The sequence below is a fragment of the Perca fluviatilis genome, chromosome 20 (genome assembly GCF_010015445.1).
Source record: "Perca fluviatilis chromosome 20, GENO_Pfluv_1.0, whole genome shotgun sequence".
NCBI classification, from domain to species: Eukaryota; Metazoa; Chordata; class Actinopteri; order Perciformes; family Percidae; genus Perca; species Perca fluviatilis.
This window is the reverse complement of record NC_053131.1, coordinates 10,068,101-10,130,962: the sequence shown is the minus strand read 5'-3', so window position 1 is coordinate 10,130,962 and position 62,862 is coordinate 10,068,101. Positions and strand designations below refer to the sequence as shown.

Below are 62,862 nucleotides of genomic sequence, written 5' to 3'. Positions count from 1 at the left end.
TGACCAATCAAAATCGAGTCTGTGGTGTTAGCCTGATCATCTTAAAATGCAATAGCTTCTTTTACATCTAATGGCACAGACAGAATCCCATTCGGATAGTGTCTGCACTTGACATCTGTGATCAAACGTGCATCAAAACTGATAAAATGAAAGCCCTGAAAAGTGCAGGTGGAGTTTGATGCGTTCGCACAAACAGGAAGAGACGAGGGCACATCTTGGGGCTGAGTGGAGGTTTTAGTTTGGATCGAGTTAATATCTGTAATAGTTTAAAGTGGGAGTAGGTGTGTCTTTTATTTCGTCATTCCAGAATGAGTATGCCTTATTTCCATACTTTTGATTGTGGAAATCAGTTGTAAAGCAATGTGTTTTATGATGACTAAATTAAAGTTGTTTTTTTAAACTGGTGAAAATGCTCTTGTATTTTCTTTATTTAAGCATGTTATAATTGTTGTCTGTCGTGGTGTTTTCCCCAAAATTCAACAGGTAGCATTTAGCCTCGCTTTAACGGATGGTTTTGATGCACTTGATGTTTGTAGAAAGCAGTTGTTCCCATGTATGAAGTTCTCATCTTGTATTCATCAAGGTAAAACATTTTTGGTCACATTTCTTCTATTTTTTTTACAAATTGTGTGATTTTTCCTTTTAAATGTTTAAAGGTCCCATGGCATGACATTTTCACTTTATGAGGTTTTTTAACATTAATATGAGTTCCCCCAGCCTGCCTATGGTCCCCCAGTGGCTAGAAATGGCGATAGGTGTAAACCGAGCCCTGGGTATCCTGCTCTGCCTTTGAGAAAATGAAAGCTCAAATGGGCCGATCTGGAATCTTCTCCTTATGAGGTCATATATATTGTTATATAGTAGGACTACTCTGTTTTGTTTTCTCTTTTATTTGAAGATTATTTTCTCGTTGATTACAAAATGTTGTGTATGTGATTGTCAGTGATATGATGGAGGGAGGGAGATGGAGAGAGAGAGAGAAGGATGCGGAGAGAGTGGACAAAGAGAGGGACCTGGAAGAACCAGGTGAGAAAGTGGACATATATTATACGGGCAAAGACCCTTCAAATATTCCATTCACATTATATTTCCATATGCATTTCATGGAGGACTAGGCTCTTAAGAAAAAGAGATGTTGGATTTTCCCCATCTGGTTCAGAGGCATTATTAGATTAGATTATTCATCATTTAGCTGTATAACCATATCAGTTTCTATCAATTGTGTAAATGAAAAAGTTGAAAATTAACAGCAGAAAAAAAACATGAATCATCCTGTCTAAAAATATGTTAAGGCTTATTTGACCAGTTCAAGGTATGTGCAGGGGCGTAGCTCAAAATTCTGGGTCCTGTAGAAAGGCATTTTCTATGGGCCCCTCCCCGCATCCACAGCTATTCATTCTAGCATCTTTTTGGGCCCTCCTCACATGAGGGCCCTGGGTACTCAGTCCCCCGACGCCCCTGGTTATGTGTGCTGCAATAATCATGCTTTGTAGCTTCCATCTTTTTTCTCAGCAGATGCCTTGAATCTGTTGATAGTTTGTCATAATTGCATGTCTCAATCTGTCTATTTCTTTCCCCCGAAACTCACCAGAAGTCATGATTTAAGGGTTAAAAGAAAAGAAAAAATCTTACGGGGGCATGCCCCCGGACCCCCCTAGCTTAACTGCTATCAACTTTTCATTAGGGGCTGAGTGCCCCCAAAGGTCAGATCCTAGAATCGCCCCTGAAAGCATCCAAAGAGCAGCATGTCATAGGACCTTTAAAAAACGTTTCAGTGGCTTTTATACGCTGACGTGATGTTTTACTCATTAAAAAAAAAAAAAAAAAAAAAAAATAGTCTGTAGGCTCATGCACTTTTCTCTGTTGCAGCTGAGCTGTCAATATCCTTTAAGCTGCTGTCCATCCACTCTGACACATGTGTAAAATAATCTGATACTGAGCTGCATGTTAACCGCTCTGACTCTCCATCCTCTTTACCAGAAGTCGTGCAGCCACGCCTCTGACCCAGATGATCTCCTAATTCACTGCTGGATGGATGGATGGATGGATGGATGGATGGATGGATGGATGGATGGATGGATGGATGGGTGGATGGGTGGCTGGGTGGATGGATGGATGGATGGATGGGTGGATGGAGAGACCAGAGAGATCATACCATGCCAAGAGCTGGAGACTGCGGCAAGTACAGTAATCTCTAACAGCTTTTACTGGCTGGAATGTATTGACTGGCTTCAGATTTAGCAACTCATTCCTAAAGCTTTTCCTCCCTCCCCCATCGCCTCCCAGTATCCCTTCCTCTTCCTCCCTCCCTCTTTCTCTCTGTCATCCCTGTTTTTTTTTTTTTTATCTCCGCTGTGCTGTGCAGTCATTCGGCCTCCAGCTGACGAGCGTATTGGCAGCTGCATCATTCCACCCTGCTGAGTTATTGGGATTTGTTTGCTACTTGGTCCTGATTTGTATTGAAGCTGTCCCTGCAGCATGCACCTCTGTGTGTGCGTGTTGGGTGTTATCGGAGTAGTTGTTATTGACTGACTGTATTATTATTTATTTATTTATTTTATTCTATCGATTTCTTGTTTTTTGCCCCACCTCCCAGGGCGTGATAAGCCAGAGAGGATGTTCTCATCCGCGTCCAGAAACTCTCTGTTTTCGCCCTGGTCGTCGATGGAGCAGTCAGACGCCGAAGCGTTGGACATCAGCACCAAGGTGCAGCTGCACGGGGTGCTGTGGAAGAGGCCTTTCGCCCGGCCGTCGGCCAAGTGGTCCCGCAGGTGAGACTGTGGTCCCGCTGCCTTTGTGCTGCTTACGAAACCTTTGTTAAAATCTGCATGAACTTAAAACACTGGAGGTTAAGCTTATAAGGGAAAAAAACGCGTTCTTCTTAAATGTTTGAAAAGTTGAAATTTTGGAGGGAGAAAGGTTCCCTCCGTTCCAGACCAAAATGCTGATTATTCTCAGAGAACGGTCAAATTCTCTTTCCAAAGACTGTTGTTGAATCCTGAAAAGTTAACGATTGCTGTAATAATAGTTGAAATAGTCGAAAAACAAAGCGTTAAATTGACTTTTTATTTGACACCACAGTATTCTAATGTCCTGAGAGCAAAAACTATTTCATTTGCTTAACAGCTGCAGTAAAAAAAAACATCTGTAGTAAGAAATAAATATATATATAATTTAGGATTTTATGTTTATGCTATGTACATTAGAGGATGGCTTTATATAACAACAGGATGTACTCATCCACAGGCCTTTTTTTGTGTTAAACATCCCAGTGTATTCAGATATGAGAGTATTTGGATGTTAAAATGCCTGGATTGGTACCTTATGTTATGGTAATGCTCTTAGTTTACATAACAGTTACAACGACAATACAGAGAGCCCATTTGCAGCACACTTGCTTATATCATAAAGGTTAAAATAATTTGAGCTCAGAGATTTCCGGGTATTTGTCACCAGCTTAAAATAAAACAAAAAAAAAACGGAAGTTGTTCTGCCAAACACTGGTGACATTTAGATGTGGGTGACTGACCCTCAGGAAGACTTTAAATTGTGGGGGAAAGTAAAGGGCCAATCCACTGATTTCACACATAAATGCCAGTTTACTTGTTATGAAGAGTTAAACTCAGCCTGTGAAAATAACTATATAATGTGTTTTTGGTCTGACATTTAACAGACAGGAGGGTCTGATGAAAGATGCTACTGAGTTACATTATGGAAAATGAAGGATCCAGCTTTTTAGAAGCTGGAACTGAAAGTCAGGATATCAAGGAACTCTGCGGCAGAGAATTTGACCATTTTATTTATTAGATCTGTCCCTGGTAGAGAAGTCACTTCGACTCAGACTTCTAGTATTTGGTGTACTAGTTAAACTGGTAGGCCTACACCAAACACTTCAATAATACAGTAACAGGACCTGAAAGTGACAAGCAAACTTGTAAATATGTTACATTTAAATCTATTTCAGTTAATGTCAATATAGTTTATGTAGTTACTGTAGTTCACACATAATAATTAGTTCACTTAATTTGAAAAAAAATCATCAGCCCTACATGTTGTGATCAGACTACCTGAGAAGTTGCAGTCATCTAAAGCCAAGGGGGTAAGCGAGCATCCGGAAAGCGTACCTCCTGTGGGGAGATTCTTAGGCTAACAAGCCATCACCTTCTGCTAGCATTCCATTGACTGCCATTCATTTTGACGTCACTTTGACAGCGAATAACTTTACATCTGAAGCGTTTAAAGACTCTATTTGTCCGTTGTTTATTTCTAAAGAAACACGACAATGTATAAAAGGCTCCATTACCTTGCACCTCACGTTCTGGCTCCGTAGCAGACGTCTCTGTAAAAATAGGCTAACGATTGTGTCATAACCACGCGACTTACTGTCGCATAGTAGGAATAGAGGAATTACCCAAGGGGGTAAGCTTCGCTTCAGAACTCGAACCTCCGATGGCGCCATTTTGTTGCTACAAAGGTATCACCTCCTGTTAGCATTCCACTGACCGCCATTTTTTTTTTTACGTCACTTGACTGCGAATAACTTTACATCTGAAGCGTTTAAAGACTATTTGTCCATTGTTTATTTCTAAAGAAACACAACAATGTATAAAAGGCTCCATTACCTTGTACCTCACGTTATGGCTCCGTAGCAGACGTTTTTGTAAAAATAGGCTAACGATTGGGTCATAACCAAGCGACTTACTGTCACACAGTAGAGGAATTACCGTATAATACAGGAGAAGGTCGCAGGCAGTTTCGACTTCCATTAGCTGTTTAGGTTTAATTGCTAATGTTAACTAGCATGTTAGTTAGCAATAATTAGCCTGTGCTTATGTTATCTCCTTACATATACCTACACTCTCCGTCTCTGTAAGATTGGGAATGATTGAGATTTCTCTTGGCACAGCTACCAGAAGACTTCCAACTTTCAGACACAAACGTCACATCTACGTTGTCTCCGTCAGTTGGAGGTTGCGCAGTAAAGCAAGAGATCACCGGAAAAGTGCTTCTAATATCCTTCACTGGTCTCCGTCCAGAGCAACGGGGTCTATTGGTCCATTATATATATGTCAATGGAATTACCGTATAGTACAGGAGAAGCTTGAAGGCAGTTTTGACTTACATGAGCTGTTTAAGTTTAATTACTAATGTTAACTAGCATTTTAGTTAGCATCTCCTTACATATACCTACGCTCTCCGTCTCTGCAAGATTGGGAATGATTGAGATTTCTCTCGGCACAGCTACTTCCAACTTTCAGACACGTTAATCTTGTCACATCTACCGGCGCAGCAGCGCAGTACACTCAGCCATCACCGGAAAGTGACTTCACTGGTCTCCGTCGAAGTATATGGCGTCGCTGTGTCCATTCTTTTACTGTCTATGTCTAAAGCAGTGGTTCCCAACATGGGGGTCAGGACCTCCGCAATGGGTCACAAGATGATTCTAATATCCCTTACCCACTTGCCAAAAAATCCACTAACATCTGGCTTTTGTCTTTAGTGGTAAAGGTTACGATCAACATTGGGAGAAAGTAGTCGTTGGTATTTATTGGCTCCAGCTCTGATTGGCAGTAATGGAAACATGACACCCGTGTGGACGTGTTTTTTCGCCCCTTTTTTGGCGCGATGCATTGACACGTGCCGCCTCCGTCGGTGACTTCTGTTATCTCAGCCACAAATTTCAAACATCTCCACCCAAGCAGCATTCAGACGTCGTTGCCAATTAGTCGTCACCGAGTTTGAAAGAGTGACTGAATGAAGTTTACTGTAAACAGATATTAAAAAAGTAACCACCGTAACGTTGTCAACAGCCTTGATGCTGCATGTTTACTAGCTCTGTTGTCCGCCGCGTTTGTGATGTCAAACGTGATACACCAGAAAGAAAACAGAAAGGCATATTAATCTACTGGCAATGGGAAAGGAGTCTATTCTTAGCAGAATATACACGCTAATTTGGGTGGGAAAAGTGTATACAAGGTCTCTAGTTAATTACTTGGGTAAGAAATAAGAATTCTGCAACAATCATTTTATAATCTTTGCTTTTTTCTTATGAAATACTGTATCATTTTACCTTTTTGAGCCTCTGAAAATGATTCAAATCAACAAACCCAGTAGAAACTCACTCTTCATAGACATGCAGCTCGTGATGATGAGTGACAAGTGCTGCTTTGTATAAATGGGCCGCAAGAAATAAAGGTTGTCAACCACTAAACATCTAAATCATTAAATAAACAAACAGCCGTATATACCGTAATAAGCAGCTCCTTCACAGGAGGAATTATACATGTCACTCGTTATTTATGAATGAAATAAATGTATCTGGAAAGAAAGCGTGAATGTTTAAGCATTGTTTTTACTGTATATTGAAGTAAAATGTATCAGCGGGCAGGTTATCAAACAGCATGGGCAGACGGTTTCCTTTCAGCCCCGCGGGGTTGACTTACTGCTGCTTTCTTTGTCTTCCTCGGTACAAAGATTCTTCATCATCAAAGACAGCTTCTTGCTCTACTATGGAGAGAGCGAGAAGAGAAACTTTGAGACCAACAGGTACTTCAACATCCACCCCAAGGTGAGCCACTGCATCTTCTCTGAACACTTGGTGGAAGATATATTATTTATTTATTTTATATTGCATATCGATGTGGCAGCACGGTGGCTCAGTGGTTAGTAACTAGGATTACAGTTGAAAATTAAGTGGCTAACACTGGCGCATTTACAGAAATGTTGATTAATGTGCATTGTCCTAATCAAATTAATATATCTTAACATTAGGAAAAAAATGGATTCACGTATGTATTGTGATTTCTTTTGCTGACGACTTTTAAAATTGATTCTATTTTTTTACCATCAGACTTAATATTTTCTATTCATACGGTACCACTGACAGCGAATACATCATTTGTTTCCAGCAAAACAGAGCGAAAGCAGAACATGCATGTTATGTTCTCCTTTACAAATGAAATAAATCAAATCAAGATTCAATACTTTATTGCCATACAACTCGGTGCAAGTTGCTAGGAATTTGCTTCAGTGTGCTCATGACAGGACATCAACAAAATACAACAAAAACATACAGCTAATACATACACATATGGTATCCCAATTGGGATCACACTTGACACAGGCAGATAAAAAAAAAGGCAGATAAAAAAAAGGGCACACTGATCACTCAGTCCAGGAGGCTAAAATAACAGAAGTCAAGTTTAAAGTGACATGTTGCATAGGGATGCATAGCGCAAATCCACAACTTTGCAATAAGTAATAGTATGGGTGGCATAAAAAGTAGTATTAGAAAACCGGTGTGAAGAGATGTACAATTTATACAGGCACGTTAGGGGAACCTTTTTTCATGATGTCAGACTGGCTGACTGACATGTGATGTGCATTTTTTTTAGAAAACAGTTAGTTTTAGCAATGTCTCATGATCCATTGTCTCTAGAAGTGTATAAATAAACTTTGGAAACTATCGAATTGCAACACTTTAAGAATCGCAATGAATGAAAGTCGCAGTACAAGTGCAGTCGGCACCCATGTATCGTGAAAGAATCGAATCGGGACAAAAGCATTCCGTCCCAGCACATGGAGGGAGGTTTTAGAATAATATCTTTATATTTGCTTTTATAAATCAAAGGCTTTTACGTGAATTATCCAAATGAAAACATTATAAATGACATGAAAGTGTGATGTGTTTTTGTCTCAGGGAGTCATTCCTTTGGGAGGATGTGTGGTATCAGCTAATGAAAACATGGGCATGCCCTTTGCCATCGTGGTCAACCTGGAAGACTTCACTGTAAGACCAGTATCCTGTCACACTTTAATTTCTCCATTACTTTATCATTTATCAGCCTTGCAGAGGCTTAAAAATATTTTTTATAAGACATCATACACTTAGTGAAAAGTCCCAATTCAATGCATGACAAAGCAGTTTGGAGAGCAAAACTAAAATAGCTTTTTATAAATTGTCATTTTATAACTGTAATGATTTGAGATACAGCCTGATCCTGCAACGAATGGGACACATTATATAGTGAATATAACTGCACACTGGGACAAAATAGTGTTACATCAATTTTGACTATCTCAGCAGCCCAAAGATGGAAATCCACTGTCTACTGTACAGCCTAAGCCCATTATTGACAAGCTGCTGATGTATAATATTACATATCCGCCCCCCCAGGGCACCATAGTCCTGGCTGCTGAGTCTGGGGAGGAGCAGGTCCAGTGGATGGAGATGCTGCAGGACTCAGGGAAAGTGTAAGTATATGACACAAAATCTCCTTCTAAATGTTGCTCTTCTGAAGGAATTACACACACAAGATATACATTTTAAAACCCCTTTGTTTGGGTATTATGGGTGGCAGTAGTTCAGTCTGTAGGGAGTTGGGAACCGGATGGTTCAAGTACCCATACGGACCAAAGTATGGTGGTATGGAGAGGTGCCAGTTCACCTCCTGGGCACTGAGCCAAGGTGCTCTTGAGCAAGGCACTGAACCCCCAAATTATTATTATTATCATTATAGAATACGTTTTTGTTTGTGGAAAATATTTGACAATCCCAGAGTTGCCAAAGTCAGACATTTTCAATGAATTTTATACACTTGAGACTTTAAGTAGTAATTTAAATGTTAGAGATGAAGGCCTGACGCAACCACAACTGTCACTATAGCATAATGATCTGTAACAACCAAAACCACAGTGTTCAGACAGTTTCTTGATATATAACATTCATTTCGTCAGCTACAGCTTTTAAAAAGACTGAGTCGGTGCTTTGAGCTAAATGCTAACATCAGCATGCTAACAAGCTCACATGGCAATGCTATCATGAAAACAGGGGGGGAACCATGAATGTCTGAATAAGATTTTCAGTCCAGGCAGTCCATCCAATAATTGTTGAGATAGCTTACTGAAAAAGTGGAAACTTTGACATCCTGATGGAGCTAGATAAAAATGTAGGGGATCGCCAACGTCATTAGAATTCAACCTTTTGAGAACATGTCTGTAGAAATTTTCATGGCAATCCATCCAAAAGTTGTCATGATATTTCACCCTGAGCCACAAACCACAAATGTCAACCTGAGAGGAAAAAGAGTGAGTCATCCTCTTGGGAACATGGAAGTTTCACGACAATCCAGTCAATAATAGTTTACATTTTTTATTCTGGACCAAAGTGGTCCACTGTCATCCCTAGACTCATGTCGCTACCATGGCTACAAATGATGGAAAGCATCGGTTTACGTGCTAACGTGAGTTTTCATTTACTAATCATCCTGGTTTTTAAAACGAATCTCTGTTTGTCCAACAGCACGTGGAAGAACGCCCAGCTGGGCGAGGCCATGATCGAGAGTCTGGAGGCTCAGGGGCTGCAGCTGGCCAAGGAGAAGCAGGAGTATCTGGGTAAACATAGGTCTATAGTCGATGACTTGGCTTTGGTAATCCTTGCTCTAGAGAGCTCTCTATGTCTAGGAAGTACGCCAACCATTGCTTTATACAAAGCGAGTGGGGGGGAGCCAGCGCTGAGCTATCATTTTCTTGGTTGCGGTTGAGCCGGCTAGCCAAATTTTCTTCTGTCTCCCAAGCAGGTGTAATTTAGAGTCGCCATTAAATAACAAAACAATCAGGTCAGTAGGGATTCGACATCCGATCACATCAGATATTATTGATGTTGTTTTATTCCAGAACTCATGCACCTGTTCGCCCTCCCAGACCACATGCAGGAAAGTTCCAGTTTGTTCAGGTTGACAGAACATGCAATAGGGAGTAGGAATGGCCTTAGAGACGTATCTCTTCTGAGGTGTCCAATATGTCCTATGGCATATGTTGAAGTGGATCTGCTGGTGATTTGGGTTCTTGGAACAGTGGGAAATGTCCCAAACTGTCTCCCAATTAATTACGTTACCTTCAGGGCTCAGCTCTCGCTCCCATTTCTTTAGCACTGGGAGTTCTCTTACGGATACTTGCATCAGCCTAGCATAACTCCCGGACACCAATCCTTCTTAAAGGTTTAACAAGCGGAGGCAGTTTACGTGAAATGCTTTTCTTTCTCCAGATAAACTGATGGAAGAGACTGAGGAGCTGAGTCATCAAAGAGCACAGAGAGAGGTGAGACTTTTTTTTTTAATTATATGTATCATCACAACACAACATCTTTTATGAGTTTGGAATAAAAAGACTATAGTATTTTTAATAAACCATTCAAAAATGTACAGTATGCACTTTAGATGTTACTTACATATATGACTATTATTTTCACAGATTTATTTGGATAAATCAATTAATTGTTAAGTGTATAAAATGATATAAAGCGGTGCAAAATGCCTAGCATTATATCCCAGAGCCCAAGATGACTTCTTCGATAGTCTTTTGTTTGCCCTTCACGTCATTTGTCATCATGAATGTGTGTGTGTGTGTGTGTGTGTGTGTGTGTTTGTTTGTGTGTGCGTGCGTGCAGGAGCTGGAGCGTCTGAACCAGGTTCTGGAGGAGGAGAAGATGAAGTTTGAGGAGGTGGTGGTGGAGCTGAAGGCGGAGCAGGAGCATATTAAACTGTAAAAAAAAAAAAAAATTTTCCTGTTTACGTTGACTCACAATGAATGCACTGCACAAGCCTGTAAATGAAGGTGATTTTGTATTTTGCTGTGTGATGCTGACAGAGACCTGGACGGCACATCTCAGTCCCTGAAAGGTGTTGAGAGTGAAAAAGAAGAGCTGAGCAGTTTAACCGTAATTCTGCAGAGATCCATTGAGGTATGAAAATAATAACTCATCCTGCCAGGGTAACAGTAGTCTATACAGTACAGGCCAAAAGTTTGGACACACCTTCTCATTCAATGCATTATATTATTTATTTTCATGAGTATTTACATTGTAGATTCTCACTGAAGGCATCAAAACTATGAATGAACACATATGGAATTATGTACTTAACAAAAAAGTGTGAAATAACTGAAAACATGTCTTATATTTTAGATTCCTCAAAGTAGCCACCCTTTGCTTTTTTATTAATAAGGGAAAAAATTCCACTAATTAACCCTGACAAGGCACACCTGTGAAGTGAAAACCATTTCAGGTGACTACCTCATGAAGCTCATTGAGAGAACACCAAGGGTTTGCAGAGTTATCAAAAAAATGTTTTCAGTTATTTCACACTTTTTTGTTAAGTAGATAATTCCATATGTGTTCATTCATAGTTCTGATGCCTTCAGTGAGAATCTACAATGTAAATAGTCATGAAAATAAAGAAACACATTGAATGAGAAGGTGTGTCCAAACTTTTGGCCTGTACTGTATATCCACGACGTTTAATTTCCGTTTATGTTCCGGTGCCGCCGGAAAGTCTATCGGATGTCCTTCATTTCCAGCCGGATGTCCGTTACCTTCCGTTTTCTTTGTGTTGGCGTTCTAAACTCCGGTGGATTTCTGAGGACTATGGTTAACTTCTCCTCAGATCTCTGCAGGGTAAATCCAGACAGCTAGCTAGACTATCTGTCCAATCGGAGTTTTCTGTTGCACGACTAAAACAACCTTTTTCAACAAGTTCCCTCCCGAGGCTATTTTGCAGAGGCACCGTGGCTCCGTCTGGCGCTTAGCACCGCCCAAGACGATTGTGATTGGTTTAAAGAAATGCCAATAAACCAGAGCACGTTTTTTTTTTTTCCCCCATTCTGGACTAGCCAGACCCTCCTGTGCAGCGCTGTGGAGGAAGGTCTGGCGATACAAGAACTAGGGAAACAATAATAACTTATTGATGAGTTGCTCGATTCAGGTCATGTAGTGTTTACAGCTGCTGAGTTGTGTAACAAACTCAGGTTGTTGTCCAGTTATCCTGCTGACGTAATACATTTGACATTTATGCAACTTCCGCTGGAAGGGGATTGGAGCCGTTTAGAAAACTGAATGCTGGGATTATAACCACAACAAAAATCAAGAATTAAAGGAGTAGTTTGACATTTTGGGAATTATTATTATTATTTTCTTTCTTGTTGAGAGTTATATGTGAAGATGGATACCACTGTCACGTCTCTCTGTTAAATATGAAGCTGTGCTGGTTATTTTAGCTTAGCATTAAGACAGGGGTAAACGGCTATCTTGGTTCTGTCCAAAGGTAACAAAATCTATCTACCAGCACCTCTAAAGCTCATAGTTAAAATGTTATATATATATATATATATATATACTGCCACCGGCCAAGAAATATTTTGTCATATTATTCCCCTAAAACTACAAATGTTATTTTAATACTTTTTTTTTTTTTACGGATTAACCAAACAAGATGCGAGCGAGCTTCAGAGGCGGATTTTGTTACCTTTGGACAGAGCCAGTTGGCCGTCGCCCCCGGTTTCCAGACTTTGTGCTAAGCTAATCTGCTGCTGGCCGCAGAGCATGTGAGCGGCATGTCCCCCGCTCAAAGCCGCTCCGCTCAATATCGCTCCGTGCTCAACTCCCTGCTCTACTCTAATCGCTCACCTCTCGCTCCAAAAAAAAAAAAGAAAGAAAGAAAGCCGAGTTGTATTTATCAGATGAACGCGGCCCACCCTCCCTACACATCCGGAGCTTTGACGAAGAAAAAAAAAAAGTCCGGCAGTTGACAGCCGATCTGCTCTGCGCTCCATCCAAAGTCCAGACAGTTAATAGACAGACATTGGAGTGGTATCAATCGTTCCATCTAACGCAAGGCAAGAAAGCGAATAAGCGCATTTCACAAAATGTTGAACCATTCCTGTAAGAATCATGACTTTTTTTCTCAGAATAACATAATTAATCTAAAAAAAAAGAGGGTCTTTGATAGATACGTGTTAACGTAGAAACTTTGTCTTTCTTTGTCAAATCTTAAGATTTGACATAACTGAACTCAAAATGTTTGTTTATACAGTATAACTATAATATATAGTTTAATAGAAATAGTCACTCATTCACAAAGTTGGATGCTGCATCTGTAAAAGACCTGAAAATGTATGAAAAGATCATTCTTGACCGTCCCGTTAATTTGAAAAAAAGGAAATCTTTAAATCAAGGTCCAATGACATCCTAGTTTTTTTTCCAGAGCTTTCAAGCTCCTCGCCAGCGAGTGGGCTCGAGATTTACTCTGTTCAGATTTACAGGGAGGTTATTTATTTAGCTTTACTTTTTCCAATGTAACAGCCTGTTAATTTCATTGAAAAAGAGATATTAATACATTACACCTGTATTGGTTAAACTATTTCCGACTTGAGTAGATTCTGTATAATGGGAATCTGTTGTTTTGTCCATCAGGAGCTCTCTCTGGAGAAACAGAGAACTCTGGAGCTGCTGGGGTTGAAGGAGGAAAAGGAGGAAAAGGAGGCCGAGGCGGCAGAGGAGAGCCCGGCCTGCAGGAACCCTGAGGACGGCGGGGATCCCGGAGATGTGAACCTGCTGCAGGACCTGCAACACATCGAGGAGCAGATGAAGATCCTTCTGAAGGAGAAGGAGCATGCTGATGAAAAGTGGGTGACACTCATTTTACTAATGTCTTTTTTTTAAAAGTCCTTTTTCGGTTCTTTTTTACTTCTTTCCTAAAGTTAAAAGCTTTAAGGTCCCATGACATGGTGCTCTTTGGATGCTTTTATATAGACCTTAGTGGTCCCCTAATACTGTATCTGAAGTCTCTTTTATATAGACCTTAGTGGTCCCCTAATACTGTATCTGAAGTCTCTTTTATATAGGCCTTAGTGGTCCCCTAATACTGTATCTGAAGTCTCTTTTATATAGGCCTTAGTGGTCCCCTAATACTGTATCTGAAGTCTCTTTTATATAGGCCTTAGTGGTCCCCTAATACTGTATCTGAAGTCTCTTTTATATAGACCTTAGTGGTCCCCTAATACTGTATCTGAAGTCTCTTTTAAATAGGCCTTAGTGGTCCCCTAATACTGTATCTGAAGTCTCTTTTATATAGACCTTAGTGGTCCCCTAATACTGTATCTGAAGTCTCTTTTATATAGGCCTTAGTGGTCCCCTAATACTGTATCTGAAGTCTCTTTTATATAGACCTTAGTGGTCCCCTAATACTGTATCTGAAGTCTCTTTTATATAGACCTTAGTGGTCCCCTAAAACTGTATCTGAAGTCTCTTTTATATAGGCCTTAGTGGTCCCCTAATACTGTATCTGAAGTCTCTTTTATATAGGCCTTAGTGGTCCCCTAATACTGTATCTGAAGTCTCTTTTATATAGGCCTTTGTGGTCCCCTAATACTGTATCTGAAGTCTCTTTTATATAGGCCTTAGTGGTCCCCTAATACTGTATCTGAAGTCTCTTTTATATAGGCCTTAGTGGTCCCCTAATACTGTATCTGAAGTCTCTTTTATATAGGCCTTTGTGGTCCCCTAATACTGTATCTGAAGTCTCTTTTATATAGACCTTAGTGGTCCCCTAATACTGTATCTGAAGTCTCTTTTATATAGACCTTAGTGGTCCCCTAATACTGTATCTGAAGTCTCTTTTATATAGACCTTAGTGGTCCCCTAAAACTGTATCTGAAGTCTCTTTTATATAGGCCTTAGTGGTCCCCTAATACTGTATCTGAAGTCTCTTTTATATAGGCCTTAGTGGTCCCCTTAATACTGTATCTGAAGTCTCTTTTATATAGGCCTTTGTGGTCCCCTAATACTGTATCTGAAGTCTCTTTTATATAGGCCTTAGTGGTCCCCTAATACTGTATCTGAAGTCTCTTTTATATAGACCTTAGTGGTCCCCTAATACTGTATCTGAAGTCTCTTTTATATAGACCTTAGTGGTCCCCTAAAACTGTATCTGAAGTCTCTTTTATATAGGCCTTAGTGGTCCCCTAATACTGTATCTGAAGTCTCTTTTATATAGGCCTTTGTGGTCCCCTAATACTGTATCTGAAGTCTCTTTTATATAGGCCTTAGTGGTCCCCTAATACTGTATCTGAAGTCTCTTTTATATAGACCTTAGTGGTCCCCTAATACTGTATCTGAAGTCTCTTTTATAAAGATAAAATGCATCTGAGCTTTCATTTTCTCAAAGACAGAGCAGGATACCCAGGGCTCGGTTTACACCTATCACCATTTCTAGCCACTGGGGGACCATAGGCAGGCTGGGGGAACGCATATTAATGTTAAAAAACCTCATAAAGTGAAATTTTCATGCCATGGGACCTTTAAAAATTCTCTGAGCCGTTCTATTATCATTTAGAAGTCCTTTAAAGTCTTCATAATTTTCTCATTTAGCTGGAAGAGAGACAGAGTAGGGACCCCCTACTACATATACTGTATAAAGTTAAGTTGCATTAAACTGGGCCAGATGGATGAAAATGAATGGCAGTGAATACCTAAGAACATCTGTATGGCTACACTAGTGGCTACCTTACCTATTGTAAGCTTATCTTCAATGTGTAAATTAAATGTTTTTCCCCCACTAATAGGCCAATTTATCTTTGCTATTAAAATGTTAGATTCATATGCATGTATATTTTCAGCCATATTTTAATTATAAACTTTCAAAAAAGGTTTTTTTTAAAACATAATTTGGCCCCCCTGCAATAACTCATTAACTGTTAGTCAACCCTGTTGAACATCTCTGCTTTAAAGTGTTCACATTTTCACACAAAAATGACAACATACAATTTAACTGAATGCATAAGTGTCAGGGTCACATTAGAAACACTGTATCAATACCAATCAAAAAAAAAAATCAAAGGTGCTATAGGTGAGTGTTGTAGTCAAGACCACTTAAACCGAGACCAAGTCATCACCAAGACCAGAGTGTATTGAGACAGAAAGAAGACCAAGACTTTGAGGGGTTGAGACCGAGCCAAGACCAAGACCTAGGCAGGGCCAGACCGAGTCAAGACCAGAGCCAGAGCCAGAGCCAGAGCCAGAGCCAGAGCCAGAGCCAGAGCCAGAGCCAGAGCTTCTTCTGTCTCCCGCATTTACTTTCCCGGGCGTGCGTGTTAAAAGGGGTTAACAGTAACAAATTTCAAATTAGAAATGAGTCAAGTTATCGGTTGCATTTGAAGTAGGGAATTTTACATCCAATCACAGTAATGATGTTAACACATAAAAATAGACAATGTAGAGGTAACTTAGTGATATCCCTGCAGTTGTGGTCTTGACGTAGCCTCGTGAGACCGTCCTGATCTGGCGAGCTCCAGTTTTCCACTCGCAGATCTGTCTGGCATCTTGAGATAGAGAAAATTTAGAGCCGTTAGCCAAACGACCGGGCCAATCAGCGTTGGTTTTGAGGTGGGTTAGGTGGTGATAGACAGATGGTTTATCCAATCAGCTAACCAGTATTTTCAGACAGCGGTAGCCCCAATTCTGTTAGCCGCTCGCTAATGCTTTTTTCTCTTGGATCCTTCTTTTTGGAATATGGTCCAGGAACCTGAAATGGTGTCTTTTATTCCTAAATTCTCGTTACACAAACGGCAAATCTCCTTTACCGACATGTTGCTTGCTTGCAGGAGCTAACGAGCTATGCTTTGCCTGCGGCAGCAGGGGCAGGCTTGTGGTTGTATTTTCATACACTTCGTGGATCTGATTGGTTGATTTGGCCCGTCTATCACCAACATAGGTGATAGACAGATGGTTTATCCAATCAGCTAACCAGTATTTTCGCCCCTTCCCAAAAGTTCTCCAACGGAAAGTTCAGATGGATATGCCGAGCAAATGTGAAGCAATCCATCTGGCGGAGTCAGGTTAGTCTTGACCGGTCTTCAATTAAAATCCAGAGTCCTCCAAATCCGAGACCGAGCAAAAATGCGGTTGATTCCGAGACAAGACCTTCAAAAAGTGGTCTTAAGACCGATCTTAAGTCCAAGACCGATCTCGAGTACTACAACACTGCTATAGGTTGACTTAGGGCTTTAACTTGCGATTAGGTTTTGGCATCCAAAGGGTCAAAGACTCCCATACCCATGCAGGGAACCTCTATGCTAATGGCACAGATGATGTAACAACTAGTGGAAATGTGTATTGATCAATACAACCATCCGGTTGTTTAGGGATCAATACATTGATCAGCACCAGTAAGTGGGATATTACAGTCAGCTGCTATTGACTGTGTAGCACTAATGTTTTTTTTGCAAACACTGGAATATACAAACCATAATGTTATGTTTCCATGAGCTCTGCCTTCACTCTCCTCCTCTTCTCGGTCGTCCTCTGGCTGATGGATAACAGCTGCAGCTGCATGGACGAATACAAAAATACACCTCTAAATCATACAGGACCGTTTTCATAACAAATGCAAAATCAAGTTGATCCTCAACTGCATTGCAAAACAACATTTCTTCAACAAATACTGGTTAAAATATCCATATAGTTTTTGTTGAGACTATTCCTTCAGCTGTTTGCATGTTAACTCAAATCTATGATGATGATGTTTTTTAAGGCTGTTGGATTAGACCCAATTTTAACAAGTATTTTTATTGGAAACATATTGGTTACATCCAATGTTGCAGCAACAATATATTTAGTATAAAAATATGTTTTCCTTCATTTCTTTCCCTGAAAGTTGTTTCTTATATTTTGTCCACCTTATTTACATATTATTGAGGAGCAAAAGTAGCAGAATCAGCGGACATACTGCTTTTTCTTACAATTACGTCATGATAAAAAATAATATATCAAAAACAATATGATAAGATAAAATATAATAGAATAGATTTTGGAAATACAGGGAAACTATGAAAGCTAGCCAGCCACTGTCCAAAGGTATCACAATCTGCTTACCTTTACCTTACCTGCTTACTGCTTACTCATTAATAATGAATAATGAACACATTATATTTAGTTAAATCTGTACAAAAACCAGCGTCGGAAATGACAATTCACTGAATTACCATGTTCACAGAAAGTGAATGTGTGCATTTCATTTGTAATAAAGTTCTGTGGTTCTGTGTTTTAACTTTAAAATGAAACCAGGTGTGTGTTTGTGTGCATGGCACCAAGATACGCAGTCCTGACAGTGAAGGGCAACAGAAGCATTATCCATAGCTTTTTTCTTGCAACAAAACAGCTTTTCCAATTTTCTAAAGGGGTTTAAACAATGCCCAAATCATTCAAATTGCCAATATCTGCATTGTGAACACGCAACCCGGTCTCACGGCAGTTCGTGTTATGTCAACGTTATTCTTAATCTATTGATACGTGTTCACGGAGACGTTTTTCTTGTTTTTTCCGTGTAAATGTCACGTTATTTTCTCAGGGAAAGGACGCCGCGAGGCGCCCGCGAGGCGGCCCGCTGGGGACGCGCCACAATAATGGGTTGGCGGAGGTTGGGTTTAGGAAAAACCTTACGGGGAAAGGGCGCCTTAAACGCCGGGAGACGCGCCACAAAACGCCATACGCAGGGACGCCATCCCCGGGAAACAAAGCGCCACACACAGGACGCGATCCCCGCTCGCCCGGGTGAAAGTCCTGTGTTGTTTGACCCATCCACCACCCCGTCCAACTTCCCTACGCGGATTTTCGGCTTTTTATATTACTCCCTACCATTTTCGTGCTGTGGCCACAAAATATGCTTCCCATTGAAATACATTACTTCGCATTTTCGTGTTGTCCGCCACGTAAAAACCGACAAAAACGTCTCCGTGAACACGTATCAATAGATTAAAATAACGTTGACATAACACGAAGTGCCGTGAGACAGAGATATTTGTGTGTGTAGTCTTTTCCCTGTTTGAATGTGTTTTTCTGTCGTCCAGGCTCAGGGAGAACGAGCAGCGGGCTAAAGTCCTGCAGCAGGAGAGGGAGTACTACTCGTCTCAGGCCCGGACGCTGCAGCAGTCGCTCTCTCAGCTCACCGTGGACAAGCAGCAGACCGAGACCGAGCTCAAGGTAACACGACGGCATCGGTACCCGGATGGCGCAGTTGGTAGAGCGGGAGCCCATGTGCAGAGATTTACTGCTCAAAGCAGCGGGCTCGGGTTCAACTCCGGGCCCGGGCCCGCTTTGCTGCATGTCATTTCTCTCTCCCCTTTCATGTCCTATCAAAATAAAGGCTGAAAATGCCCCAAAAAATAATCTTAAAAAAAAAAAAAGGTAACACAGCATGACTCCGCTGATATTACACAGCAACGAAACAGTGCTCAAAGGCAGTTTAAAGGTCACCATATTGATCAGCTGCCAGGTTTACGTTTTCATGCCTAGTTCCACACAGGTGATATCCCTTGTTTTACTTAATTGGACTTTTTGTAGGCTCTGTGTGGATTGTGTTTGTCATTTTCCAGACTCTTCTGTTAGCTTTCTTAGACCTGATAGAGACAAATTATTATACATTTCTTATCCTTATTAGCACAAGTCCTGTGGCCTTAGGTAATTCCCAGCATTGCTCTGGTATTGTAACGGCAGCTGAAGTGTGAGTTTCAAATGTATTTTATATTACACGTGGCCGGCTATTTTCATAAACGGACATTTCAACCTCTCCGTTTTCAAAAATAACATTGTGCACAGCTGTCAGTTTTCAGAAAAGTGTTCGTTTACACGAACAACCCGTGAATATATGCCGTCAAGAGCACGCCAAACCTGTAGGTGGCGGTGTAACGAGAAGCTCGAGCCCACGTTAGCCAATCAGAATCCCGAAAATAGCAACAACAGTCAACGAATCACTTCCTCTCTCTCTCTCTCTCTCTCTCTCTCTTCTCCCTCGATTGCCTAAACCTCCGTTTGTCTCAGTTTACATGCAAATGTGCAAAGTTTTCCAAAATCTCCACTCCGGCCGGTGGTTTTAGAAAGACTCGTTTTCAGAGACGAATTGTCCGTTTGCGTGTAAACGAAAGGCACAAACGAAGGGAAATGTCTCGGTTTTTCCAAATAACCATTTTTAGTGCTTTTTTTTGCTGTTTTGGGGTTAACAGCAGCAATAAAAACAGATATGCATATTGATGGGAAAATAAGTAGTGAAGACATTTGGCTGGTTAAAAAGGCGGAGGGCTCTCTGTTCCCTCTCAAAAATATGGGATTAAAAACAGCATTTATATATAAATAAATGCAAAAAAGGGTTGATTTCCATTTACAAGTAACACCCCTGTTTCAAGCCTGTCACAGCAGACCTGTTGCCTCTGATTAGCAGCAGGAAGTGCTCAGGGGGAACTAATAACAGTAACGATGGTTGTGTTAAGCTGTCCTCGTACTGGATTTTTCTAAATACTGAGCTGATAAATGTAAGCCCCGCAACCCTGAAAAAAATTGGACCTGACACTAGACAGAAGGTTTTTAAATGTTTTGAATGACTTTCATATTTTATGTATTCAGTTTTACGGTCAATTATATATTCTGTAAATTGTGTTTCCAAACATGAAAGTGTAAATGTTTCTAAGCACGTAACACATCAAGTTCTATATCCAAACGTAGTCACTTTTTCATGAGCTAAGAAAAACAGCCTGGTTTTCACGTTTGTTGTAATAATAATAATGGTTCAGATAATAAAATAGTTTTTATAAATAATAATTAGGAGAATTTTCTCAACCCGAAAAGGAACATTTAATCCTGCAGTTTGTCTGAAAAATTCTAAATCAACACTATTGATTCTAAATACCTAAAAACCTTTAAAAGACCTACTTAAACACTGTTCCAAGGCTCTGCTTGTACAATTAACTCTGGTGAATATTTTTGTAGACACCAGTTGGGTGTAACGTTAATATTCAGGGATGTTCGTCCCATTAGTTTGTTTTTCCTGGCACCCAGTCTGATGTGCTGAGTCTCTCTGGCATGGAGAGCTGATCTCAACATTACATTTACTGGAACAAAAAAAAAAAAGCTCATTGTCTTCTCTTGTCCAGTTCCTCTGTATGGAAGTACCTCTGTTTCCTCTGTGCTTCGTATCCATCACTCACTGTTTACAATCTGTCTTCCTTCAGGCCTCAGACAAACTGCATTGTTGGCAAAAAATATTCGGTTACACTTTACTTGAAGGTATCTACATAAGAGTGTCATGACACTGTCATGAACGTGTCATAAACAATATAAACAAGTCATAAACGTTAGTGACATAACGCTTCTTTTAGTAAGTGTCATTCGGTTTTTGTCATGACAAGTTAGGGTTAGGGTTAGGGGTTAGGGGTTAGGGTTAGGGTTCATGTGTTATGTCACTCTTATGCAGATACTGTACCTTCAAGTAAAGTGTTACCAAATATCCAAGTAGTTTAAGAGACAAACACCTGTATTGTTGAAGTTCTCCTGAACAAATACCCAAACCTCAACTGTCAACCAATTTCTCCAGGCTAAAACTCTACACAATTTGTTTTACAGGCTGATAATTATTATGAACTTTTTGGGACTAAAGCCATACAAAATGATTTAAGTATATATATAAATAAAGTATTTAAATTCAACATTGTTGTATTCTAATACTTGTTTAACATAACTATAAAGGTACTAAAGCCTGTGCTGCTTTCATCCTGAGACAGTTTGGATTTGAGTAAACTGTGACCTCTTAAGCTTAGGGAAATCTGTTCTCCATCACATCAGCTCAGTTTATCATTAATAGCCCAATACTTAAACCCTTAAATAGCCACATACAGATGCAGTGTATCGATTTAACCCGAATTCGTTTTCACTAACATCCCGCCGTGTTTTCCTGTTTGCCCCAGGCAGAGATAGAGTCTCGGGTGGCGCTGGAGAAGAGACTGAAGCAGGCCGAAGAGGCTCTGCAGGACCTGGAGGAAGGCCTGGACTCACTGGAGCGGACCAAGGAGACCGACCAGAAGATGAAGGGGGATGTGACTGAGCTGAGGAGTGAGTGCATTCACTGATACCTTCATATCTGATCAAATATGATTTTTTTCTGTGTGTCTTTGATAGACCACATGTGTGCTGCAAGATTGCATTTAGTATACTAAGTCACAGAAGTTTGATTCGATAGTTCCCATACATGAGGATGGCAGCAAGAATATCATAAGTATGCCCAAGTCATATAAGCAGATTAGCTCACATAATTCTCTGCAACAGGTTGACGTACTGATCCAAATTCTCTTAAACACACATGCAGTGAAGATGTAAAGTGCATAATCTGATCTGACACTTACACCTCCTCTGGATAGAGTTTTTATAACATGTTGATCACATTCAGCAGATATCATTCTTGGATAAAACATTTTTTATTTCTTGAGTCAACAGAAAATTGAGGTTTTTTTTACGTTTTACTTTTAATGTCATTTATTCAACAGAAATTGCCTCAAACTATTAGGGCTGCAACATTTGCGCGTATTGTCTTAGTGTTTAAAAGCCTCGTGCTGTTTACATGTTACTTTATTTAGGTACTTTATTTATACAGGTAATAATACTCACAAGTAGGTCCATGCCATGTATTATATAAAAACTTTTTTTTCTATATAAAATCTGTAATCAAATGTTCATGTTTACCTTAGTTTTTAGCCATAACGTTATGTGTGTGTGGAGAGCAACACAAAGCCAGACTCAAATTCCCCTGTGTTTACACTATATATATATATAGTGTCTTTTTCCGACACGGTCCTTTTTCATAAATAGAAATGATATCCCTAAGTATTCCATCTTGTTCGAATCTTTTCTCCTTTGCTAATTCTTTTCCCCTTTTAATTGCCACATTCCAAATTGGAAATTTTGTATATTCTCAGGTGTTGACCATACATTTTTTCTTCTTGAGCTTTCCTCCAAGAAGGCTTTTCTTTCCTGCTTGCGTGCCTCTTCAATCCGTGGCCAAAGTTTGTTGGGTGCTTCCTTGTCTTTTTGTGGTCAGATCTTCTCAAATATTTCAGTTTCTTTATTCTGAGAAACTTGGAATGCTTTGCGCATTTCCACAGCATTTCTTCCGTCGACCGACATGCAAATCATGTAATCACTGGCCTAGTTTTGCCGCTCCCTCTCCTTCCAATTCTGTGGCTCACGCCAAGGTGGAAGCATAGATCTTCTTGTGCGTTTGGTATGATTGCTCTGCAGAGAGTCTGTATCCACGACGCTCCACTTCCGGGATTGCTCCAGTGCCGCAGGAAATTCCGCCGGATGCATGTCTTTTTGCCGATGTCCTTCTCCTTCTGCTTTCTTTGTGTTAGAATTTTAAACTCTTGATTTCTGAGGACTCTGGTTAACTGCTCCTCAGATCTCTGCAGGGTAAATCCAGACAGCTAGCTAGACTATCTGTCCAATCGGAGTTTTCTGTTGCACGACTAAAACAACTTTTGAACGTACACGTTCCACCAAAACAAGTTCCTTCCCGAGGCTATTTTGTGATTGGTTTAAAGAAATGCCAATAAACCAGAGCATGTTTTCTCCCATCTCAGAATGCTGTGTGGACTAGCCAGACCTTCCTCCGCAGCGCTGTGGAGGAAGGTCTGGCAATGCGAGACTACTCTGCAGATGTCCACGACGCGCTGCTTCACATCCTCCCCATCTAGCTCTGGTAGACTGTAGAGCAGGATTGTTCCATCTCATTCATCTTATCTTCCATTACTGTTATTCCTTTTTTGATGGTCATCGTTGACTTCTTTGGCCGTTGTAATCTCTTTTTCGTGTCTTCGTACTTCTCGGAACAGAAACTCTGACATTTTCTTCAGATCCTCAATTGTATCAGTATTCTTCTTCATCAGTATTGCGAGACAGTCGGCATTTTCATTTATTTTTTGTGTGGGCTCCGTTTTCCCTCTTTTTTCCGTTACAGGTGTACTTGGCGCTGAGTCTGGGAGTGGAGTTACTTCTGAGTCAGCGTTAGTATATGAGTGCATATCTCCCACTTTTACAACTTCCACAATGTCCTCTGCTAAGTTTTTGTTTGAGGAGAATGAGAACAACTTGTTGATTTTTTGTATCCGTCATCGTTGTCTCTCCCGTTGGCTTGTTCGTGTTTGTTGTCGTTGTTTGTTTGCTCCAAGTAAATTTCACTTTTAAGGTGAGAAAAACATTTCGCCATCTTGCGCCCCACAACTCGAGCCCTCAGAGCAGCGCTCCACAAAACCAATGGGTGATGTCACACATGCTCTGTCCATTTACAGTCTACGGAAGAAACACAGATTTAACAGTTTTCCTGTAATCTTGAATACTTTATTAACATTTATATCAAGTTGTTTTTAGGTCCACATTTTACTTACCTGTTCCCATACTTAGGTCCCACAATGACATTGACATGAAAGGAGGTGTACTTTACATTGAGAGTATTTTATTATTATTTTTTAGATTATTTTAGGCCTTTAATTGACAGGACAGCTGAAGACGTGAAAGGGGGAGAGAGAGGGGGGGGATGACATGCAGCAAAGGGCCGCAGTTCGTAGTCAAACCCGCGACCGCTGCGTCGAGGAGTAATCCTCTATACATGGGCACCCGCTCTACCAACTGAGCTATCTGGGTGCCCAACATTGAGAGTATTTTATATTAGTTTTTTTCCATCTGTAAATTACAGACTTATGTCTTACCACTAATATTTGTTGGTCAATTCCTAATCAGCAAAACAAATCAATGAATCTAATGAGTGGCTGTAGCCTGGTAATGTATGATGGCTATTTCCATGACATGAACACACCTGAGAACCAGTGCAACAACCCCAGCATTCTGTGTATATATATATGATGTGTTTCTGATGTGTGTGTTTATTCAGGATTCTTTGAGGAGTGTATCTGTGCAGCGGAAATCGAGGCAAAACTTCCAGCGATAATGAAGAATGCTGTGTATCTGCACAAAGCTGCCGCACGCAGAATAAAGAGCTGCCGCATCCAGAGGAGAGCCTCCAGGAGCCACTGGTGTAAGTCTCTGCATGACATACTATTTATGACATACTATATACTATGACTTTTTCTGAAATACTATGCTATGACTTTCTTCAACTATGACTTTTTATCACTTATTTCAACATTCCAATTTTGTGGCTTTTTATGACTTTTTTGACATACTATACAATAACGTTTTTTGACATACTATGCTATGGCTTTTTTTTGGGGACTTTTTTCGACATACTATTCTATTGCTTTTTTTTATCACGTTTTTCGACATGCTATAATATGACTTTTTTTCGACATTCTACAAGCCCTATTTTAATGATCGAAGCGCAGGTGCAAGGTGCGTTTAGGAAATCCACTTTTTGTAGTTTAACGGCGGAAAAAAGGGTCCGTGCGCCAGGCGCGTGGTTCTAAAGGGTTGTACTTAGTGTCTTCATTACGTCCAAAACACACCTATGAATTCAGAGGTGTGTTTTGGACGTAACATGCAATAAACCAATAAGAGTGTCATCTCCCATTCCCTTTAAAAGCCAGGTGCGTTTGGACCTATGCGCATATGATGGCGAATTTGCACCGTAATATTTTTATTTGTAATCTTTTGCATGTTTGTGTGCTGCTGCGTGTCCCTGTGTGTGTAACAAGCATAGTGTGCGCGCGCTGTGCCCGAGCCTAGGCACATTTTACGTCTAAACGCGTTTTTCTGCATTGAGTGGTATGTGTGTTGTTTACCGTGTCTTCACATTGCCTACTTTTTGTGTGCTTTGTTGTTAATTCGGGCACACGTTTTTGGTTGCCATTGATTTTTGGTGCTGCTGCTCCCTTGAGTTTATTGTCTGCTGTGCCAATTTTTGGGCGGTACATTTTGCCAGCCCGTTATACCATTTTTCTGACTTGGTAGGGGGTTCTTTTTTATAGTGTTGTGCTATTCGCTCTTGGCAATGGAGTTTAATGTTGATGAATTTGTAGCACAACCAAGCCTTGATAAATAATATCCTTGCACAAAAGAGCATTTGGTTGTTATTGATGATCATTTTGGTATCATTGTGCCTAATCAGGCGAAAAGAATGTAATAAAATCCGAGTTAGTGGCTGCTTTAACTGATAAAGGGGTGTTGCCACAATGGGGGGGGGGAAACCCGGGGGGTACAGCTCCGTCCGAAGGAGATAGAACTTGAAATGCGTTGCTTGGCGGTAAAAGAAAAAGAACTTGACCATGAATTGCAATCACGCAAAATTGAGGTTGACAGACAGCTGTGTTTGAACGACCTTGAAATGAAGAGATGGAGAGTTATTCCTCCCACTCACCCATGGTGTCTCAGTCGCATGGATTAGATATTAACAAGTGTATCAACAAGTTTGTTTGGTTTCCTCTCTTTAGTGAGAGGGATGTAGACAAATACTTCACTTTGTTTGAGCGTGTGAACATTTTCAAGCATTATCTTGAACGTCCCAATGGAAACAACTTCCATTGGGACGTTCAAGATAATGCTTGAAAATGTGTTATTTAGGGGCTTTTGTTTTAAATAACCCTCTTATCAACGGCGCCAGTTATTCACACTTGTTTTTCGTTGTATTTACATATTGTAATTTGGGTATTGTTTTATGATCAGAATATTTATCTGTACTGTAATTTCTTGAGATTGTTTTTATTTGTGCTGTAATCAGGGCGTCATTGAAAAAAAGAGAGCTTGCTCTCAATGGCCTTCCCTGAATAAATAAAGGTTACATTTGGCTTGTTATCACTTTATTCGATAAACTATACTGTGGCTTTTTATGACTTTTTTTGACAAACTGTGCTAGCACTTTTTTCGACATACTATACTATGGTATATCGTGTATGGCCGTAGAGGACCTGTTACTCCCAGCCGCTATTGTACCTGTTACTCTCAGCCGCTGAGACAACGCTGGACAAAAATGCCGCGGATAAATTACAAACGTCTAATGACACTGTTTCCAACAGAATAGAAAGAATGGGAGTGGATATTGTTGAACAAGTTGTGGGAAAACTTGGTGAAGCATTTTCACTCTAGCTTGATGAGTCGACCGATGTTAGTGGCAAGGCACAGCTCGTTGCTTTTGTGAGGTAAGTGGATATCAACGACATTTATGAAAATTAACTTTTCTGCAAGAGCTTAGAGGGGAAAACAACAGGAGAGCTCCGCCAGTCACAGGCCGTGTTAAAGGGCTCATGGTGCGTATTAGAAATAAACATCCAGAAGTGCAGTGGAATCACACAGGGATGCACTGGCATCCTGGCATCCCTGGCATCCCTGTGTTGCATGACGTTTTGAATGACAGCATTAAAGTGATTAACTTCATTAAGTCAAGGCCACTCAATGTGCGACTGTTTCACTGAATTTGTGAGGACACGGGAGCTGAACACACACAACTGCTGGCTATCTCGAGGGAGGATACTGAACAGGCTGTTGGAACTACGGGCGGAGGTGCGCACCTTTTTGTCAGAGCAAAGATCTCCATATGCCACCCTGTTTGAAGATAAAGATTGGCTTGCAACACTGTGCTATCTGGCAGATATATTCAGCAAATGGAATGAGCTGAATGTGTGTCTGCAGGGCAAGGACACCCACGTTCTGAACCTGTATGACAAGGTGGGTGGTTTTCTGAAGAAAGCACAGTTGTGGGAACAGGCATGTGTACAGGGGGATCTCACCTGCTTTTCTCAGGTGGATGCTTTGTGGAGAGAGCACCAGTCAAGTCCATCACAGAAGAACATTTGTCCCAACCTGTTTGTGAGTTTTAACTCATACTTTTCTGACATGGAGGAGAAATCTGCACAGCTCAATTGGATGAGAAACCCATTTCTTTTGTCAGAAGAAATCGGAAACAAGCTCCTTCTCTGTCACCAGGAAAAACTCTTGGATGTGTCATCTGACTATGGCCTACAGATGAAATATGAAAACTCCACTCTAACGCAGTTTTGAATACCCTGAGCTGGGAGAAAAAGCTTTGCAGCAGCTACTGCCTTTTGGATCCACATATTTGTGTGAGGCCTCATTTTCAGCAGAGAAACCGACTGGGCCTGGAAAAAAGTCTGAACACTGCCACCGAGGATGACCAAGATCCTCAGTGAAGCACAAGCACATGCTTTGCAATAAAGTATAAGTGCAACTATTATGCTTTATTAGTGTTATTGCACTGTTTGTTGTTTATTATTACAAGTGTTTTTGAGCTAAAATGTTATACAAATCACTAGCCCCGAGCATGCTTGATAAAAAAAACCTATATAGGTTTTTTTTTATCAAACATGCTTGGGGCCAGTCAAGGGGTACTTGAACTGCATGATCGGTAATTCCATAGTTTATTTTTGCAAATGTTTTTTCATTTACACTGTTTAATAAATCTCACACCGATAGCACATCACTATATCGTAGTCATAGGCTTTATATGTATCTTAAATGAAATAAAGAGAGAACAAATTGATGATGGGGGATTGAATGATAGGGGGTACATTATTAGAAAACGATTGTGAAGCACTGGGGTAGAGGGTAGATCGTGGCACATAAAGCGAAAGCTGGTTGGAAGGAGACGGTGGTTGTAGGTTCCAACCTCACAAAGAACATTGAATTTTAAGGTCTAACAGTGAACATGAAGATATCAAATATGCCAGGAGAACACTCAACGGCATAGTGTATTTGGGATAGCGGGTAGTTGGTGGCACGTAAGGCAAAAGCTGGTTGGAAAGAAACAGTGGTGGTGGGTTCAAACCTCAAATGGTGTGTTGGATTTTAAGGTCTAACAGTGAAAATGAAGATGTCAAATATGCCATGAGAATATACATAACAATAGAGAATTTGGGATAGAGGGTAGTCTGTGGCACATAAAGGGAAAGCTGGTTGGAACACCACAATTGTTGTTGGTTCAAATCTTGCAAGGTGTGTTGAGTTTTAAGGTCTAACAGTGAAAATGAAGATGTCAAATATGCCAGAACAGTCCTAACAATAGAGTAGTTGGGGTAGAGGATAGTCTGTGGCACATAAGGCGAAAGCTCCTTGGAAGGAAACAGAGGTTGTGGGTTCAAACCTCACAAGGCACATTACATTTTAAGGTCTCACAATGAAAATGAAGATGTCAAATATGCCAGGAGAACAGTTCAAAGAGTAGAGAAGTTGGGGTAGAGGGTAGTTTCTGACACGTAAGGCAAAAGTTGGTTGCAAAGAAATAATGGTTGTGGGTTCAAACCTCAAAGGGTGTGTTTAATTTTAAGTTCTAACAGTGAACATGAAGATGTCAAATATGCCAGGAGAACACTCTGCAGAGTAGTGTATTTAGGGTAGTGGGTAGTTTGTGGCACCTAAAGCAAAATCTGTTTGGGAGAAGACAGTTGTTGTCAGTTCCAAATCCGCAAAAGGTTAGTTGAGAGTTTAAAGGTCTAACAATGAAAATGAAGATATCGATATGCCAGGAGAACCATCCTAACAGTAGATTGGTTGGGGTAGAGGTAGTCTGTGGCACATAAAGTAGCTACTTGGGAAAACAGAGGCTGTAGGTCCAGACCTCAAAAGGCACATTGCATTTTAAAGGTCTAATAGTGGGCACTATGAAAATGTCAAATATGCCAGGAGAATAATCCACAGAGATATAAAAGCCATGAGTATGTTGAATGAAGTCATAGTATAGTATTTTTAAAAAGTTATAAAGAGCTAGGATATCAAGATATTTTTGACCAAATACCTCTATCAATACGGTACGATATTGTAGTGTTGACTATCGGTTACTTTCACAAAATATTTACACAATGAGATTTTTGATAAATAATCATCAGTAATGTGGATATAATGACTAAGTGGGTAAAGGCAAATAATATAACAGCTAGAACAGTCTGGTAAGTTGAGGAAATGACATCACTTTACTGTAATGCAGCCTTTAAAACCAGGAAAAGACAACATTTATGCCATATTACGATATCCCAAAATCTAAGGCGATATCTAGTCTCATATCACGATATCGATATAATATCGATACATTTGCCACACACACACACACACACACACACACACACACACACACACACACAATTCAATTCAATTTTATTTATAGTATCAAATCATAACAAGGAGTTTTTTCGAGGGCACTTTACAGATAGAGTAGAGTCTAGACCACACTCTATAGTTTCCAAACCCAACAATTCCAGTAATTCCCTCAAGAGCAAGCATTAGCAGTGGCTATTGCGACAGTGGCGAGGAAAAACTCCCTTCTAGGAAGAAACCTCGGCAGACCCAGACTCTTGATGAGGGGTGTCTGAGCCGGGGCCGGCTGGGGGTATGATGAACAGTGGCAATAATAGTCATAATAAAGATAATGGAACAGTGACTACAATCGCTACGCTCTCTGCGATTCCTGCAATGTCCGGCTGAAGAACCTAAGAAACACAAGGACTCCGGGAAGTAAACTCCCCAGAGCTAGGTTAGTAACAAGCATTTCTGGGACAGGATGCACACAAAAGGAAACCAATGAAAACAGAGATGAGAGGCAGCAGTTGTGTCATGGGAAGGGAGGAACTTCCGGGCAGTCTAGAATTATAATAGCATAAGAGAGGCAGGTTAAACACACACACCCACCGGAGGCCACCAGCCGCAAAGTGTAAACATCAGACCACTTCCGTCCGAACTTCCTGTCGAGAAAGCATACTGTTTGTGTTTAATCCAGGGTCTGACTTTTAATAATATTAACAATTTTAATAATTGTGTTTTCCTCTGAAAACATTGTCTGCCTATTGACATTGACTGATACATTGCCCTCTGGTTGACAGAACATTTACAACTTAAGTTTGATAAAAATATAGGTCTTACTTAGGGCTGGGTGATATGGCCTAAAATAAAATCCCTGATTTAAAAAAAAAAATCCGATTTAAGATTTAAATCCGATTTTTTTTCTCCCTCTACTTAAAATCAATCTGCAGATGACAAATAAATTGTTCAAAACAAGTTTTATGGGGCATTATGATTATTCATGCCAATTTTGTGAAAATATAAATTGGTTTAAAGGTTGTTTTTTGGGGGGCTATATATTCAACAACAAAAGCGGATGCGTGAGATAAAGCTGTTTTCACACATACAGGTGGTAATTCACTTGCGTTCCGCCGCAAAAGTTCAAAATCATTTTAACGTTATTGCGACCTTGCCCCTATTTTCACCTGTTGCTGAGTAACGTCGCTTAACATCCCATGGTCTCTTGAATGTAGCATACCTGTAGCAAAGCCGTAGCGATAAAACAAACGTCGAAGCAGAGCTCCGTGCTACAGAGCCGATTACAAGTTGTTTAAGCCGCTACAGACCTCCGTCACAGCTTCGGTTGTATCAGCGGCATTTAGTAGATGTGTTGAGCGCCAAAGAATTCCTCAACACCGGCTCTGGTGCCCCGCATGATGCTCCTTCAGGTCAGCTGTAGCTGGTGGTTCAGTTACCGAGAATAGGTGACTCTCAGCCGGGGACAGTGCACGCGAGCTGCCGGTCATTTCGCCGAAATTACAGATAAGTAAGTAATGAAACGACTGGTTAAGAAAATAATTAATGTTAGTCCCTGTCGCTGCCATGTTGTTTGTATATCTCTATAGGCAAACACGCGGGAGGGATGAGCCCGTTCCGAGTCTGGAGCGCCCAGAGGGAAGCGTCGGCCGGATGTTAAAGAGGAAAATCGATTTTTCATTTAAACAAATCTCGTTGACTACACATTCAAGTTAATCGATAAAATCGATTTATCGCCTAGCCCTAGTCTTACTGAAGGCATTTAATGGTCAAAATATTAATAAATATTTGAATATATTTGAATATTAATAAACAAACAACAGCCCATGGGCCCACCACCTGTGGGAGGAACCGCTGGGGTGGTGCGTGCTGTCACATGGGTGGCAGTGAAGGTCAGGGCCTCGACGGACCAGACCCGGGCAGCAGACGCTGGCTCTGGGGACGTGGAACGTCACCTCTCTGTGGGGAAGGACGGAACTGGTGGAGGTGGAAGAGCTACGGTTAGATCCGGTGGGGCTTACCTCTACGCACAGTCACGGTTCTGGAACCATACTCCTGGATAGGGGTTGGACTCTTTTCTTCTCGAGTTGCCCAGGGTGTAAGGTGCGGGGGGTGTGGGGGATACTCACAAGCCCCGGCTGAGCCGCCTACGTTGAGTTTACCCGGTGGGCCCGGAGAGTTACGCCTCCCTACGCCTGCGGGTTGTGGGGAAAACTCTGACTGTTGTTTGTGCATATGCACCAAACAGGAGTTCGAGTATTCGGCCCTTCTTGGGAACCTTGACTGGAGTCCTGCATGGGGCTCCAGTGGGGGACTCCATTGTTCTGCTGGGAGACTTCAGCGCCGCGTGGGCGATGATGGAGACACATGGAGAGCGTGATTGGGAGAGCGGCCTCCCTGATCTAAACCAGAGTGGTTGTTTGTTGTTGGACTTCTGTGCTAGTCATGGATTGTCTATAACAAACACCATGTTAGCATAGGGATGCTCATAAGTGTACTTGGTACCAAGAGCACCCTAGGCCAAAAGGTCAATGATCGATTTTATAATCGTTTCATCTGATCTGAGGCCGTATGTTTTGGACACTGGGTCGAAGAGAGGGGCGTTAGATGTCAACTAATCACCATCTGGTGGTGAGTTGGGTCAGGGGTGGGGAAGACTTTGGACAGACCTGGTAAGCCCAAACGGGTAGTCGGGGGTTAAATTGGGAAGGCGTCTGGAGGAGGCCCCTGTCCGACGGACTTTCAACTCACACCTCGGCGAGCTTTCTGTGCATCCCTGTGGAGGCTGGGGGCATTGAACCCGAGTGGACAATGTTCAAAGTTTCCATTGCTGAAGCTGCGGTGAGGAGCTGTGGTCTTAGGGTTTAGGTGCCTCAAGGGCGGTAACTAGGGTTGGGTACTAAATCGATACTTTTAAAAGCGGTGCGGTGCCTGAACCGGTACTTTTCAATAAAGTTAAAAAAAAAAGAAAGAAGAAAAAATAAGGGTAGTAAACAACATTCAGTGACTTGTTTATTGCTAAGGCCATGGTCAAAATTAAAGATTTAATAATAATATAATAATTATAACAATAACTTATTTCACCAGTAAATTGCTGTTGAACCCCAGATGGGAAAAGGGTATTTTACAATTACTGTGAATGCACCACGAGGCTACCTGTTTTAAGTGAATGCACCGTCTGTGTTGTTTAATTCCGACAACGACGCGCTGCAAGTTGAACGCACCGTCTGTGTTGTTTAATTCCGACCATATAAACATACTGTATATCTATGAATTGCGACAACGGCAGCTGTTGCTGCGCTAGAGCAAACTGTTAAATCCCGCTGTTGAAGTCCTCCACAGTGAAATACAGTCACACTTTACACTGTTTAACGTTAGCTGTCAGCATTTTACCGGTGTTTAATCCAGCTGCTAGCTAAAGGTAGGCTACGTTACATGCTATCAGGTGTAGTGTAAAGTCAAGCAACGAAAACTTCGTTCTTATTCGGTCTCGTTACTACCGTTTAACGTCGGCACCGGTTCCCTATTGGCACAGAGTTTGGTACCCAACCCTAGCGGTAACCCACGAACACCGTGGTGGACACCGGTGGTCAGGGAAACCGTCCGACTGAAGGAGTCTTTCCGGGATATGTTATCCCAGAGGACTCGGAGGCAGTTGCAGAGAACGAAGGGGCCCGAAGGGCTGCAGCCTCTGCCGTGAAAGAGGCAAAGCAGTGGGTGTGGGAGAAGTTTGGAGAAGACATGGAGAAGGACTTTCGGTTCGGCACCAAGGTGCTTCTGGAAAACTGTTCGCCCCTCAGGGGAGAAGCGGGGAACCATCCAAGCTGTGTACAGTAAGGATGGGACACTGTTGACCTCAACTGAGGAGGTAATAGGGCGTGGAAGGAGCACTTTGAGGAACTCCTGAATCCGACTAATACGCCCCTCTATGTTAGAGGCAGAGCTGGAGGATGATGGGGATCATTGTCAATTTCCCAGACGGAAGTCACTGATGTAGTCAAACAACTCCACAGTGGCAAAGCCCCGGGGGATTGATGAGATCCGTCCAGAAATGCTCAAGGCTCTGGGTGTGGAAGGGCTGTCCTGGTTGACATGCCTCTTCAACATTGCGTGGAAGTCTGGGACAGTGCCAAAGGAGTGGCAGACCGGGGTGGTGGTTCCCCTTTTTAAAAGGGGGACCAGAGGGTGTGCTGCCAATTACAGGGGGTATCGCACTTCTCAGCCTCCCTGGTAAAGTCTACTCCAAGGTGCTGGAAAGGAGGGTTCGGCCGATAGTCGAACCTCAGGTTGAGGAGGAACAATGCGGATTCCGTCCTGGTGCGTGGAACAACGGACCAGCTCTTCACTCTCGCAAGGATCCTGGAGGGAGCCTGGGAGTATGCCTAACCGGTCTACATGTGTTTTGTGGATCTGGAAAAGGTATGACCGGGTCCCCGGGAGATACTGTGGGAGGTGCTGCGGGGTATATGGGGTGAGGGGGTCTCTACTCAGGGCCATCCAATCTCTGTACGACCAAAGTGAGAGCTGTGTCCGGGTTCCGGCAGTAAGTCGGACTCATTTCAGGTGAGGGTTGGCCTCCGCCAGGGCGCGCGCTTGTCACCAATCCTGTTTGTAATATTTATGGACAGGATATCAAGGAGTCGGGGTGGGGAGGGGTTGTGCTGATTCGGTGGGCTGGGGATCTCGTCACTGCTCTTTGCAAATGATGTGGTCCTGATGGCATCATCGGCCTGTGACCTTCAGCACTCACTGGATCGGTTCGCAGCCGAGTGTGAAGCGGTTGGGATGAGGATCAGCACCTCTAAATCTGAGGCCATGGTTCTCAGCAGGAAACCGATGGAGTGCCTTCTCCAGGTAGGAAATGAGTCAATGAGTTCAAGTACCTTGGGGTTTTGTTTGCGAGTGAGGGGACAATGGAGCGGGAGATTGGTCGGACAATCGGCGCAGCAGGTGCAGTATTACATTCAATTTATCGCACCGTTGTGACGAAAAGAGAGCTGAGCCAGAAGGCAAAGCTCTCGATCTACCGGTCAGTTTCGTTCCTACCCTCACCTATGGTCATGAAGGCTGGGTCATGACCCGAAGAAGAACGAGATCCAGGGTACAAGCGGCCGAAATGGGTTTCCACAGGAGGGTGGCTGGCGTCTCCCTTAGAGATAGGGTGAGAAGCTCAGTCATCCGTGAGGAGCTCGGAGTAGAGCCGCTGCTCCTTCGCGTCGAAAGGAGCCAGTTGAGGTGGTTCGGGCATCTGGTAAGGATGCCCCCTGGCCGCCTCCCTAGGGAGGTGTTCCAGGCACGTCCAGCTGGGAGGAGGCCTCGGGGAAGTCCCAGGACTAGGTGGAGGGATTATATCTCCAACCTGGCCTGGGAACGCCTTGGGATCCCCCAGTCAGTGCTGGTTAATGTGGCTCGGGAAAGGGAAGTTTGGGGTCCCCTGCTGGAGCTGCTCCCCCTGCGACCCGACACCGGATAAGCGGACGAAGATGGATGGATGGATGGATAAACAAACAAACTTAGAATATTATTTTTGGGTAAAAGTCAAAGCCCTATCCTGAATTAAACGCGCACAGTTACAGCCCCTATAGGATTATGAAATACAGTATTTATGCCCGCATGCACCTTGATGTATTTTTTTTTTTTTATTGGTATCCAGGCATTAGAAAAACATTAACCATTAAAAACACCTTGCATCCTTCCCAGCACCCCTACCCTCTCAAAAGCAAGGCAAGAAAAACACAAGTCAGGGCGATTCATTCAAAAGACACACAGAGACGAACAATAGAAACCACATCAGTACGATCAAAAACATCTGGCCACCCTCCAGGTTATTACCCGTCACATTTCTCATGGATTTCACATACAAAAAAGAAAACAAACAACCAAACAACAAAACACTTGACTGTCTTTTGATAACTTGTGAATAATCTTCAATAAAAGCTCTGTCTGGTACCACAAACAGAACTATATACATTATAGAAGAGGGAGGAATGTGTGTACTAAATGCATATAGTATGCATTATATAAAGTCTACTCTTCTGGGAGCAATATATACGGTCCACTTAAACCATATGCTGGCAAAATCTTCTTGCTGTAGTTTGAGATAATGTCAGTCTCTCCATTTTGTATATGTCATAAACTGTCTATCCAGTCATCGATCAAAGGAGCCTGTTGCTTCAGCCACCTTGATGCATTTTTCATATAAATAAAGTAGAGATGAAAAAGTGTTTGTGTGACTAGTGATGGAATATAAATGGTGCTTAAATAACGTGCCTTGTTGAATTAGACTGAAGCGATAAGATATAAACAGTGTCACATTAGTTAATGTCGGTCTGATTGCATCAAACCAAAATGCAACCACAGTAACAGGTGTCTGGGAGCTTGTCTTTTTCAAAACCACTGAGGATACAGAACTGTGTGGAGTTTTTGTTAGGTTCAGAGGGGATATTTGTCAGCGTGCTTTGCTAGCTGAACAGTAGTACACTGCACCCTGCTCAGGTCCAACCACTTGGATGATTAGAGAGGCGTTTTTTACTGTATTAACCCCCAAATCTCCAGACATATTAAAATGTTCTTTATATGGCTCTTCCTTTGTGGCAGCTTTGTAGTACAAATATCCAATGAGTTTCATAGCCGTGTCTCCAGGTGAGCGCTGGTACCAGAGCATCACCCTGTAGTCAGTTTTATCATGGCTGCAGAATATCTCCACTTTGTCTCCAGATTTGGTGATGAGATCAGAGGGAGACTGACGGACATCAAGACCCAGACACACACCTGGGCAGAGAAAATGAAGAACGTATTCATTGTGATAGATTATATGTTTAAAATGAAGCCATTTCCACTTTCATACACTAGGATCTAATTGTATTTAAGTGATTACCTGATAGGCAACAGAAAAAAAGAAAACAGATCATTTTAACTTGCTCAAAATGAATGCGTTACTCAAACGCCTTTATAGATTACTTTTCCGAAGTATGTATCCTAGAGTTTTAGAGGTGTAAGTCGCTGACAGTAATATCAACCTGGGTCCTGTGAGTGATGGAGATCCAACTGAGGCCTCTACTGAAACGGAAAAGGAAGTGAAGATGAAACGGCATCACTGTATAACGTCTGACAGACGATGGCAGCGAATCAAGAGCAGCTGGCTGGGAGGGTTTCTTATCCAAAACCATACATGTTGATCAAAGTTGGTTGAGAGTTTTTGTCTAACAGAGAGGGGATGTTCAGTCAGTGTGCCCTGCTAGCTGCACAGTAGTACACCGCGCAGGGGCCTTCAGGTTGTATATAACCAGAGAGCCGTTCTTTGCTCCGTCTCCACTCATATCTCCAGTGATGTTAAAATGCTCTTTGAAAGACTTCTCCTGCTCTATGTTGCTGTAATACACATGTCCAACGTTTCAGAGCTCGGTCTCCAGCAGATTTCTGGTACCACTGCATGACTGTGAAGTAGCTCCTTTCATGGCTGCAGACCAGCTCGACTTTGTCTCAGGTCTTCTGAGAAGTTCTGGAGGAGTTTGGTAGACTTCATCACCCAGACAAACTCCTAGAAAGGAAGACAGACAGAGGGAAAGATGAACGAACCACATAGAAACTTTAGATCAAGTGGTATTCCTGAGTTATAAAAATGATTACCAATGAGCCAAGAGAAAAGGAATAATGTTGGCATGTTGTCCTCCTGTCTGTCTGAATGAACACAGAACACTGAGTGGCTCCAAGCGCTCGACTCCACCAACAGTTCACTAGACTCTTTTATTAATGCCCTCCTCTGTAACCTGCTACATCATATTTCCTAGTGCTTCATGTGTTGAACTGAAGAGTATTTCTGGAACTCCAGCGCCGCCTGCTGGAACGATATCAAAGCAAACATTTGGTTCCTAATCCACTCACCAAATGTGTTGGCAACCAGTTATTGTTCAGCTGCTCAGACTTGTCACATCACTGTGTTTACTGACGGCACAGAAGTACACAGCGCTGTCCTCAAGCTGCAAGTCTTTCACAGTAAAGGCCCCGCTCTCAGTGTTTTCTTTGATGGCTGAATATTTGGTTTGAGGAGCCCCCCCGTAGTCTGGCTGTACACCAACAACTGTGTAGACAACGAGGGTCATGGTCTCCCCTGGACGCTGTCTGTACCAGTACATCTGGTTATGAGAAATATCTTTGTTGTGGCTGCAGTTCATCTCTGCAGATTGGGAAACATAACTCCAACTGATTTCAGGGTGTTGGGTCACATCCTGGCACTGACCTGTGTGGAGAAAATACAACATTAAATACAAGTAGTTTTCCTTTTAGTACATTTTGAAAAGTTATCATTAATGTGCAGGGTGTAAAAACCATAATATTTTAACTATTAGGTCAATATTTTCTTTAATGATTTATCTTCATGCATGTAGACAAAAAAAATCAAATAATTTTACTTTTACTATTACTGAATCTTTGTTAGCCCTGATTTAAAGTCAGAATTTGAGACTGCACGTATAGGTCTTCATCAGCCTGTTTTCATGTTAGTAAATACACTAGATAACAATAAATCTATCTCTTTCACTTTACAAAAATATTAATTTTTAGTAGAGGTAGACCGATTAATCGGTTTTGCAGATTAATCGGCACCGATAGTTGATTGGTGGAACTATCGTTATTGGCAAAAATCCATACCGATGGCCTGCTGGCATCATTCATTACAATAGCGGCCTCTAGAGTGTCTTTCTAGCCTTTACAGGTGATTTTCTATCCAGCCTGGAACTTGTACTTATCGGTAAAATCCACTATCGGTCGACCTCTAATTTTTAGCCTTGTACCTTGAAGCCACAGAGACGAGACTACAAATGTAATGAGAACTTGAGTCATAATAGTGATCCTGTTAACATGAGACGCCGCCACAGCAGACCTGATGAATGTCTGAGGCTGCTTTTATAATGGGAGGTGGGAGGTTAAAGGCATTGCTCTACAGAAAGGACCTCCCATTCTAATTTTGGATCTTAATCAGAAGAGAGACAGACATTGGTTAGACTGGCTTATTCCAGGTGCACGGAGGCACTGTGAGCTTTAATACAGAGATAAAGAATGAGTGTGATGAGGAGGTTTTTGTACTGAGGAGCAGTGATATGTAGCACTGTGTAACCAAGCAGCACAGAAGTACACTGCACTGCTGCTCAGGCTGAGTTTTTCAATTGTTAATGTGCAGTTTTGGTCTTTATTTGCACTCCCTTCTATCTTCACACCCAGGCCAGCCTCTGGGTTTCCACTGGTTGTAAACATGTATCCCAGGAACTGCAGTTGTCTGTCCGATTGCTTGTACCAGAGGATTTGGTTGTAGTTCTGAATGCTGTGTGTACAGTTGATTTCTAACGTTTCATCAGGTTTGTTGAACACATCATCTGGAGTCTGGTGGACGTTGTCACTGAGAGAGGAACCTGTGGAAAAAGGATGCATCAGACAAAATAGAACATGAGCATCAACACGGCTGGATTAAAAACCAGACTAATTTTTAAATGTATAATAATGCAAACCACATCTGAAACAGCAGCACTATACGCGATATACAATATGAGAACTTGAAATAAAATCTCTTCAAACTATTGTGAGTCGTTACCTGAAACCAGAATAGAGGTACAAGTAATACAAAGGAATGTGATGATCATTGTGTTTTTTTCTGAGTGTTAGGTGGTTTTGGAAAAATCTAGATCAAAATAGGGACACTAATTTTTTGTCGCGAATGAATGAAGCAGTTGTACTAACTGAGTATTTCCAGCCTCCTCTTTGAGTAAACCCTCCCAGGTCTTTAGGTGGGTGGGTCATTGTGATATATAACTCATGGTAACTAGCTTTTTACACACCACAGGCTCAGCATACAGATCTGAGTAATGATATACTGAGGAAGGAACACAGCTGTAGGGAGGTTTTGTACTGAGGAGCAGTGATATGTAGCACTGTGTCACCTAGCAGCACAGAAGTACACTGCACTGCTGCTCAGGCTGAGTTCTTCTATTGTTAATGTGCAGTTTTGGTCTTTTTTGCACTCCCTTCTATCTTCACGCCCAGGCCAGCCTCTGGGTTTCCACTGGTTGAAAACATGTATCCCAGGAACTGCAGTTGTCTGTTTGATTGCTTGTACCAGAGGATTTGGTTGTAGCTGTCAATACTGTGTGAACAGTTGATTTTGCGCCATTTCTTTGGGTTTTTGAACACATGAGCTGGAGTCTGGTAGACTCTGTCACTGAGAGAGGAACCTGTGGAAAAAGCACCAACAGAAAAGCACATTTGTATATGAGTGTGAGTCTTCATACAAGTAAAAGAACAAAAAAAAACGTACATTACCTGAAACCAGTATGACATTAAGGGCTATGCAGAAGACTACGATCATCTTGTTGTGTTTAAAGACTGAATTTTAGAACCTTTTGTTAGTCGTGTATTTTTACTGCAGTCTACTGCAGTTTGTGCTGGGTAAACCCTCCCATCAGGAAATCCAACTTTTTTAGTCTGGTTGGGGTGATAATGCATTGTCCTCCTCCTGAACTCACACTACACACCACACCACACACTGACATACTGTGCTGCCACCTTATGACAGGAAACAGTATGACAGAGACCTGAAATGAACCCTGAAACCCAGGCGTTACACACTGGATGCATCGTGGCGTGTCCGTTTATATTTGGGCTCCCATGTTAACAGGTTAGAGCTTACACACTGCCTGCGTGACACGCGCCTGCGTCTCAGTAGCTCGCGTACTATGTCATTTAGACACAAATACATATTAATAAATGACATGTTGATGTTTGAAAGCCTCTGGTTTCTGATATAAATGCTGATATAAATGTAATAAAAATGTTTTTGACTGATATTACGATCATAATATGATTACGATATTGAAGGGAATGATTGTGTTTGTATCATTATTCTCATTTCCATTGACTAATATTAATCTTAAAAAAATATATATATATTATAGTGTGATTTTTTTTTTTTGCGAGGATCTGTACCAAACAAAGATGTTTTCTGTAGTCTGTAGGATAGGATTTGTAGGCGGAGCGTCTCTGCAGCACCACAATACTTCATTCAGAATGGCTTGACACACATTTTGCCTTTAACAAATATCGGCCCCTCTGTGAATTGGATATTGCACTAGTCCATATGCGATTTTGATAAATTTGTGATTAATTGTGCAGCCCTATCCCTGACAATGCGTTAACTTTACATTAAGTGAATGAAAATCATCATTTACAATCATTTATGACGGCTCCAGTCAGTCATTTCTGTCCATACTGTTTAAACTAGGGCTGTCAAATGATAAAAAATGTAATCGTGATTAATTGCCAAATTTCTATAGTTGTTATTGATTATTGCATGTTTTATCACATGAATAAAATTTTATTTTGCATTTCAGAACTGTTTTTAAGTACATATAGACAATGGAAAGCAATTCTTACCAGTGCATCTTCATTGGGAATCAAATGAATGCAAAGAAAGTTACTTTATGAACTTGACTTTAAGATTTGTAATTGTTTAGTATTTATATACTGTAAACAAAAGAAAAATGTGTGAATCTGTCATTATTGCACAATTCCTCGAAGTACCTAATGTAACGGAGATGTAACACTAACACTTTGCTTATACAGTATGAACAAAATGGTCCAAAACCAGATGCCACAGCAGGACATTTGTGACCTTTACATTTTTCTAATAAGGAATGTAACAATTCTCCTGGACAGAAAAGGGGGTGGACAATGTCCCAAATGACAAAAACAGTCCAAAAAAAACCCCGATACAAACAACACAGTCCTAAACCCGTATGCTGATATACATAGTCAATATAGTGTGCAGTAACTCCTATGTAAATAATTTGATTACTCACTGACGTCCAGTGATCACCGGTTGATGAGACAGTTTGAACTCTGCAGCAGTTCCAGTGTGGCTGCTTTCTCCGTGGAGTACAGGCTGTGTATACGTGAAACTACTGTCCCCCTCGACAACGTTTTAAAAGTACACTTTCCATTCAGAATCTTATTGGCATCCATTTTGGCGTCTCGCCATCCACTCAAAACGTAACGTTGGCCTGCTACTCTTTGGCCGGCTCGCGAGCCCAAACAAGTGTGTGCGGCGTGCCTGTTGTTTAGTTTCCGGTCTAGCTAGATCCGGTGTGGTGTTATAGTTTTTCTAATGTTACTAGTTGTTGCAACAGCATTCGAAAAAAAACTACAAAGTTTGCTAGGCCAAAAAGAACGTTAATCTCGTGATAAAAAAAATTGACGCCGTTAAAATGGGTTTGCGTTAACGCCGTTAATAACGCGTTTAACTGACAGCACTAGTTTAAACCAAACATAAATCCTGTATGTACTACGACTGGGCGATATGGAGAAAATCAAATATCACGATATTTTTGACCAAATACCTCGATAACGATATTGTAGAGTTGACTATCGGTGCTTTCACAAAATATTTACACAATGAGATTTTTGATAAATAATCATCAGTAATGTGGATATAATGACTAAGTGGGTAAAGGCAGATAATGGAACAGTTACAACAGTCTGGTAAGTTGAGGAAATGACATCACTTTACGGTAATGCAGCCTTTAAAACCAGGAAAAGACAACAATTATGCCATATTACGATATCCAAAATCGAAGACGATATCTAGTCTCATATCACGATATCGATTTAATATCCATTATATTGCTGTACTTCAAAGTAAATGAAGTTAAGAATCATGTTTAATATTTCTGTGAACTATGGCACTGTATTAACACTGTTCTAATCTACACACTGTAATGTGAAACCGATTTATTGACGAGCTACAAAACCAACAATGAGATGGATCAAAATAAACTTGGGCTGACAGTCTGCATCCATGTGTTTTTTATTTGGAAACGATGCATCGATCTAGATCAATATATGGATTCAATCCTCAACAATCCAATACCGATACAAAGTGAAAATATTGATACATATCATCATCTTTAAGATGCACCTTTATTTTGAAATTGCCACTTTATATTTATTCTTATTAAAAAGAGTATTTTGTCTTTAATTTAAATATCTGGAAGAGCTTAGTAATGAAATAGTCAAATCATATCTTAGTTGCTTTTTGTAAATATACCTATATAAATGTAACTGATTGTGTTAAATGGGCTTATTGTCTCGTATCGGTCGCAGGCCCCTGAATTAAATCAAATCATATCTTGGCAGACTTTGTGATATCAATAAATATCGTTGAAGAAGAATCAATATAATTTCTGTGAGAAAACGTGTGATTTACACCCCTAGTGTTTAACACATTATGGTTATTTAGAAAGCACAGCCCCTATAGGATTATGAAATACAGTATTTATGCCCGCATGCACCTTGATGCATTTTCATATAAATAAAGTAGTGATGAGAAAGTGTTTGTGTGACTACTGGTTACATGTATAAATTGTGCTTAAATAACGTGCCTTGTTGAATTAGACTGAAGCGATAAGATATAAACAGTCACATTAGTTAATGTCGGTCTGATTGCATCAAACCAAAATACAACCACAGTAGCAGGTGTCTGGGAGCTTGTCTTATTCAAAACCACTGATGATGAAGAACTGTGTGGAGTTTTTGTTAGGTTCAGAGGGGATATTTGTCAGCGTGCTTTGCTAGCTGAACAGTAGTACACTGCACCCCGCTCAGGTCCAACCACTTGGATGATTAGAGAGCGTTTTACTGTATTAACGCCCAAATCTCCAGACATATTAAAATGTTCTTTATATGGCTCTTCCTTTGTGGCAGCTTTGTAGTTCAAATATCCAATGAGTTTTATAGCCGTGTCTCCAGGTGAGCGCTGGTACCAGAGCATCACCCTGTAGTCAGTTTTATCATGGCTGCAGAATATCTCCACTTTGTCTCCAGATTTGGTGATGAGATCAGAGGGAGACTGCCGGACATCAAGACCCAGACACACACCTAGGCAGAGAAAGAAAGAACGTATTTATTGTGATAGGTTATACATTTCCACTTTCATACAGTAGGATCTAATTGTATTTAAGTGATTACCTGCTAGGCAACAGAAAAAAAGAAAACTGATCATTTTGACTTGCTCAAAATGAATACGTTACTCAAACGCCTTTTATAGATTAGTTTTCCGAAGTATGTATCCTAGAGTTTTAGAGGTGTAAGTCGCTGACAGTAATATCAACCTGGGTCCTGTGAGCGATGGAGATCCAACTGAGGCCTCTACTGAAACGGAAAAGGAAGTGAAGATGAAACGGCATCACTGTATAACGTCTGACAGACGATGGCAGCGAATCAAGAGCAGCTGGCTGGGAGGGTGCTTATCCAAAACCATACATGTTGATCAAAGTTGGTTGAGAGTTTTTGTCTAACAGAGAGGGGATGTTCAGTCAGTGTGCCCTGCTAGCTGCACAGTAGTACACCGCACTGTGCTCAGGGGCCTTCAGGTTGTATATAACCAGAGAGCCGTTCTTTGCTCCGTCTCCACTCATATCTCCAGTGATGTTAAAATGCTCTTTGAAAGACTTCTCCTGCTCTATGTTGCTGTAATACACATGTCCAATGTGTTTCAGAGCTCGGTCTCCAACAGATTTCTGGTACCACTGCATGAGTGTGTAGTAGCTCCTTTCATGGCTGCAGACCAGCTCGACTTTGTCTCCAGGTCTTCTGAGAAGTTCAGGAGGAGTTTGGTAGACTTCATCACCCAGACAAACTCCTAGAAAGGAAGACAGACAGAGGGAAAGAAAATGAACGAACCACATAGAAACTTTAGATCAAGTGGTATTCCTGAGTTATAAAAATGATTACCAATGAGCCAAGAGAAAAGGAATAATGTTGGCATGTTGTCCTCCTGTCTGTCTGAATGAACACAGAACAGTTCACTAGACTCTTTTATTAATGCCCTCCTCTGTAACCTGCTACATCATATTTCCTAGTGCTTCATGTGTTGAACTGAAGAGTATTTCTGGAACTCCAGCGCCGCCTGCTGGAACAATATCAAAGCAAACATTTGGTTCCTAATCCACTCACCAAATGTGTTGGCAACCAGTTATTGTTCAGCTGCTCAGACTTGTCACATCACTGTGTTTACTGACGGCACAGAAGTACACAGCGCGTCCTCAAGCTGCAAGTCTTTCACCCGCTCTCAGAGTTTTTTTGATGGCTGAATATTTGGTTTGAGGAGCCCCCCGTAGTCTGGCTGTCCACCAACAACTGTGTAGACAACGAGGGTCATGGTCTCCCTGGACGCTGTCTGTACCAGTACATCTGGTTATGAGAAACATCTTTGTTGTGGCTGCAGTTCATCTCTGCAGATTGGGAAACATAACTCCAACTGATTTCAGGGTGTTGGGTCACATCCTGGCACTGACCTGTGTGGAGAAAATACAACATTAAATACAAGTAGTTTTCCTTTTAGTACATTTTGAAAAGTTATTATTAATGTGCAGGGTGTAAAAACCATAATATTTTAACTATTAGGTCAATATTTTCTTTAATGATTTATCTTTATGCATGTAGACAAAAAAAATCAAATAATTTAACTTTTACTATTACTGAATCTTTGTTAGCCCTGATTTAAAGTCAGAATTTGAGACTGCACGTATAGGTCTTCATCAGCCTGTTTTCATGTTAGTAAATACACTAGATAACAATAAATCTATCTCTTTCACTTTACAAAAATATAAATTTTTAGTAGAGGTAGACCGATTAATCGGTTTTGCAGATTAATCGGCACCGATAGTTGATTGGTGGAACTATCGTTATTGGCAAAAATCCATACCGATGGCCTGCTGGCATCATTCATTACAATAGCGGCCTCTAGAGTGTCTTTCTAGCCTTTACAGGTGATTTTCTATCCAGCCTGGAACTTGTGCCTTATTTCGGGGTTGTTGAGCATTAAATCCAAACTGTTACATCCAAGATTTATCCACTTGATGACCATAATTCATCACGTTTTCGGTCATTTCTGCCGCTAACTCCGTGCTATCCATAGACAGTAGGTGCTACCGACGAGGGAATCTCCCATGATGCCTTTGTTTATGTTTTCAACCAATGGGAAGGCAGGTCCGTCACACATTACGCCTTATATGGGCATCCAAGCGAGAACAACAGGTATAGTGGGAAAGATAGATCCCTCCAGGGGCCTGTTTCACAAAAAGCAGAATATATAAATCCAGGATAACTGATAAATCGGGGCTTGACCTAGTCTAATCTGTGCATCCTGGCTTGGTGCGTTTCACAAAGGCCGAGCCAGGCTGAGGAGGAGCGACTAGGTTGAGCCAGGCTGAAGTAATTGATAGATGCGCGTCCGCGCTTTCCTCAAAAGACGGCGAATTCGATCACAAATTTACTGATGCCAAAATGGAGACTACGCATTGTACATAGTTTATACAGAGTGAGCAGCAGCTTCTTATGGAAGTATGATATCATGAAATACATTTGTATAAAAAGAAAAAAAACGGCCGCTGTAATGAAAACGCGAGAAAGCGTGGCAGAACGATTGCGGACCGACTGAATGCGTAATTGTAGCCTAAATATATACATTAACTGACAACTGCTCTGAATTGAAACCGTCATAATCATACCATTCAAGGATTAGGCTACTAATCATTTCGCAAATTAACAGTTGTACTCTTTGCCTTAAAAGTAAGCAGAAGATAATGTTACTCAGGAAATTTACCACAAAGATCAATTTTCTACAACGGCTAGAAATATGATGCGTAAATATCTCTTTCACTCTGTTTCTCCCTCTCTCTCTCATGGGCTAAAATATAAATGTCCTAAGTCATATTAACTTCCACTGCTCGCGTTTAATGCAAAGTGTACAACTGTTCGTTTTTCCCAATGACAGTGACTTATTGAATGGTTTCAGTTAAGAGCAGTAGTTCATAAATGTATATTTTTGACTATCATTCAGTCTGTCGCTATTGTCTGCCACGCTTTTTCGCGTTTTTTTTTATTTGATAGAGGACGAGTTTCCTTCTCTACATATGATATGCCTTGCTCCCTGTATATATGGACATAGAAAATAAAGACACTAAAGAACTTAGACTCTAAAATCTAGAAACTATGAAGATAATTAAGTGATAAATTCCATGCACACTGTAAACATGAATGGAACAGAGTGATATTCATCAGTTATTTCCCCCCAAATATAAGGTCAAAAACCATTGAGGTGTCCTCTCCCTGTTGTCATGAATGCACAGTAGCCTACATCACTAGATAGTTACTGGTCCAGTGAACTAAGACTATAATTTGGGAGGACTGTACAATTAGGATATGTTCTTAAAATTGTACAATCCTCCCAAATTATAGTTGCAGTTTACTGGACAACACAATATTGTTAGCTAAGAATGCCAAATACAATGTACATGGAAGTGGAACAAACATGATACTTATTGTTAAAGAATAAAAAAAAAAAAATGAATCAACCAAAATAATTCAAGGTGCATTGGTCAACTATAGAAATGTACAGCATTGTATGTATTGCCCTTAGTAACAGACTTCATTTAAAACACATTTGAAATTTGATCAGCCTTTTCTAATTATCTCAACAACTGCCATAATATATTAATTAAACTTCTAACAACAATATGAACATCAGTCTTCATACAGCAATATAACAGTAATAATGTCACATGAATAATTATAAAAATAATGGTCACAACTTTAAATAATAACAGTACTTAAATGAACAGCAATATGCACCTGTTGTATTTTAATCCAGGCTGATAACAATAGGGTAAAACCACTGCTGGGTGATCAGAAAAGGCTACAGGATTAAATAAATCCTGGCTGTTAGCCTGGTCAGGAGCAGGCTAGCTGTACAGAATAAATCTCCATGGTGATTTATGTGCCTCCGCTTTCGTGAAACCGAATCAAGGCTTAATTCATCCAGGATAACTGGGAAATCCCGGCTTAATCCCTTATCTTGGTTTTGTGAAACAGGCCCCAGGTCAGAGATCGTCTGTTACTGTTCTAAACCGACAGTTTAACTGTTATTATTTGTTATTTATTAATATATTAATATTTATATTTATTTCATTTAGCATGTTTTCATGGTTCAATACAGTTTTTTTATTTTTATAATAAAGTTCAGCACTGTTTTACTTGGAGTGTCATGTTTGTTTTTATCCAGTATCAATTCTAAATACTATCAGTCGATTAATCGGTTATCGGCAAATACGGCCCAACCTAGCTATCGGTATCGGTAAAATCCACTATCGGTCGACCTCTAATTTTTAGCCTTGTACCTTGAAGCCACAGAGACGAGACTACAAATGTAATGAGAACTTGAGTCATAATAGTGATCCTGTTAACATGAGACGCCGCCACAGCAGACCTGATGAATGTCTGAGGCTGCTTTTTATAATGGGAGGTGGGAGGTTAAAGGCATTGCTCTACAGAAAGGACCTCCCATTCTAATTTTGGATCTTAATCAGAAGAGAGACAGACATTGGTTAGACTGGCTTATTCCAGGTGCACGGAGGCACTGTGAGCTTTAATACAGAGATAAAGAATGAGTGTGATGAGGAGGTTTTTGTACTGAGGAGCAGTGATATGTAGCACTGTGTAACCAAGCAGCACAGAAGTACACTGCACTGCTGCTCAGGCTGAGTTTTTCAATTGTTAATGTGCAGGTCTGGTCTTTAGCTGCACTCCCTTCTATCTTCACACCCAGGCCAGCCTCTGGGTTTCCACTGGTTATCATCATGTATCCCAGGAGCTGCAGTTGTCTGTCCGATTGCTTGTACCAGAGGATTTGGTTGTAGTTCTGAATGCTGTGTTTACAGTTGATTTCTAACGTTTCATCAGGTTTGTTGAACACATCAGCTGGAGTCTGGTGGACGTTGTCACTGAGAGAGGAACCTGTGGAAAAAGGATGCATCAGACAAAATAGAACATGAGCATCAACACGGCTGGATTAAAAACCAGACTAATTTTAAATGTATAATAATGCAAACCACATCTGAAACGGCAGCACTATACGAGATATACAATGTGAGAACTTGAATTAAAATCTCTTCAAACTATTGTGAGTACGTTACCTGAAACCAGAATAGAGGTACAAGTAATACAAAGGAATGTGATGATCATTGTGTTTTTTTTCTGAGTGTTAGGTGGTTTTGGAAAATCTAGATCAAAATAGGAACACTAATTTGTTGTCGCAATGAATGAAGCAGTTGTACTAACTGAGTATTTCCAGCCTCCTCTTTGAGTAAACCCTCCCAGGTCTTTAGGTGGGTGGTGTCATTGTGTATATAACTCATGGTAACTAGCTTTTACACACCACTGGCTCAGCATACAGATCTGAGTAATGATATACTGAGGAAGGAACACAGCTGTGAGGAGGTTTTTGTACTGAGGAGTAGTGATATGTAGCACTGTGTAAACTAGCAGCACAGAAGTACACTGCACTGCTGCTCAGGCTGAGTTCTTCAATTGTTAATGTGCAGTTTTGGTCTTTATTTGCACTCCCTTCTATCTTCACACCCAGACCAGCCTCTGGGTTTCCACTGGTTGCTAACATGTATCCCAGGAACTGCAGTTGTCTGTCCGATTGCTTGTACCAGAGGATTCGGTTGTAGCTGTCAATACTGTGTGAACAGTTGATTTTGGCTGTTTCTTTGGGTTCGTTGAACACATGAGCTGGAGTCTGGTAGACTTTGTCACTGAGAGAGGAACCTGTGGAAAAAGCATCAACAAAGCATCAGACTAAATACAACAGGAGCATAAACCCTGGTGAATTGAATGAACTGACTAACGTAAGACATTTAAAATAAATCCACTAAGACAGCTGACATTGCAGCAGTGTCGGAGTTTTGTAAACGGATTTTGTTGAAAACTTGAAAAGAAATGATTTTGATGATTTTACCTGAAACCAGAATTGTGTTCAAAGTAATGCTGAGGAATAAGATGATCATTTTGTTTTCCAAGTGTTTGGTTATATTGAACAATACACACGATCAAAATCTTGTTGCTGTAATTCATTGTCTTTCCAACCTCCTGTTTGAGTAAACCCTCCTGTCAGCAGATCCTCATGAAGTCATTAGGTGGGTGGTGTCATAGTGGACCCTCCTCCTCTTTACATTCTTAACCATCATGTCGACTACTAGGGGTGGGGATAAAAAACGATTCACGTATGTATCGTGTATTTTTATTTTGCTATGCTTTTTAAAGTAGATTCTTTTCTCCAGAATCTTATTTTTTTTTTGTATCTATGATTCACCTAAATATTCTGTGTTTATACGGTACCGTTGAAGATGACTTCACCATTGGTTTCCAGCAAAACAGACCGAAAGCAGAAAATGCTTTACAAATGAAATAAGTGTCTGACTGACTGACTGACAATGCAATGTGCATTCTTCTTAGGAAACAATTTATTTTTGGAAATGTCTCTGAATATATTGTCTCTATAAGTGTATGCTTCAACTTTTGTTAAAGAAGGAAAACAAAATCGCAACACTCCATACTATGGAACCACAGTACTTCTACAACCGCAATAAATGATATTCGCAATACAAATCGAATCGGCACTTGTATATCGTCAAAGAATCGAGTCTGGACAAAGGCATATCATCCCAGCCCTATCGACTACCCCTACACCCAGATATACTGCCACCTAATAAGGGGGGGAGAGAGACAGGTGTGAGGAGCTGTGAGGAGCTGTAGTACAGAGATAAGAGATTGTGTAATAAGGAGGTTTTTGTACTGAGGAGCAGTGATATGTAGCACTGTGTAAACTAGCAGCACAGAAGTACACTGCACTGCTGCTCAGGCTGAGTTCTTCTATTGTTAATGTGCAGGTCTGGTCTTTATCTGCACTCCCATCCATTTTTACACCCAGTCCAGCCTCTGGGTTCCCATTATTTTTATACATGTATCCCAGGAACTGCAGTTTTTTGTTCTTTGACTGCTTGTACCAGAGGACTCGATCATAGTTGGGAATACTGTGTGAACAGTTAATTGTTGCAGGTTCACTGGGTTTCTTGAACGTGTCAGCTGGAGTCTGGTGGACGTTGTCACTGAGAGAGGAACCTGTGGAAAAAGGATGAACAAAGCATCAGACCAAATACATGAGCATGAGCATTAACACTTGTAAATTGAAAAACAGAATATTTTTAAAACTATAAACACGTCTGAAGCACCAGTATACAAGACTGGCTGTACACAAGCAAATCTTTACAAATTGAGAACTTGAATGAAAATGTCTTTTTAAACAATCGTGAGTACGTTACCTGAAACCAGAATAGATCTAAGAGTAATACAAAGGAATATGATGATCATTTTGACTATCGTGTTTTTCTGAATGTTTGGTGATATTGAATACAAATTTCAAAATAGGAACATCAATTTGGTGTCGCAATGAATGAAGCAGTTGTACTAACTGAGTATTTCCAGCCTCCTCTTTGAGTAAACCCTCCCAGGTCTTTAGGTGGGTGGTGTCATTGTGTATATAACTCATGGTAACTAGCTTTTACACACCACTGGCTCAGCATACAGATCTGAGTAATGATATACTGAGGAAGGAACACAGCTGTGAGGAGGTTTTTGTACTGAGGAGCAGTGATATGTAGCACTGTGTCACCTAGCAGCACAGAAGTACACTGCACTGCTGCTCAGGCTGAGTTCTTCTATTGTTATATGGAGTTTTGGTCTTTTTTCTGCACTCCCTTCTATCTTCACACCCAGGCCAGCCTCTGGGTTTCCACTGGTTGAAAACATGTATCCCAGGAACTGCAGTTGTCTGTTTGATTGCTTGTACCAGAGGATTTGGTTGTAGCTGTCAATACTGTGTGAACAGTTGATTTTGGGCCGTTTCTTTGGGTTTGTTGAACACATGAGCTGGAGTCTGGTGGACTCTGTCACTGAGAGAGGAACCTGTGGAAAAAGCACCAACAGAAAAGCACATTTGTATATGAGTGTGAGTCTTCATACAAGTAAAAGAACAAGAAAAAAGCGTTACATTACCTGAAACCAGTATGACATTAAGGGCTATGCGAGAAGATACACGTCATCTTGTTGTGTTTAAAGACTGAATTTTAGAACCTTGTTATCCGTACTGTGTTTTCATTACTGCAGTTCTACTGAATATTGCTGGGTAAACCCTCCCATCAGGAAATCCAACTTTTTTAGTCTGGGTGGGGTGATAATGCATTGTCCTCCTCCTGAACTCACACTACACACCACACCACACACTGACATACTGTGCTGCCACCTTATGACAGGAAACAATTATGATGAGACCTGAAATGAACCCTGAAACCCAGGCGTTACACACTGGATGCATCGTGGCAGGTACGCCCATGGCGGTGTATCCGTTTATATTTCGGCTCCCATGTTAACAGGTTAGAGCTTACACACTGCCTGCGTGGACACACACGTCTCAGCGCGGGCAAAAACCGGTGCCTGCTAGAAATAATACCACACCTATTTTTTTCCACGCGACATACAAGCGTGTTGGAAGCGTTCCAGGCAAAATAGAATAGAAAAAAACGTATATGTCATTTTAGACACAAATACATATTAATAAATGACATGTTGATGTTTGAAAGCCTCTAGTTTTTGATATAAATGCTGATATAAATGTAATAAAAAAATTTTTTGACTGATATTACGATCATAATATGATTAGCATGAAGGGAATGATCGTGTTTGTATCATTATTCTCATTTTCATTGACTAATATTAATCTTAAAAAAATATATATATATTATAGTGTGATTTTTTTTTATTTATTTTTTGGCGAGGATCTGTACCAAACAAAGATGTTTTCTGTAGTCTGTAGGATAGGATTTGTAGGCCGGAACGTCTCGCAGCACCACAATAATTCATTCAGAATGGCTTGACACACATTTTGCCTTTAACAAATATCGCCTCTGTGAATTGGATATTGCACTAGTCCATATTGCGATTTTGATAAATTTGTGAATAATTGTGCCGCCTATCCCCTGACAATGCGTTAACTTTACATTAAGTGAATGAAAATCATCATTTACAGTCATTTATGACGGCTCCAGTCAGTCATTTCTGTCCATACTGTTTAAACTAGGGCTGTCAAATGATAAAAAAATTTAATCGTGATTAATTGCCAAATTTCTATAGTTAATCGTGATTATTGCATGTTTTATCACATGAATAAAATTTTATTTTGCATTTCAGAACTGTTTTTAAGTACATATTGACAATGGAAAGCAATTCTTACCAGTGCATCTTCATTGGGAATCAAATGAATGCAAAGAAAGTTACTTTATGAACTTGACTTTAAGATTTGTAATTGTTTAGTATTTATATACTGTAAACAAAAGAAAAATGTGTGAATCTGTAATTATTGCACAATGCTCCTCCAAGTACCTAATGTAACGGAGATGTAACACTAACACTTTGCTTATACAGTATGAACAAAATGGTCCAAAACCAGATGCCACAGCAGGACATTTGGAGACACGTGGAGTACTGGCTGTGTATACGTGAAACTACTGTCCCCCTCGACAACGTTTTAAAAGTACACTTTCCATTCAGAATCTTATTGGCATCCATTTCGGCGTCTCGCCCTCGCCATCCACTTAAAACGTAACGTTGGCCTGCTACTCTTTGTCTGGCTCGCGAGCCCAAACAAGTGTGTGCGGCGTGCCTGTTGTTTAGTTTCCGGTCTAGCTAGATCCGGTGTGGCGTTGTAGTTTTTGTAACGTTACTAGTTGTTGCAACAGCATTCGAAAAAAACTACAAAGTTTGCTAGGCCAAAAAGAACGTTAATCTCGCGATTAAAAAAAATGGGTTTGCGTTAACGCTGTTAATAACGCGTTTAACTGACAGCACTAGTTTAAACCAAACATAAATCCTGTATGTACTACGACTGGGCGATATGGAGAAAATCAAATATCACGATATTTTCAAACAAATACCTCGATAACGATATTGTAGTGTTGACTATCGGTGCTTTCACAAAATATTTACACAATGAGATTTTTGATAAATAATCATCAGTAATGTGGATATAATGACTAAGTGGGTAAAGGCAAACGATATCTAGTCTCATATCACGATATCGATTTAATATCCATTATATTGCTCTACTTCAAAGTAAATGAAGTTAAGAATCATGTTTAATATTTCTGTGAACTATGGCACTGTATTAACACTGTTCTAATCTACACACTGTAATGTAAAACCGATTTATTGACGAGCTACAAAACCAACAATGAGATGGATCAAAATAAACTTGGGCTGACTATCTGCATCCTTGTGTTTTTTAATGGGGGTGTAACGATGCATCGATCTAGATCAATATATGGATTCAATCCTCAACAATCCAATACCGATACAAAGTGAAAATATTGATACATATCATCATCTTTAAGATGCACCCTTTATTTTGAAATTGCCACTTTATATTCTTTTTATTAAAAGAGATATTTTGTCTTTAATTTAAATATCTGGAAGAGCTTAGTAATAAAATAGTCAAATCATATTTTAGTTGCTTTTGTAAATATACCTATATAAATGTAACTGATTGTGTTAAATGGGCTTATTGTCTCGTTATCGGTTGCGAGCCCCTGAATTAAATCAAATCATATCTTGGCAGACTTTGTGATATCAATAAATATCGTTGAAGAAGAATCAATATAATTTCTGTGAGAAAACGTGTATTTACACCCCTAGTGTTTAAGAGATTATGGTTATTTAGAAAGCACAGCCCCTATAGGATTATGAAATACAGTATTTATGCCCGCGTGCACCTTGATGCATTTTCATATAAATAAAGTAGTGATGAGAAAGTGTTTGTGTGACTACTGGTGGAATATATAAATTGTGCTTAAATAACGTGCCTTGTTGAATTAGACTGAAGCGATGAGATATAAACAGTCACATTAGTTAATGTCGGTCTGATTGCATCAAACCAAAATACAACCACAGTAGCAGGTGTCTGGGAGCTTGTCTTATTCAAAACCACTGATGATGAAGAACTGTGTGGAGTTTTTGTTAGGTTCAGAGGGGATATTTGTCAGCGTGCTTTGCTAGCTGAACAGTAGTACACTGCACCCTGCTCAGGTCCAACCACTTGGATGATTAGAGAGGCGTTTTTTACTGTATTAACGCCCAAATCTCCAGACATATTAAAATGTTCTTTATATGGCTCTTCCTTTGTGGCAGCTTTGTAGTTCAAATATCCAATGAGTTTTATAGCCGTGTCTCCAGGTGAGCGCTGGTACCAGAGCATCACCCTGTAGTCAGTTTTATCATGGCTGCAGAATATCTCCACTTTGTCTCCAGATTTGGTGATGAGATCAGAGGGAGACTGCCGGACATCAAGACCCAGACACACACCTAGGCAGAGAAAGAAATAACGATATTTATTGTGATAGATTATTCATTTCCACGTTCATACACTAGGATCTAATTGTATTTAAGTCATTACCTGATAGGCAACAGAAAAAAGAAAACGAATCATTTTGACTTGCTCAAAATCGTACTCAAACGCCTTTTTGGATTACTTTTCCGTGCTATGTATCCTAGAGTTTTAGAGGTGTAAGTCGCTGACAGTAATATCAACCTGGGTCCTGTGAAGCGATGGAGATCCAACTGAGGCCTCTACTGAAACGGAAAAGGAAGTGAAGATGAAACGGCATCACTGTATAATGTCTGACAGACGATGGCGCGAATCAAGAGCAGCTGGCTGGGAGGGGTTCTTATCCAAAACCATACATGTTGATCAAAGTTGGTTGAGAGTTTTTGTCTAACAGAGAGGGGATGTTCAGTCAGTGTGCCCTGCTAGCTGCACAGTAGTACACCGCACTGTGCTCAGGGGCCTTCAGGTTGTATATAACCAGAGAGCCGTTCTTTGCTCCGTCTCCACTCATATCTCCAGTGATGTTAAAATGCTCTTTGAAAGACTTCTCCTGCTCTATGTTGCTGTAATACACATGTCCAATGCGTTTCAGAGCTCGGTCTCCAGCGGATTTCTGGTACCACTGCATGACTGTGTAGTCGGTCCTTTCATGGCTGCAGACCAGCTCGACTTTGTCTCCAGGTCTTCTGCAGAAGTTCAGGAGGAGTTTGGTAGACTTCATCACCCAGACAAACCCTCGAGAAAGGAAGACAGAGGGAAAGAAAATGAATGAACCACATAGAAACTTTAGATCAAGTGGTATTCCTGAGTTATAAAAATGATTACCAATGAGCCAAGAGAAAAGGAATAATGTTGGCATGTTGTCCTCCTGTCTGTCTGAATGAACACAGAACAGTTCACTAGACTCTTTTATTAATGCCCTCCTCTGTAACCTGCTACATCATATTTCCTAGTGCTTCATGTGTTGAACTGAAGAGTATTTCTGGAACTCCAGCGCCGCCTGCTGGAACGATATCAAAGCAAACATTTGGTTCCTAATCCACTCACCAAATGTGTTGGCAACCAGTTGTTGTTCAGCTGCTCAGACTTGTCACATCACTGTGTTTACCAACGGCACAGAAGTACACAGCGCCGTCTCAAGCTGCAAGTCTTTCACAGTAAGAGCCCCGCTCTCAGTGTTTTCTTTGATGGCTGAATATTTGGTTTGAGGAGCCCCGTAGTCTGGCTGTACACCAACAACTGTGTAGACAAGGGTCATGGTCTCCCCTGGACGCTGTCTGTACCAGTACATCTGGTTATGAGAAACATCTTTGTTGTGGCTGCAGTTCATCTCTGCAGATTGGGAAACATAACTCCAACTGATTTCAGGGTGTTGGGTCACATCCTGGCACTGACCTGTGTGGAGAAAATACAACATTAAATACAAGTAGTTTTCCTTTTAGTACATTTTGAAAAGTTATTATTAATGTGCAGGGTGTAAAAACCATAATATTTTAACTATTAGGTCAATATTTTCTTTAATGATTTATCTTTATGCATGTAGACAAAAAAAATCAAATAATTTTACTTTTACTATTACTGAATCTTTGTTAGCCCTGATTTAAAGTCAGAATTTGAGACTGCACGTATAGGTCTTCATCAGCCTGTTTTCATGTTAGTAAATACACTAGATAACAATAAATCTATCTCTTTCACTTTACAAAAATATTAATTTTTAGTAGAGGTAGACCGATTAATCGGTTTTGCAGATTAATCGGCACCGATAGTTGATTGGTGGAACTATCGTTATTGGCAAAATCCATACCGATGGCCTGCTGGCATCATTCATTACAGCGGGCCTCTAGAGTGTCTTTCTAGCCTTTACAGGTGATTTTCTATCCAGCCTGGAACTTGTGCCTTATTTCGGGGTTGTTGAGCATTAAATCCAAACTGTTACATCCAAGATTTATCCACTTGATGACCATAATTCATCACGTTTTCGGTCATTTCTGCCGCTAACTCCGTGCTATCCATAGACAGTAGGTGCTACCGACCAGGGAATCTCCCATGATGCCTTTGTTTATGTTTTCAACCAATGGGAAGGCAGGTCCGTCACACATTACGCCTTATATGGGCATCCAAGCGGCAGAACAACAGGTATAGTGGGAAAGATACAGTGCCTTGCGAAAGTATTCGCGCCCCTTGAACTTTTCGACCTTTTGCCACATTTCAGGCCTCAAACATAAAGATATAAAACTGTAATTTTTTGTGAAGAATCAACAACAAGTGGGACACAATCATGAAGTGGAACAAAATTTATTGGATATTTCAAACCTTTTAAACAAATAAAAAACTGAAATATTGGGTGCAAAATTATTCAGCCCCTTTAAGTTAATACTTTGTAGCCACCTTTTGCTACGATTACAGCTGTAAGTCGCTTGGGGTATGTCTCTATCAGTTTTGCACATCGAGACTGACATTTTTGCCCATTCCTCCTTGCAAAACAGCTCAAGCTCAGTGAGGTTGGATGGAGAGCATTTGTGAACAGCAGTTTTCAGTTCTTTCCACAGATTCTCGATTGGATTCAGGTCTGGACTTTGACTTGGCCATTCTAACACCTGGATATGTTTATTTGTGAACCATTCCATTGTAGATTTTGCTTTATGTTTTGGATCATTGTCTTGTTGGAAGACAAATCTCCGTCCAGTCTCAGGTCTTTTGCAGACTCCATCAGGTTTTCTTCCAGAATGGTCCTGTATTTGGCTCCATCCATCTTCCCATCAATTTTAACCATCTTCCCTGTCCCTGCTGAAGAAAAGCAGGCCCAAACCATGATGCTGCCACCACCATGTTTGACAGTGGGGATGGTGTGTTCAGGGTGATGAGCTGTGTTGCTTTTACGCCAAACATAACGTTTTGCATTGTTGCCAAAAAGTTTGATTTTGGTTTCATCTGACCACAGCACCTTCTTCCACATGTTTGGTGTGTCTCCCAGGTGGCTTTTGGCAAACTTTAAACGACACTTTTATGGATATCTTTAAGAAAGCTGGCTTTCTTCTTGCCACTCTTCCATAAAGGCCAGATTTGTGCAGTATACGACTGATTGTTGTCCTATGGACAGAGTCTCCCAGCTCAGCTGTAGATCTCTGCAGTTCATCCAGAGTGATCATGGGCCTCTTGGCTGCATCTCTGATCAGTCTTCTCATTGTATGACATGAAAGTTTAGAGGACGGCCGGGTCTTCGTAGATTTGTAGTGGTCTGATACTCCTTCCATTTCAATATTATCGGCTTGCACAGTGCTCCTTGGGATGTTTAAAGCTTGGGAAATCTTTTTGTATCCAAATCCGGCTTTAAACTTCTCCCAACAGTATCTCAGACCTGCCTGGTGTGTTCCTTGTTCTTCATGATGCTCTCTGCACTTTAAACGGACCTCTGAGACTATCACAGAGCAGGTGCATTTATACGGAGACTTGATTACACACAGCTGGATTCTATTTATCATCATTAGTCATTTAGGTCAACATTGGAACCATTCAGAGATCCTCACTGAACTTCGAGAGAGTTTGCTGCACTGAAAGTAAAGGGGCTGAATAATTTTGCCCGCCCACTTTTTCAGTTTTTATTTGTTAAAAAGTTTGAAATAGCCAATGAATTTCGTTCTTACTTCGTAATTGGGACCCACTTGTTGTTGATTCTTCACAAAAAATTACAGTTTTATATCTTTATGTTTGAGGCCTGAAATGTGGCAAAAGGTCGAAAAGTTCAAGGGGCCGAATACTTTCGCAAGGCACTGTAGATCCCTCCAGGTCAGAGATCGTCTGTTACTGTTCTAAACCGACAGTTTAACTGTTATTATTTGTTATTTATTAATATATTAATATTTATATTTATTTCATTTAGCATGTTTTCATGGTTCAGTACAGTTTTTTTTATTTTTATAATAAAGTTCAGCACTGTTTTACTTGGAGTGTCATGTTTGTTTTTATCCAGTATCAATTCTAAATACTATCAGTCGATTAATCGGTTATCGGCAAATACGGCCCAACCTAGCTATCGGTATCGGTAAAATCCACTATCGGTCGACCTCTAATTTTTAGCCTTGTACCTTGAAGCCACAGAGACGAGACTACAAATGTAATGAGAACTTGAGTCATAATAGTGATCCTGTTAACATGAGACGCCGCCACAGCAGACCTGATGAATGTCTGAGGCTGCTTTTATAATGGGAGGTGGGAGGTTAAAGGCATTGCTCTACAGAAAGGACCTCCCATTCTAATTTTGGATCTTCATCAGAAGAGAGACAGACATTGGTTAGACTGGCTTATTCCAGGTGCACAGAGGCACTGTGAGCTTTAATACAGAGATAAAGAATGAGTGTGATGAGGAGGTTTTTGTACTGAGGAGTAGTGATATGTAGCACTGTGTAAACTAGCAGCACAGAAGTACACTGCACTGCTGCTCAGGCTGAGTTCTTCAATTGTTAATGTGCAGTTTTGGTCTTTATTTGCACTCCCTTCTATCTTCACACCCAGACCAGCCTCTGGGTTTCCACTGGTTGTATACATGTATCCCAGGAGCTGCAGTTGTCTGTCCGATTGCTTGTACCAGAGGATTTGGTTGTAGTTCTGAATGCTGTGTTTACAGTTGATTTCTAACGTTTCATCAGGTTTGTTGAACACATCAGCTGGAGTCTGGTGGACGTTGTCACTGAGAGAGGAACCTGTGGAAAAAGGATGCATCAGACAAAATAGAACATGAGCATCAACACGGCTGGATTAAAAACCAGACTAATTTTAAATGTATAATAATGCAAACCACATCTGAAACGGCAGCACTATACGAGATATACAATATGAGAACTTGAAATAAAATCTCTTCAAACTATTGTGAGTACGTTACCTGAAACCAGAATAGAGGTACAAGTAATACAAAGGAATGTGATGATCATTGTGTTTTTTTCTCGAGTGTTACGTGGTTTTGGAAAATCTAGATCAAAATAGGAACACTAATTTGTTGTCGCAATGAATGAAGCAGTTGTACTAACTGAGTATTTCCAGCCTCCTCTTTGAGTAAACCCTCCCAGGTCTTTAGGTGGGTGGTGTCATTGTGTATATAACTCATGGTAACTAGCTTTTACACACCACTGGCTCAGCATACAGATCTGAGTAATGATATACTGAGGAAGGAACACAGCTGTGAGGAGGTTTTTGTACTGAGGAGCAGTGATATGTAGCACTGTGTAACCAAGCAGCACAGAAGTACACTGCACTGCTGCTCAGGCTGAGTTCTTCAATTGTTAATGTGCAGTTTTGGTCTTTATTTGCACTCCCTTCTATCTTCACACCCAGGCCAGCCTCTGGGTTTCCACTGGTTGCTAACATGTATCCCAGGAACTGCAGTTGTCTGTCCGATTGCTTGTACCAGAGGATTCGGTTGTAGCTGTCAATACTGTGTGAACAGTTGATTTTGGCTGTTTCTTTGGGTTCGTTGAACACATGAGCTGGAGTCTGGTAGACTTTGTCACTGAGAGAGGAACCTGTGGAAAAAGCATCAACAAAGCATCAGACTAAATACAACAGGAGCATAAACCCTGGTGAATTGAATGAACTGACTAACGTAAGACATTTAAAATAAATCCACTAAGACAGCTGACATTGCAGCAGTGTCGGAGTTTTGTAAACGGATTTTGTTGAAAACTTGAAAAGAAATGATTTTGATGATTTTACCTGAAACCAGAATTGTGTTCAAAGTAATGCTGAGGAATAAGATGATCATTTTGTTTTCCAAGTGTTTGGTTATATTGAACAATACACACGATCAAAATCTTGTTGCTGTAAATCATTGTCTTTCCAACCTCCTGTTTGAGTAAACCCTCCTGTCAGCAGATCCTCATGAAGTCATTAGGTGGGTGGTGTCATAGTGGACCCTCCTCCTCTTTACATTCTTAACCATCATGTCGACTACTAGGGGTGGGGATAAAAAACGATTCACGTATGTATCGTGTATTTTTATTTTGCTATGCTTTTTAAAGTAGATTCTTTTCTCCAGAATCTTATTTTTTTTTTGTATCTATGATTCACCTAAATATTCTGTGTTTATACGGTACCGTTGAAGATGACTTCACCATTGGTTTCCAGCAAAACAGACCGAAAGCAGAAAATGCTTTACAAATGAAATAAGTGTCTGACTGACTGACTGACAATGCAATGTGCATTCTTCTTAGGAAACAATTTATTTTTGGAAATGTCTCTGAATATATTGTCTCTATAAGTGTATGCTTCAACTTTTGTTAAAGAAGGAAAACAAAATCGCAACACTCCATACTATGGAACCACAGTACTTCTACAACCGCAATAAATGATATTCGCAATACAAATCGAATCGGCACTTGTATATCGTCAAAGAATCGAGTCTGGACAAAGGCATATCATCCCAGCCCTATCGACTACCCCTACACCCAGATATACTGCCACCTAATAAGGGGGGGAGAGAGACAGGTGTGAGGAGCTGTAGTACAGAGATAAGAGATTGTGTAATAAGGAGGTTTTTGTACTGAGGAGCAGTGATATGTAGCACTGTGTAAACTAGCAGCACAGAAGTACACTGCACTGCTGCTCAGGCTGAGTTCTTCTATTGTTAATGTGCAGGTCTGGTCTTTATCTGCACTCCCATCCATTTTTACACCCAGTCCAGCCTCTGGGTTCCCATTATTTTTATACATGTATCCCAGGAACTGCAGTTTTTTGTTCTTTGACTGCTTGTACCAGAGGACTCGATCATAGTTGGGAATACTGTGTGAACAGTTAATTGTTGCAGGTTCACTGGGTTTCTTGAACGTGTCAGCTGGAGTCTGGTGGACGTTGTCACTGAGAGAGGAACCTGTGGAAAAAGGATGAACAAAGCATCAGACCAAATACATGAGCATGAGCATTAACACTTGTAAATTGAAAAACAGAATATTTTTAAAACTATAAACACGTCTGAAGCACCAGTATACAAGACTGGCTGTACACAAGCAAATCTTTACAAATTGAGAACTTGAATGAAAATGTCTTTTTAAAACAATCGTGAGTAATGTTACCTGAAACCAGAATAGATCTAAGAGTAATACAAAGGAATATGATGATCATCATCATATCATATTCTTTATTCAGGACACACACAAATGGTCCATAGCACAATACAAAAACATAGCAAAATACAAACAGATACAAGATAAAACACATACAATAAGAAATGTCTACAACAGTCAAAATTCCACAATACACAAAAAGTGTTCAGATATTAGCATATAGATTAAAACGCCAGTGGTTCCACTAACTAGAAGTGAACCTAACTGCACTCAATGCAGGGTTCACTAGTGTTGCAATGATGCTGTTGTATGACTCTGTTAGTCTACACATACATCTGTACATGAGATTCCTGAGTACAGCAGGACAGGTGAATACATTGACACTTACAAACATTTGGCTTGCACTGCTCCATCGTGGCATTTTAAGCAGCAGCCTCATGCCATCATTATATGCCACATTGAGTTTCTGCATACTGCTTTTTTATAGCGCCGCCACAAATGGGCAGTATACATTGAGTACAAAAGCTTTAAAAGCGTGGTCTTCACAGACAGTGAACACATGCTAAATTTGCGATTCAGCATATTAGCTTGTGCATACAACATACAATACTGTCTATGAATGTCCCTATCATCAGACAGGTCATCAGTTATATAGTGCCCTAAGTATTTGACCTCAACACACACTTTAAGGACAGTACCAGAGAGAGAGAAATCAGGAAATGACAATTTATCGTCCTCCCTGCTTCTAACAATCATTATATTACTCTTCGTAGAATTGAACTTAATATCAAAGTCTGAGCCATATTGGTGAGCAGACCCTTAGTAGCTGCTGAAGGCCAGCACTATATGGA

The 62,862-nt window shown here is 40.7% G+C and overlaps 1 protein-coding gene, 1 long non-coding RNA gene and 2 gene segments (V, D, J or C); 1 reads left to right on the top strand and 3 right to left on the bottom strand.

The window, feature by feature from the left end:
• Window positions 1–2,124: 2,124 nt before the first annotated feature.
• plekhd1 (pleckstrin homology domain containing, family D (with coiled-coil domains) member 1) lies at window positions 2,125–27,747 on the top strand. Its single transcript, XM_039785413.1, has 15 exons — window positions 2,125–2,178; window positions 2,597–2,771; window positions 6,475–6,568; window positions 7,700–7,789; window positions 8,177–8,253; window positions 9,302–9,393; window positions 10,046–10,098; window positions 10,448–10,542; window positions 10,648–10,741; window positions 13,247–13,458; window positions 18,679–18,811; window positions 21,565–21,709; window positions 24,540–24,683; window positions 27,153–27,265; window positions 27,679–27,747. Exons 1-15 carry the CDS (start codon window positions 2,157–2,159, stop codon window positions 27,745–27,747), a joined length of 1,608 nt encoding a protein of 535 aa, XP_039641347.1. The 5' UTR covers window positions 2,125–2,156.
• A 10,625-nt stretch (window positions 27,748–38,372) lies between these two features.
• On the bottom strand, window positions 38,373–39,281 carry LOC120549807. The segment is given in 2 exon segments: window positions 38,373–39,048; window positions 39,228–39,281. Coding segments are annotated over 2 exon segments (417 nt in total).
• An 8,738-nt stretch (window positions 39,282–48,019) lies between these two features.
• On the bottom strand, window positions 48,020–50,238 carry LOC120549808. The gene is made up of 3 exons (XR_005637437.1): window positions 49,485–50,238; window positions 48,658–49,294; window positions 48,020–48,478 (listed from the first exon to the last, which is right to left on the bottom strand). It is a non-coding gene; the product is annotated as an uncharacterized LOC120549808 (long non-coding RNA).
• A 68-nt stretch (window positions 50,239–50,306) lies between these two features.
• LOC120548906 lies at window positions 50,307–51,238 on the bottom strand (the record flags this gene model as incomplete). The annotated part of the segment is given in 2 exon segments: window positions 50,307–50,647; window positions 50,848–51,238. Coding segments are annotated over 2 exon segments (390 nt in total), but the record flags the coding sequence as incomplete, so codon positions are not given.
• Between the last annotated feature and the right edge of the window lie 11,624 nt (window positions 51,239–62,862).

Bases quoted from the DNA above. Each gene is read 5' to 3' on its own strand.
- plekhd1 (XM_039785413.1), top strand. From the start codon at position 2,157: ATGCCAAGAGCTGGAGACTGCG. The intron at 10,543-10,647 runs GTAAAAAAAAAA...TGATGCTGACAG, and splicing joins GAGCAGGAGCATATTAAACT to AGACCTGGACGGCACATCTC. The intron at 27,266-27,678 runs GTGGGTGGTTTT...CCTCATTTTCAG, and splicing joins TTCTGAACCTGTATGACAAG to CAGAGAAACCGACTGGGCCT.